General features: G+C 39.7%; 3 protein-coding genes and 2 long non-coding RNA genes across 5 annotated transcripts; 2 read left to right on the top strand and 3 right to left on the bottom strand.

Moving 5' to 3' along the window:
- The first annotated feature begins 23,042 nt into the window (after positions 1-23,042).
- LOC148997166 (uncharacterized) lies at positions 23,043-24,908 on the top strand. Its single transcript, XM_089119480.1, has 2 exons — positions 23,043-23,240; positions 23,409-24,908. The coding sequence occupies exons 1-2, from the start codon at positions 23,043-23,045 to the stop codon at positions 24,906-24,908; spliced, it is 1,698 nt and encodes a 565-aa protein (XP_088975606.1).
- A 3,378-nt stretch (positions 24,909-28,286) lies between these two features.
- LOC148997167 (uncharacterized) lies at positions 28,287-31,791 on the bottom strand. Its single transcript, XR_016146023.1, has 2 exons — positions 28,785-31,791; positions 28,287-28,710 (listed from the first exon to the last, which is right to left on the bottom strand). It is a non-coding gene; the product is annotated as an uncharacterized LOC148997167 (long non-coding RNA).
- A 1,899-nt stretch (positions 31,792-33,690) lies between these two features.
- On the bottom strand, positions 33,691-34,433 carry LOC120478358 (uncharacterized). The gene is made up of 2 exons (XR_005622700.2): positions 34,189-34,433; positions 33,691-34,114 (listed from the first exon to the last, which is right to left on the bottom strand). It is a non-coding gene; the product is annotated as an uncharacterized LOC120478358 (long non-coding RNA).
- A 1,750-nt stretch (positions 34,434-36,183) lies between these two features.
- On the bottom strand, positions 36,184-44,726 carry LOC148997168 (uncharacterized). The gene is made up of 17 exons (XM_089119482.1): positions 44,598-44,726; positions 44,010-44,165; positions 41,594-41,665; positions 41,251-41,484; positions 41,063-41,140; positions 40,552-40,668; positions 40,238-40,396; positions 39,794-40,070; positions 39,536-39,663; positions 39,332-39,451; positions 39,160-39,220; positions 38,351-38,418; positions 37,080-37,127; positions 36,968-37,012; positions 36,823-36,887; positions 36,563-36,698; positions 36,184-36,472 (listed from the first exon to the last, which is right to left on the bottom strand). Exons 1-17 carry the CDS (start codon positions 44,724-44,726, stop codon positions 36,206-36,208), a joined length of 2,160 nt encoding a protein of 719 aa, XP_088975608.1. The 3' UTR covers positions 36,184-36,205.
- Positions 44,727-48,811: 4,085 nt separating this feature from the next.
- LOC148997169 (uncharacterized) lies at positions 48,812-50,167 on the top strand. The gene is made up of 3 exons (XM_089118627.1): positions 48,812-49,472; positions 49,630-49,778; positions 49,849-50,167. The coding sequence occupies exons 1-3, from the start codon at positions 49,360-49,362 to the stop codon at positions 50,022-50,024; spliced, it is 438 nt and encodes a 145-aa protein (XP_088974753.1). The 5' UTR covers positions 48,812-49,359; the 3' UTR covers positions 50,025-50,167.
- The last annotated feature ends 21,922 nt before the right edge of the window (positions 50,168-72,089 follow it).

Below are 72,089 nucleotides of genomic sequence, written 5' to 3' on the forward strand. Positions count from 1 at the left end.
ACTACAAGACTTGACTTGACTTGACATAGCCTGTGACTTGACTTGACTTGCCCCCCCCCCCCAAAAAAAATACTTGGGACTTACTTGAGACTTGACGGTTAAGACTTGAGACTTACTTGAGACTTGCGTGACCTGCGCCCATCTCTGCTCTAAGTTTTAAGACAGTTCAAATGGAAGTTGGGAATTATGTGTTGTTTGAATAAATCTCCTAGGAGAAATACATCAAATTACAACGCATGTGTTTACCAATCACCACCATACTCGGTGTGCATGAAGTCAAGACATTGAGGATGCTCAATTCCGGACGGATTTTTGATATCTCGAACGGTTTGGCCGTGGCGAGGAAAATAATTTTATGACTAAAAAAGGACACATAAAATGTGTTAACTTTGCTCGTTTTACCTACAGTTACAAAACATGCCACGTATATTGTTCTTGTCAAGCCGATCAACTTTCTAATTAACAGTAAGAAGCTCAGACCAAAAGAAAGTCAGATATTGCAGTTTGGATGTGTATCTTGTCTCTATCAGTGTCTGTATGGGGAAGAGGGAGGGGGGGGGGGGTTGCTGGTGTCTGCGTTTATGTGTGTGTGTGTGTGTGTGGCTGACTGTAGATTTTTTTCTGCAAGTCCTTATCTTTTTGCATAACAATTTTGTATTTTTTTAAATGACAAAATATGCATATAACCCTAATCTTTTAAATGTATAGTTTGCTTTAAATAAAAGTAAGATAAATTGGTAAACTACAAATTGGTAATTGAAGCTGAATGAATTTAAAATTAATGTGCTATATTTCAATACATTTGCTTTCCTTAATATTGTAAAACACTAACCTCATTTATATGTGTGTGTGTGTGTGTGTTTGTATGTATATATATTTTGCAAAGCCCTCACTGATGCAAGCTCTTCTGCACACTTCTCTTCGACAGTCAATGCGGAGGTTAAGTTTTTGCACGTCGTGCAGAATAACCCTCTTTATATATATATATATATATATACTTAAAAAAGCGGGGGTTAAGTTTTTGCACGTCGTGCAGAATAACACTAAAGGCACCATATATATACTTAAAAGTGGGGTTGTTAGTTTTATCTACAGTTACAAAAATCGGTATATACATTGTACTCCTCAAGCCGTACAACTTTCTAATACATAGTCATTAGCTCGGACCAAGAGGAAGTCAGATATTTTGGTCTGAATATGGTGAGCCTCTCTCTGAGCCTACGTCCCTGTATGGCAAGCCCTTTTAACATTTAAAAGCTAAGTTTGCCTGTCCGGAATTAACATTGTAGATATCAACAAAGTCTTTCTGTCTAGTCGTTACACTTTGGATAGTTTGTATTATCATTTAAGATATCTGTAACATAATTGTGACTAGTCGAAATGACAGAGTATGGCAAGCCGTTTTAACATTTAATCATGAAAGGGCCAAAGCCTTCGGCACCGCCACCCGGGTGCCTTTAGGTAACTAAAGGAACCGGGGTTGCGGTGCCTCCGGCTTGGGCCCGCCATCGCTGCTCGCAGCTATATTTATTATTATTATTATTATTTATACGACTATTTGGGCACTTTTGGGGCCCTTAACATGCTCAAAAACTCTTGAAACTTTGCACACGGGTCAGAATCCGCGGCCATCAGGGCCGGGCTGAAGATGGTACCCGGGCGTGGCAGGGGGGCTAGACAGCGCCCCCTGGAACGGGGTCCGAAAACTTGGTCCATAAATCAAACACGCTTGCATGTAATAATATGAAACTCGGTGCACATGTTGATCTCATCGTTCATATATACCTCAAACTATTACTTTTTACCCCAGCCCAACAGGAAGTCGGTTATTTAGGGTTGTTCATAAAACACTCGCAATGGAATTTGAAGTACTCCTCCTAGAGAATTCAAACACACGGCACGAAACTCGGTCAGCATGAAGTCAAGGCATTGAGGATGAAAGTTTGCGAGGGGATTTTTGATATCTCAAACGGTTTGGCCGTGGCGAGGAAACGAAATTATGGCGAGAAACGTGAAACAGGAAGTGTGTTATAACTTCAGCATACATTAACTGATCTTGATGAAACTTCAGCAGTGTGTTCGCTGTAAGAGGACGATCACATGGATGTGACTATTGTGAGTCAAAGTTATAGCGCCACCAACTGGCAGCAGGAAGTGTGTCACTTTCAAAATGCTTTGAACTCACCCTTTTATTTTTACCCGATGTGCTTCAAACTTAATCTGTATAATGTAAATACATAGCAGATGAAGACCTGTGAATGGATTCTTGATATCTTTGATACTGGTGCCGTGGCAACGCATCAAACTTTAAAATTCTTTTTTTTTATGATTTTGAGACTCTTAGCGGCTTTTGGGGCCCTTAACGGGTTTGAAAACTCTTGAAACTTTGCACACAGGTCAGATCCCACAGCCATCAGAGCCGGGCTGAAGATGGTACCTGGGTGTGGCAGGGGGGCTAGACAGCGCCCCCTGGAACGGGGTCCGAACACTTGGTCCATAAATCAAACACGCTTGCATGTAATAATATGAAACTCGGTACACATGTTGATCTCATCGTTTCATCTATACCTCACGCTCTTACTTTTTACCCCAGCCAAACAGGAAGTCGGCTATTGAGGTTTGTTTGTAAAACGCTCGCAATGGAATGTGCAATACTCCTCCTAGAGAATTCAAAAACACGGCACGAAACTCGGTCAGCATGAAGTCAAGGCATTGACGATGAAAGTTTGCGAGGGGATTTTTGATATCTCGAACGGTTTGGCCGTGGCGAGGAAACAAAATTATGGCGAGAAACGTGAAACAGGAAGTGTGTTATAACTTCAGCATACATTAACTGATCTTGATGAAACTTCAGCAGTGTGTTCACTGTAAGAGGCTGATTACATGGATGTGACTATTGTGAGTCAAAGTTATAGCGCCACCAACTGGCAGCAGGAAGTGTGTCACTTTCAAAATGCTTTGATATCACCCTCTTATTTTTAACCGATTTGCTTCAAACTTCATCTGTATAATGTAAAAATACAGCAGATGTAGACCTGTGAATGGATTCTTGATATCTTTGATACTGTTGCTGTGGCAACAAACAAACTTTAACATTCTTTTTTGATACTTTTGGGACTCTTAGCATGCTTGAAATTGCTTGAAACAGATAGATACAGATAGCTCGACAGATACATCACATTTATTAGCCAGTAGGCATGTGCAACTTTGGCAAAAGATTAAAGTAATGTCAAAAAAGTAAACACTAAAAGCCTCATATCTTCTAAAAATGTAATTATACATCATTTGTTTCTAAATTAAATTATACAAATATTATAATTAAAGCAGTTTTTCCCTTTTTTCATTTAAGAATTATGTTTACGTTCAAAAACAGCCAGGTTGTAAAATTCAGAAGAAGAAAAAATAATCTGAGTCATACGTAGTGCTATACTGCCCTCTTGTGTTCAATATCAGTTAGGCCTATTGTGTATATTCCCACCGGTTAATCAACGTGTGACTCCGCTGGGACTCGGGAACTTTTAATTCGCTTACTTAAAACCGAAAGTCAAAATACAGATATCCGCACAAGACATTAATGTTGTGGAGTAGAGCAAGCATTTTAAATAAATTCCTATTAAGTAGGATTGAACTAAACAGAATGAACGTTCACTCTGTTCTGCTGGTTCCTCGCTGTTGGCGCGCACAGTTATGAATGCTTGTGCAGCCATGAGTTTTAGTTCAATTTTAAAATTAGCGCAATTTCGGGATTTGTATTATTTGAATTTATTTTTAAAAAACACAATGTTGAGTTTTATTGTAACACTGTTTAATCGCGCCCACGGTTATATTTTGTATATTATATATAATTATAATGTATTTCTGTATAAAATAATACTACAATAAAAAACACATTTGTGACCGACCTGATCCAGCAAAATTAGTCACAGTGACCCAAATTTAAAAATTGAGATTTTGATATTAATGGAAAGAGGACACTGTAAGCTTTCAAATGATACCTTGGTCATACCTTGAATGGTTGTAAAGATATACAGATTTGAATTCTGGTCGTCTGCCCTTTTTTTCCAATTGAAAACCTAAGAAAATCGCTTCTAAAGTTTTTTTGCCCGTTTTTTTTTTTTTTTTTTTTTTATATCTTTCAAAATCCATAGCATTTTAAGGGATAAACTATTTATTTTATATAGCTTAATTTGACCAAATAGATTAACATATATAAATGCAATTTAACGAGGCTGAAACTCAACTTATTTTTAATTTTTTTGAAATAAATAATTAAAAGTCACTTTTACAAAAATGTTCTAAAATCAGAAAGATTGAAGAGGAGTCAGAGAGAAATTCAGTTTTCATACGGATTAGCCCACATAAGCAGAGAGCAGTCTGTTTTCTTTCATTTTGAATGGTTGTCTTTAAAAGTAGACATTTCAATATATATGTCTGTGAGGATACCTTATACGCTGACTTTCGGTTCATGAGACAAGCTTCAGTTCACGTGCCGCGCGTCTCCGCGTCGTGATTAGGCCTAGCCTATTGTCTGCAATTTATTTCTTATTATTAGGGCCCAAGCCCTGAAAGGGCGAAGGCCCTATTGTTTTCCTTCCGATTATTAGGGCCCAAGCCCTGAAGGGGCGAAGGCCCTATTGTTTTCCTTGGGATTATTAGGGCCCAAGCCCTGAAAGGGCGAAGGCCCTATTGTTTTCCTTAGGATTATTCTTTTCTATTATTATTATTATTATTATTATTATTATTTTTCTTACGACTATTCGGGCACTTTTGGGGCCCTTAACATGCTCGAAAACTCTTGAAACTTTGCACACGGGTCAGAACCCGCGGCCATCAGAGCCGGGCTGAAGATGGTACCCGGGCGTGGCAGGGGGGCTCGTCAGCGCCCCCTGGAATGGGGTCCGAACACTTGGTCCATAACTCAAACACGCTTGCATGTAATAATATGAAACTCGGTACGCATGTTGATCTCATCGTTTCATCTATACCTCGCGCTTTTACTTTTTACCCCAGCCCAACAGGAAGTCGGCTATTGAGGTTTGTTTGTAAAACGCTCGCAATGTTATTTGAAATACTCCTCCTAGAGCTTTGATCCAAATTCGACGATACTCGGTCAGCGTAAAGTGAAGACATTGAGGATGAAAGCTTGTGTGGGGATTTTTGATATCTCGAACGGTTTGGCCGTGGCGAGGAAACGAAATCATGGCGAGAAACATGAAACAGGAAGTTTGTTATAACTTCAGCATACATTAACTGATCTTGATGAAACTTCAGCAGTATGTTCGCTGTAAGAGGACGATCACATGGATGTGACTATTGTGAGTCAAAGTTATAGCGCCACCAACTGGCAGCAGGAAGTGTGTCACTTTCAAAATGCTTTGATATCACCCTTTTATTTTTACCCGATTTGCTTCAAACTTCATATGTATAATGTAAACATACGGCAGATGTAGACCTGTGAATGGATTCTTGATATCTTTGAAACTGTTGCCGTGGCGACGCATCAAACTTTACCCTTCTTTTAGGATGCTTTTAGGATGCTTTTGAGACCCTTAGCATGCTTCAAAATGCATGAAACTCAACAGACACATCACATTTATTAGCCAGTAGACACGTGCAATGTTTCAGAAACGGGCGTGGTGAGGGCTCAGTAGCGCCACCTTTTGACAAAAGTAGGGTTGTTAGTTTTATCTACAGTTACAAAAATCGGTATGTATATTGTACCCCTCGAGCCGGACAACTTTCTAATTGACACTCATTAGCTAGGACCCACAGAAAGTCAGATATGTTTGTTTGAATGTGGTCTTGCTTAATCTGAGCCTACATCTCTGTCTTTGCCTGTCTGTGTATGTGTGTGTGTTTGTAGGGGGAGGGGTCTTAACCATTTCACTCCTGTGTGTATGGCCTGCATAAAAAATAAATGCCTTAAGCCTGGTATTTTTTTAAATAAGTTTTTTATTTTTTATAAGTAAAGGCATATAACCAGTTTAATTGTAGTGCATTAATAGTTTTATATAATTAGTTTATTAATTAAATTAACTTGGTCCATAAACTTGATCTGAAAATTTGGTCCATAAATCAAACACACTTGCATGTAATAATATGACTTGAGTGTTAATCACATCATGTTTTCAGTTTGAATATAAAATATATAAATTATGTAAAAAAAATAAAGTTGATCCAGCTGGAGCGCAGGCTGAGAATAGCGCTGTCATGACTGGATCACGAGATCATCAGTCATGCCCTCTCATACCTTACGCGCACACCACGCCCACTTACATCAGATCACATCAACATGTCAGCCGGAGGGATAACGAGGGTCGTCGTCGCTTTTGGATTCAAGAATTTCTTACAACAAGATGGCAAAAGAACAGCGCTTTGCAAGACATGCAACGTTAAGATCGCGGACAGTCAGATGACAACCTCCAATTTCGTCCGTCATTTGAAGAGCCATTCTGCCCACTGTGCCCAGTAAGTGCTTGTCAATTTGTTAATGTTATCTGGTTAGCTCGTTCGTAGTTAGCTAGCTAATGTAAGTTAAAGGAGAACTCCGGCGCAAAATTACACATTGTTACCTAGTCAACCGTTATCTGAGATTTGTTTTCATGACTGCCGAATGTAAATAGTTTTATCTATAAAAACAGTTTAGCCTATAAGTGACGTCCGACATTCTGCATATTGTGTTATTTTGTTAAGCCCCACTAAAGGCATAAAAAACTGTAAAGCACAATCAAGTTTTCACACTATATTCCAAGACTTCTAAAGTCATTCAATAGCTTAATGTGTGGTAAAATTAATATTTTAGTCTCTAAGTTAAAGTTAACGGAAAGTCATCTCGCCTCAGTCATTCTCCATGCATCAGCATTAGCGCGTCGCGTTCGGTTGCGACAGTAACACGACGACACTCTCTTCAAGATCAATGTTCCCAATATTATACTTTATTTGTAGATAAGGCATAAAGGTCTATGATTTGCATAAAATGACTATCTTGCTGGAGTGGAGTTTATTGCCCTTTAGAATACACTAAGCATTAGTGCTGCACGATTAATTATATCGCAGTCGTAATAGCGATCTCAAACCTATGCAATTATATAACGCAAAATGCCGCGATTTTATATGAAATAAACAAAGTAGGGCTATTAGCGCAGCATCTCTTCTTTTTTGTCATCCTTTGACTAGTGTTACAAGATCCCCCTCTTATTGGTTCAAATGCCTTTTCGCATTTTGCACGACAAGAAGTGAAAAGCTGCCTGTGAGTGCCCTAGATTAGATGATACGCATAATGCGCATGCACTGACCGTGTGCCAGCCCAGAATAAACAGTTCTCTTTCGAGCTTGAACGAACAATAGCACACACAATTATGCCAAAATGTGGTTTTGTCTAGTATCTTCATAACATAAAAGTCTATGGATGAAAAGAGTTGTGCTATGAGGCGCGTGTGAGATCCGCGTCTCGGCAACGGGTGCTCTTAAAGGGCCAGCAGCGAATAAAGCGTTCTTTCAGTAAAGTTAAAAGAACAAAGGGAAATTAGAAAATTACTCACTGATCTTGAGTAAAGAACTTTTGTAGCTTTAATAAGGATTATTATATATATAATTTATGATTCAGGCAGCGCAGACTGTTTGATAACTTTATTCAATTTCTGTACCTGTTAAGACAGGAAGGGCACAGGTAAATATGTTTTTTATTATGGGTTTATGTGGGGATTGTTTGAAGTTCACTTAATTTAAAAGCTGTTATATATATTTTTTAAGCGTAATAATTTTTTAAAAAGTTGATGGCTTTCAATTGATGGAATCACTGTAATGTTGGTTTGGTTGATGGTTTATTGATCATTATAGGTGTTATCAATCATTTATTGTTGTTGTTGTTTTTAGTTTGAGTTGAGAAATAAACATTAATCTGTGTGTGCATTTTACTTTAGAACCAAGCAAGTTGGACTCATGAAACCATTTTATTATATCGGAGTCGCAAATCGCAATTGCAATATTGGCTCAATAATGGCAATATGACATTTTCCCAAATCGTGCAGCCCTACTAAGCATAGATTATAGATACCATCCCTTCGCTATGTTCTTTTCAATGTGAAGCGTTGCGTGCTGTGACTTGGTGTTGCTTCAAGTGCATCATTCTGCACACGGGATACGCATGATTGCTTATAATACTTTGGGGAGACAAGGGGGCGTGGCCTAAGGGAATAGCACTCGTGATGTTAAGTGATGTTACCCCGCCATCGCTGATACAACCTTTAGCAGTCATGTTTTTGCTTCTTGAGAGAGAGAGAAAGTGTGTGTGTGTGTGTGTGTGTGTGTGTGTGTGTGAGCAATGGCGGTTCTAGGCGGGGGCCTGGGGGGGCCAGTGCCCCTGCGACAACAAGCTTGGACCCCCTTGTGGCCCCCTAAATGTGGAGTCAGTGTGAAATATTTTTTTATAGTGTGTCACGCATTGAGCATGACAGTCACTCGTTTCAGTCTTTTGTCTCACACTCCCGTCACACATTGTATTTCTCATGCGGAAAAACTATTAATAATATATTTAATATACGCAATTTCTCTGGCCGCGCCGCTCTCACGTGAGAATCAAGCGCGTCTCGCCTGGAGTTCAGCAGTCGACCCTGCTACGCATCAGCCAATCAAAAAAAGAGAAGTGCTACTACATTGGTTGTTAGTTTTATCTACAGTTACAAAAATCGGTATATACATTGTACTCCTCAAGCCGTACAACTTTCTAATACATAGTCATTAGCTCGGACCAAGAGGAAGTCAGATATTTTGGTCTGAATATGGTGAGCCTCTCTCTGAGCCTACGTCCCTGTATGGCAAGCCCTTTTAACATTTAAAAGCTAAGTTTGCCTGTCCGGAATTAACATTGTAGATATCAACAACATCTTTCTGTCTAGTCGTTACACTTTGGATAGTTTGTATTATCATTTAAGATATCTGTAACATAATTGTGACTAGTCGAAATGACAGAGTATGGCAAGCCGCTTTAACATTTAATCATGAAAGGGCCAAAGCCTTCGGCACCGCCACCCGGGTGCCTTTAGGTAACTAAAGGAACCGGGGTTGCGGTGCCTCCGGCTTGGGCCCGCCATCGCTGCTCGCAGCTATATTTTATTATTCTTCTTCTTCTTTTTATTTTTCTGCTACCTTTTGGGCATTTTTGGGGCCCTTAACATGCTCGAAAACTCTTGAAACTTTGCACACGGGTCAGAACCCGCGGCCATCAGAGCCGGGCTGAAGATGGTACCCGGGCGTGGCAGGGCGGCTCGTCAGCGCCCCCTGGAACGGGGTCCGAACACTTGGTCCATAACTCAAACACGCTTGTATGTAATAATATGAAACTCGGTACACATGTTGATCTCATCGTTTCATCTATACCTCGCGCTCTTACTTTTTACCCCAGCTCAACAGGAAGTCGGCTATTGAGGTTTGTTTGTAAAACGCTCGCAATGGAATGTCAAATACTCCTCCTAGAGCTTTGATCCAAATTCGACTAAAACTCAGTCAGCGTGAAGTCAAGACATTGAGGATGAAAGTTTGCGAGGGGATTTTTGATATCTCGAACGGTTTGTCCGTGGCGAGGAAACGAAATCATGGCGAGAAACGTGAAACAGGAAGTGTGTTATAACTTCAGCATACATTAACTGATCTTGATGAAACTTCAGCAGTGTGTTCGCTGTAAGAGGACGATCACATGGATGTGACTATTGTGAGTCAAAGTTATAGCGCCACCAACTGGCAGCAGGAAGTGTGTCACTTTCAAAATGCTTTGATATCACCCTTTTATTTTTACCCGATTTGCTTCAAACTTCATCTGTATAATGTAAACATACGATAGATGTAGACCTGTGAATGGATTCTTGATATCTTTGAAACTGTTGCCGTGGCGACGCATCAAACTTTACCCTTCTTTTAGGATGCTTTTAGGATGCTTTTGAGACCCTTAGCATGCTTCAAAATGCATGAAACTCGACAGACACATCACATTTATTAGCCAGTAGACATGTGCAAAGTTTCAGAAACGGGCGTGGTGAGGGCTCAGTAGCGCCACCTTTTGACAAAAGTGGGGTTGTTAGTTTTAACTAGAGTTACAAAAATTGGTATGTATATTGTACTCCTCGAGCCGGACAACTTTCTAATTTACACTTATTAGCTAGGACCCACAGAAACTCAGATATTTTTGTTTGAATATGGTCACTCTGAGCCTACATGTCTCTGTGTCTTTGGCTGGCTGGCTGGCTGTCTGTGTGTGTGTGAGTGTGCAGGGGGAGGGGGCTTAACCATTTCACTGCTGTGTGTATGACCTGCATAAAGAAAATACATTTCTCAAGCCTGGTATTTTTTAAATAAGTTTTTATTTTTATTTTTTATAAGTAAAGACATATAACTAGTTTAATTGTAGTGCATTGACAATAGTTTTATATAATTAGTTTATTAATCAGATTAACTTGGTCAATAAACTTGGTCTGAAAATTTGGTCCATAAATCAAATACACTTGCATGTAATAATATGAAACTTGGTACACATATAGATCTCATCGTTTCATATATAGCCTACTTCACACTCTTACTTTTTACCCCAGCCCAACAGGAAGACGGCTATTTAGGGTTGTGTTTAAAACACATGCAATGGAATTTAAAGTATTGCTCCTAGAGCACTGAACCAAATTCGACAAAACTCGATCAGCGTGAAGTCAAGACATTAAGAATGAAAAGGTGCCAAGGAATTTTTTATATCTCGAACGGTTTGGCCGTGGCGAGGAAACGAAATTATGGCGAGAAACATGAAACAGGATGTGTGTTATAACTTCAGCATACATTAACTGATCTTGATGAAACTTCAGCAGTGTTTTCGCTGTAAGAGACCGATCACATGGATGTGACTATTGTGAGTCAAAATTATAGCGCCACCAACTGGCAGCAGGAAGTGTGTCACTTTCAAAATGCTTTGAAACCAATCTCTTATTTTTAACCGATTTGCTTCAAACTTCATCTGTATAATGTAAATACACGGCAGATGTAGACCTGTGAATGAATTTTTGATATCTTTGATACTGTTGCCGTGGCAACGAATCGAACTTTAACATTCTTTTTTGATGCTTTTGGGACTCTTAGCATGCTTGAAATTGCTTGAAACTCAACAGATACATCACATTTATTAGCCAGTAGACATGTGCAACTATGGCAAAAGATTAAAGTAATGTCAAAAAAGTAAACACTAAAAGCCTCATATCTTCTAAAAATGTAATTATACATCATTTGTTTCTAAATTAAATTATACAAATATTATAACTTCCCCAATTTTTCCTTTTTTTCATTTAAGAATTATGTTTACGTTCAAAAACAGCCATAATTTTTGTAAAATTCATAAAAAAATAATAATCTGAGTCATACGTAGTGCTATACTGCCCTCTTGTGTTCAATATCAGGTAGGCCTATTGTGTATATTCCCACCGGTTAATCAACGTGTGACTCCGCTGGGACTTGGGAGCTTTTAAATCGCTTACTTAAAATCGAAAGTCGAAATACGGATGTCCGCACAAGACATTAATGGTGTGGAGTAGAGCGAGCATTTTAAATAAATTCCTATTAAGTAGGATTGAACTAAACAGAAAGAATGTTCACTCTGTTCTGCTGGTTCCTCGCTGGTGGATCATATGATTACTTTGTCATAATCTATGACAAAAATGCTATTATAAACCATATTAATAATAGATAATACACATTGCTCTTATTTTTGAAAAATACATTCATGAAAAACAAGATAACAAAAATCATACAAAAATATAGCCATGGCTGCTATAAATGTTTGAAATGCATAGGACAGATGTTTAATGACGCAGCAACATATAATTGAAAGGCAATTAATAATCTGTCATTACGTCACTGCATTATGATATTACGGCTCCGATACGGTGCAGCACAAAGCACTTATGTGCATCCCGAGCGGAGAATGATGTGCTTGAAGCCACATGAAGTTACAGCGCAGTGAATCCGTATTGAAAAGTTCAAAGCACAAAGGAAATACATATTTATGAACAGTGTATTATACATTATCTATCTATGCAATAGTTTATTGAGCCTTCTCTTTTAAAGGTTTTAAATTTCAGTTACTGTGTGCGTGAAGAACAATTATAGTGCTCTGACTCTAGTGTTGTGATCTAACCGACAGCGTCCGACACCCGGTAGAAAGTAACACGGTTAAGTTACAGCAATAAAGTCCAGCAAGAAAAAGTTTCTTCATTCGAAAATATAGACATTTAGACCTTTATCTTAAAGATCCAGTATAATAGGATTAACATTCAATCATCTTGAAGATCGTTTCATCATTGACTGTAACCGAATGTGACGTGCTGTTTGAATGCTGAATGGAGAATGACTGACAGGCGCAGAGAGGGAAAAGTTTGTGTTCTTGAATTTAATGACTTAAATATTAATTTCTATATCACATAATAGCTTCAGAACACTAATAATACAGTACACAAAAACTTTATGGTACTTTAGAAAGTTTTTGTGCCTTTGTGCCTAACATAGAATAGTATATATGCTTGTGCCGATAGACGATAGTATCGTGTATCGACGATAGTCTGACATATCGCCGATGGCAGATGCCTTTGACGATATCAATACGATAATTGGCTCGTTTTACCATAATGTATTAAATTATTATTTTTAGGCCTATTATTATTATTATAAAGCTAGTATTGTTATTAAATGAATATTAGGAACTACAATTAATTTGCCTTGCCTAAATTTACAACGACATCACCTCATAACAATTGCAACAACACACGCACTAATGAGGACTCCTCTAAGAGAATGTTTTTAAATCAGACTAAAAAACATCCCACATCAAAATTCAATCGCAAGGTGATCCATTCACAAATTATCAAGTGTGCTCGTTTTAACAGACGCAAAATTCAATTTCCTACAGATCCAAGATGAAAACGGCATGTTGTTCGTCAGTATTTGTTTCTGTAACACATTAACAAAACGTTTAATGACACTAACACTAAAAACAATACAATTACTAAATAGTATTAATAATAATATCACTAAAATAGTATTATAGTTACCGTTATCATCGTCGTCTCTGAGGGAGCGCGGCGTTAATGCAGATGCCGAAAGCAGTCCGTTTTTACTTTCACTTTCAGAGATTGTGCGCGTTTACATAAGACGACGTTCTTAACCTGATTATGTTGAATAAACTTGACAATGCATGTGGTCATGTAAACGTTTCCTTTATCAGAGTCAAGTCATAAGTATAAGTATAAACCGATCGACTCAGCTAGACGTTTGGCCCTTGCTCTTGTTTCTATCGGCATTTAAAACACAATCACCCGCGTACTTCGTGCTTACTGAAGTGCGCAGAGAGCGCACTGGTAGGGGGGCACATATCGCAAACTCCGACTCTTTCTGACCCAAGAAATTATTAAAACGTGTTTTCATCTCGTGCAGAAATAGACCAAAATGCTGCATGTAATGGCATGAGAATAGGCTAATGTGTCCGTAAATTTCCCGTTGACAAAAGGATTAGGATCTCTTTTTTTTACTTCACTATACCAGGAAATAACCTGATCCTATTAATAAACACTCTACCTTTGCTAGCAAAATAGAAAAAAAGATTCTCGTATATAAAACGAAGTAGGCTAATAAAACAAGCAAATTAATGAGTAGGCTAAATAATCAAGTTAATAATCAAATAAGTTAGCCCCGCCCCCTCACGATAATATCGTGTATCGCCGATCTCACAGGCTGACGATAGGACGATATGAAAATGGAGCATATCGCCCAACACTAATATATGCACAATATAGAATTTGAATCAGCCTCGTCAAAGATGGCAGTGTCAGAGCCGATACCGATCCTGAGTATCTAATCGGCGCACTTCTTTTCAACAGTCAAATTGAAATTGAAATTGAAATTGCTTGAAACTCAACAGATACATCACATTTATTAGCCAGTAGACATGTGCAACGTTTCAGAAACGGGCATAGTGCAAGGACTAAATAGCGCCACCTTTTGACAAAAGTGGGGTTGTTAGTTTTATCTACAGTTACAAAAATCGCTATATACATTGTACTCCTCAAGCCGGACAACTTTCTAATACATAGTCATTAGCTCGGACCAAGAGGAAGTCAGATATTTTGGTTTGAATATGGTGAGCCTCTCTCTGAGCCTACATCCCTGTATGGCAAGCCCTTTTAACATTTAAAAGCTAAGTTTGCCTGTCCGGAATTAACATTGTAGATATCAACAACGTCTTTCTGTCTATTCGTAATTACATTTTGGATAGTTTGTATTATCATTTAAGATATCTGTAACATAATTGTGACTAGTCGAAATGACAGAGTATGGCAAGCCGTTTTAACATTTAATCATAAAAGGGCCAAAGCCTTCGGCACCGCCACCCGGGTGCATTTAGGTAACTAAAGGAACCGGGGTTGCGGTGCCACCGGCTTGGGCCCGCCATCGCTGCTCGTTTTTTTTTTTTCTTTTATTTTTCTAACGACTATTCGGGCACTTTTGGGGCCCTTAACATGCTCGAAAACTCTTGAAACTTTGCACACGGGTCAGAACCCGCGGCCATCAGAGCCGGGCTGAAGCTGGTACCCGGGCGTGGCAGGGTGGCTCGTCAGCGCCCCCTGGAACGTGGTCCGAACACTTGGTCCATAACTCAAACACGCTTGTATGTAATAATATGAAACTCGGTACACACGTTGATCTCATCGTTTCATCTATACCTCGCGCTCTTACTTTTTACCCCAGCCCAACAGGAAGTCGGCTATTGAGGTTTGTTTGTAAAACGCTCGCAATGGAATGTCAAATACTCCTCCTAGAGCTTTGATCCAAATTCGACGAAATTTCGGTCAGCGTGAAGTCAAGACATTGAAGATGAAAGTTTGCGAGGGGATTTTTGATATCTCGAACGGTTTGGCCGTGGCGAGGAAACGAAATTATGGCGAGAAATGTGAAACAGAAAGTGTGTCATAACTTCAGCATACATCAACCGATCTTGATGAAACTTCAGCAGTGTGTTCGCTGTAAGAGGACGATCACATGGATGTGACTATTGTGAGTCAAAGTTATAGCGCCACCATCTGGCAGCAGGAAGTGTGTCATTTTCAAAATGTTTTGAAATCACCCTCTAATTTTTAGTCGATTTGCTTCAAACTTAATCTGTATACTGCAAATACACAGCAGATGAAGACCTGTGAATGGATTCTTGATATCTTTGAAACTGTTGCCATGGCAACGCATCAAACTTAACCATTCTTTTAGGATGCTTTTGAGACCCTTAGCATGCTTTAAATTGCATGAAACTCGACAGACACATCACATTTATTAGCCAATAGACACGTGCAAAGTTTCAGAAACGGGCGTGGTGAGGGATCAGTAGCGCCACCTTTTGAAAAAAGTGGGGTTGTTAGTTTTATCTACAGTTACAAAAATTGGTATGTATATTGTACTCCTCGAGCCGGACAACTTTCTAATTGACACTCATTAGCTAGGACCCACAGAAAGTCAGATATGTTTGTTTGAATGTAGAGAAAATCTCAGAATTTTGCCAGTCTCTCAGTGTCTCTCTGCGTGAGTGAGAGGAGGGGCGCCTGTCAGGTTAATTTTAACCCTTTATTTGCTGTGTGCGACTTCTCTGGCATTTTCGCGGGCCTTAACATCCTCGAAAACTCTTGAAACTTTGCACACGGGTCAGAACCCATGGCCATCAGGGCCGGGCTGAAGCTGGTAACCGGGCGTGGCAGGGCGGCTCGACAGCGCCCCCTGGACTGGGATTCGAACATTTGTCCATAAATCAAACACACTTGCATGAATTAATATGAAACTCGGTACAATTATAGATCACATCAGGCCAAACAACTTTCGTGCTCTAAGTTTTATGACAGTTCAAATGGAAGTTATTTATGAATTATGAATTATGGGTTGTTTGAATAATTGTCCTAGGAGAAATACATCAAATTACAACGCATGTGTTTACCAATCACAACCAAACTCGGTGTGCATGAAGTCAAGACATTGAGGATGCTCAATTCCGGACGGATTTTTGATATCTCGAACGGTCTGGCCGTGGCGAGGAAATGAATTTTATGACTAAAAAAGGACACATAAAGTGTGTTATAACTTTGCTCAATTTACCTACAGTTACAAAACTTACCACGTATATTGTTCTCGTCAAGCCGATCAACTTTCCAATTTAAAGTCATTCGCTCTGAGCAACAGAAAGTCAGATATTGTAGTTTGAATGGATTTATTTCCCCTGCGATTCTCTCTCTCTCTCTCTCTCTCTCTCTCTCTCTCTCTCTCTCTGTGTGTGTGTGTGTGTGTGTGGGTGGGTGTGTGTGTCTGTGTGGGGAGGGGAGGGCTGTTGTCTGTGTTTATGTGTGTGTGTGTGTGGCTGGCTGTGATTTTTCCTACAAGTCCTTGTCTCTAAGTCCTTGTCTTTTTGCATAACAATTTCGCATAACAATATTTTTAAATGACAAAATAGGCATATAACCCCCATCTTTTAAATGTATAGTTTGCTTTAAATAAAAGTAAGATTGTATTTGTAATTGAAGTTGAATGAATTTAAAATTCATGTGCTATATTTCTATATTTTTGTTTTCCTTAAGATTTTAAAACACTAACTTCATTCTTTTCTGAATTACAAATATTTGTTTCTGTATAAAATAATACTCTGACTAAAAACACATTTGATGTTTTTTTATTTTATTTACATATTTGTGTGTGTGTGTGTGTAAAGTGCAGGGTTTTTTTTAGATAAAGTAGAATTTCTATAACTATGTGTTGAACTAATAAATCACTCTTGTGTGTGTTAAACACAATCTACTTAATACAGACAACGTCATTATAAAGATAAATAACAAATCCAAAAAATATATGATTATAATCTATGACAAAAAAGCCATTACAAACTATATTAATGGAAAATACACATTGCTCTTTGTATTGTTGTAAAATATTCATGAAAAACAAGATAACAAAAATCAAAAAGATAAATTATTTTAGATATAGCCATGTTTTAAATGTATAGCAGAGATGTTAATTGAGGCAGCAACATACAAACTTTCTAGAACAACATGGACCTGGATAGCTGGTTTTTATGGAGGACAGTGAAGAGGAAGAGGGTGCAAATCAAACAGCTCATTCTCAGACTACACAGCAAACAGCTTAAGTTTTTAGTGCTTTGTTTGAGGTTTTTAGTGCTCTGTCCTATCTATTATCAACATATAATAGATGGAACAGAACAAGAAAGCCAATTAATAATCTGTCATTGCGTCACTGCATTATGATAGAAAGGCTCAGTACAGTGTGGCACAAAACGCTTATGCGCATCCCGAGTGGAGAATGATGCGCTTAAAGCCACATGGAGTTACAGCGCACAGCGCATCGAGTCCGCATTGATACAAGCTCTACAATACACTTCTTTTTGATAGTCAAAGCGGGGGTTACGTTTTTACACGTCGTACAGAATAACCCTAAAGGCACCAAGGTGGCGGTGCCACCGGCTTTATATTAAATATAAATATAGCTGTGAGCAGCGATAAAGGGCCAAAGCCGGCGGTACCACCATCCCGGTGCCTTTGGGTAACTAAAGGCATCGGGGTTGCGGTGCCACCGGCTTGGGCCCGCAATCGCTGCTCGCAGCTATATTTAAATCCTAGTAATTGGTTGATGAAACATTGATTTAAATTAAGATAATTATTTTAAAACGAAATTTACTTTAAAGAAAGGCTTTGTGCTTGCATGTTTAAGCTATGTGAAAGTTTTAGTGCTGCTTCCAGAGAACGGTCACGTTCGGATTGTTTTTCCTCATAAATGCGAACACGGAAAATAAAATAAAGATTTTATGTTCTGGAGAGAGTCAACCCTTCTTCATCGGGTGAGTATTACTTTTGGTTTGTGCAGTGTGGTTCACATAGGCCAATTTATTAAAATATTTAATTATCTGGGAATTGGATCTCCTCCATAATGCTGAAATTGCCCAATTTTAAAAAATGTAGTAATAATTTAAGTTTTGTGGTGTAAGTCTACGTATTTTATAATGTTAACTTCAAATAATACTAATAGTAATTTAAAGATGTTGTAGCTAGCATTGGGTCTGGACGTGAAGGATAACTTCGGGAGTTGAAGGGACGTGTCGGTGTCGTGATTCTGTCTTCTCACACCGCGACACAGGTTCGTGGATCTGAGTGTCGCGATCGTTACAGCCTTACATAGGCTATATTCTTCTTGCAGATAAATATACTCACGCAGTTTAGGTTAGAAGCCTCCAGTGAGTTCAACGTTTCAGGGGATACCCGGGAAATGCTCAGAGGTGACGAGGGGAGTTGAGAAGAGCAATGTTTATTTCAGCGAATTTAAAGCTTTGACAACTTTAATCGTTATTTAAATACCTTTACTCAATTATCTCGACTACGAAACCCTGTGAGATTATTTTTGAATGTCTGTTCTTTGAAATTAGCAAAAATATATATATATATTTTTTTTTGTTATTTCATGGTTTTTCCACATAATCGGCCCATATCTTAAAATGGAAGGTTGCAACTTCCGACTCATTTCGCCAGAGCGGGTCACATTTGATTTTTATTTTTTAAACAATGTAATGTGTAACCTAAAAATAAACAGATTATTTGATAAATGGTATATTTAAATCTGCATATTGTAGCCTAATATCTGCAGGGCAGCCTAGTCTTAATAAATGTATGCTTCATTTTTCATTAGTAAATTTGATCAATAAATTCAATAATTTAGAATAATAAGACACTATAGGGCTGTTACCCTAGGTAAGGCTGATCAAATTAAATCGGTTACACAATAATGTTACGAGATTGGTTTAACAGGAGTCAATTAAAAATCGCTGTAAAGAACGATACTTTTAAACATAACCCTAAATCACCATAAGGTGTCACCAGATGACCGTCTTAATGAACGAGTCATGGATTCAAAATGCTGAATCATTCAGTAATGAGAAAACACATTGCTTTGAGATGCGCGATGGGTCGCTGTGATCTTTGTTTAACTATTTTCTCTGCTGAAACAGAAAAAAGTCAATATTGCATCTAAAAAGTCAATATTGCATCTAAAATGTAAGTGACTTGTGTGTGTGACTATGTTTGTTGTAGTGATAAGAGTTGCACCCTTGTTAAAGTTTAAGGCCTTGTGTTTTTGGATATATATCTTTCTTTCTTTTTTTTTCTTTTTTTACAAAATATGCATATAACCCATATATTTTAGATTTATTATTTGCTTTAAATTAAATTAAGATTGTATTTTTGGTAATTGAACCTGAATGAATTTAAAAATGAATGTGCTATATTTCAGATCATATATTTGTTTTTCTTAAAATTTGAACTAACTTTATTCTCAGCTGAATTATAAATATTTTATTTCTGTATGAATTAAAAACAGATTTGATTTTTCTTTTTTAATCAATGTAGAATGTGTAACTGAAATATAAACAGATTAGGGCTCTGTTCGAGGACAAGTAACTAAAACCAATGCGACATGATGAATGTTTGTTTCCCAAACCATCTCAGAGTAACAGCTTACTTTTCTTTCTTACTATATTCTTTCTTACTATAAACTGTGCTGTAGAGCTTGCATCAGTCAAAGCAGGGTTACATTTTGCATGTCGTGCACAATAAACCTAAAGGCACCAGGGTGGCGGTGCCACCGGCTTCATATATATATGTATATATACAGTATATATATATATAGCTGTGATCCGCGATGAAGGGCCAAAGCCAGTGGCATGGCCACCCTGGTGCTTTTAGGTAACTAAGGAACCGGGGTTGTGGTGCCACCGGCTTGGGCCCTTCATCGCTGCTCGCAGCTATATTTATTTTATTGTTCTTACTATTGTTACAGGAAAAACAAATCTTACCAACTGAAGTGTCAGTCAGTAGTGATAAGGTTAGTTGTTGTGTGCCCAATCTTGAGCTCTATATAACATGCAAACACCAGAAGAAATTGCTCCAAAGACTTTGGCATAATCTACAGGAGACACGGGAATTTTGTATTCTTCTAGAAACTCTTTATAAGAGTAAAGAAATCCCTCCTTGTTAAACATTTGGTCAACAAAAATAATGTTATTATTAAACCAGTAATCAATAAATAAAGATTTGTGTTTAAACAGTATGTCTTTGTTGTTCCATATGTAATATTTGTTGGGTGAAAAATTGTGTTTGAAAATAAGAGACCGTGACAGGAAGGCCTGGCGGTGAAAGGCTGACAGGTTGTGAGCTAAAGCACGTGATCTGAAGTTCAAGTGTGCGAGCTCAGTGTACACTACTGACTGAAAATTTCTCCGTTGACTTTGCCTTTTTGATTGTCATTTTTGACTTATAACAAAAAATTTCATATGTTGTTGTACATATTTACACAAAAAAACTATTAAAACTTGAAAATAATTATTTTGTTTTTTTTATAGTGTTACTATAGCCTACATCTGTCTGTCGTAAGTGATCAATCTAATAGTCATACATCTCTGATTTGCCATGACGCTCATAAATGATCTAATGGAAAACATGTGTAATTCTGAAAAAATAATGTCTGAATACTGTTTTTTGTGTCTTTTTTTTCGTTTGTATTGCAGCTAAAATACACCCCAACAGCTCTTTTGAGAGCCAAAGTAGCCTGAAGAACATCTCTGGCTTTTTTTTGTGAGTATATTTTTTGACGGAGTATTTGACACTTTCTTATTATTTGCATTTAGATCAAACACAATTACATCATGCAGCAAGTTAGAGTCATCAGTAATGCCTTATTTACATTTCAGAAGACTATCTAGCATAATTTCAAATTAAAAATAGTGTCAATGATAATTAATGAATAAACAGTCCAGGCCAATTCATATGCAGTGTCTGACTACTGTTTTTATTCTTTCTCTACTTTTGTTTTTTGTGTCATCAGCGGCCCAACAGCTCTTTGGATTTTTGTGAGTACATTTTTTGACTGAGTGTCAGACATTTTCTTAACCTTTTTAATTCTTAGCCTTTGCCAAATGCATCTAAATAGAAGTTAGGCATCTACAATTGCACCTACAATTCTGGCATCTTTTGGTGTCTACATTTTATCTTTTTACTATCTCTGTAATTTTATTAAATTGAAAATAATAAATTCATGCATCAAGTAATATACATTACATTAAAGGAATAGTTATGTTATATTTGAAATTGTAATTGATTGATGGTAGTAATAATGTATATAACTTACATTAAAATTTTTCTTTTTACAGATCATTTCTTGCTTTAGTTTAGTTTTTTGGACCATATTGGCACAAGAGTAAGTATTTTACCATTTTACTTTCTATACTAGTATACTGGTACAGACAAAACAGACTTAGTAGAATATTACAAAAAAAACTTAACTTAAGAACCATATATTGTTGGTTTAGTAATCATGGCAATTTCAAAAGTGCATTAACTTATCTCAAACTTAGGAAAACAGAAGCATCCAACCTTGACAAAAAAGTGACTTTACTTTAAAAAACAAACTTTCCTTTTCACTGGTGTCCAAAACATCACAATTACAAAACAATATTCAACATATATTCACATGCAGGATATAAACATATCCTTTTTTTTCATTTAATTTATATTTAGGTTTAAAGGGATCCTCCACTTTAAAGTGAAAATTCTGTCATCATATACTTATACCCTCATGTTGTTTTAAATCTGTAAGAATTTATCTCTCCTGCTGAACTGAAAGGAAGATATTTAGAAGAATGTCAGTAAACAGATAGTTTGACATTAGTAGGAAAAAAAGTCCATAGTAGGAAAAAAAGTCAATGGGGCCATAAACTCTGTTTGTTTACTGACATTCTTCTAAATATCTTCCTTTCTGTTTAGCAGAAAAAATTCTTACAGGTTTGAAATAATGTGAGGGTAAATATATGATGACAGAATTTTCATTTTAAAGTGGAGTATCCCTTTAAAGTAATTTAACAATATGTGGGTAAAATAGCCATAAATTAGCAACAAATCATATTGTTTTTTTGTTGGGTTTTTGTTGTTGTTTTTGATGTACTGATTTTTAAGCTTCAAATATTTGAAATACTTGCCACGATTTAATACCGGTTATGAGGAACAAAATCGGCAGAGTCACGGTCCCACTTTATATTAAGTGGCTTTACTATGTACTTTCATTGAAACAAATAATTTGATACAATGGACTTGTGTACATACATGTTTTTACATTGTACTTATATTTTTAAAATACCAGCATGTAATTACAGCTGTAACTAATTTATGTAATTACATCTGTAATTACACAGCTGACCCATCCCTTACACTTTAACCTACCCTTAAACCTACCCATACCACCACACCTGTCCCTAACCTTACCAAGATCACACTTCAATAGCAGCAAAAAAGTATTTTACAATACAACATGAGCACAAGTACATTGTACTTATTTTTCAATGTAAGTACGTAGTACTTAAAGCCACTTAATATAAAGTGGGACCAGTCACACTTGCAATAGGTCAAACACATTCCATCAAGTCTCAACAAAAAAGGCAGTTTCTGATAAGGATCAAGTCAAGTCACAGTACCAAGTTTGCGGACACTTCCGAGCTTGTTTACTGATGTTATTATTATCTTATTTTGCTTGCAGTGTTGCAAATAAAATGACTGTTGTATTCTTCATACAGCACTAAATATGTTTCTTAATACAAATAAAATAATGTATATTGTGGGAAAAACACTCGTCCCTTCATTTTATGTCTAAACGTCTGGAAACTTGACCAATGTCTTCAATATTTGGATATAACAAAGTAAAAATATTTAATTACAAAAGCCACACAACTTTTTTAGTAAACTTGTTTTATTAAACTGTGTTGTCATTTGTCAGTACATTAAAAATTTACTCAGGCTGTTGTTTGTCATTAAAAATAATGGAGACCCATAAAAAATGTTTTACAAGCGATTTCTTAAACTTCTGCTCAATCTAATGTAAAAAAAAATAGTACTATAGACTTCATCTCTTTAAAAATGTGCTAATAGTAATGTGATGAAGACATGATCTGTGAGAACACAGACAACAACATTGACCTTGACAATGACAGTATCATTGATGATGATGATGATGATGATGACCAATTCACTGATTGTAATAGCAACTTCAGTGAGCCAGAAGATTTTTTCAGTGACACACCTGACACTGGCAACATTGATGACTTGCCAGATGAACTGCGTCAATGGGTTGTAGAGTCTGGCGTAACACAAAATGCAGCAGACAGCCTACTTAAATTTTTAAATAAATACATCCCCTCGCTCCCAAAATGTACAAGAACTCTAATTAAAACATCACATTCACATAAGGTGAAAACAATTGATGGTGGGGAATATGTCCATTTTGGAATATTGGAACATTTGCTCCAAAAGAGAGATGGATTGCTGTCACAAACTGACACAATCAAATTGCAAGTGAATGTAGATGGACTGCCATTATTTAAAAGCTCTCAGAAGCAACTTTGGCCAATTTTAGGGAAATTTCCCTTTGAAAAGGATCCATTTGTTATAGGTGTCTTTTGTGGAAACAGCAAACCACACAGTCCAAACCAATACCTTCAAGACCTTGCTGAGGAGGTTTCCACACTAGAACAAGGTTTCACTGTTGATGAAAAGATGTTTCATCTGTCCCTGGACTGCTTTATTTGCGATGCTCCAGCACGATCATTCTTAAAGCAAACAAAGGGACATGGAGGCTATAGTGGTTGTGATCGCTGCACGCAGGAGGGATCCTATGTGGGACGAAAAATGACGTTTCCTGAGACACATGCCACTCGCAGAACAGATGAGTCATTTGCTGAACTTCGTGATGAAAATCATCACAGAGGTCACTCAATCCTCACTACATTACGTTTGGGAATGGTCACACAATTTGTGCTGGACTATATGCATGTTGTTTGTCTAGGAGTGACCAGGAAGATGCTCAACTTTTGGACCAAAGGCAACCTAAAATACAGAGAGAGCTCCCATACGATAAAAGCTATCTCAGAAAAACTTGTAGGGATGTCAAAGCACATGCCTTCTGAGTTCGCACGAAAGCCAAGGTCACTCTCGGAATTGGATCGTTGGAAAGCTACAGAGTTTAGGCAGTTTCTCCTGTACACTGGTCCAGTAGTACTGAAAGATGTTCTCCCAACTTCACTTTACAACAACTTCCTTTCACTGTCCATCAGCATCTATTTGATGCTTTCTCCAACCCTGTGTGCCCATTACTGCAATTATGCAGATAACCTGATTAGGTACTTCCTTGAACAGTTCAGGACCTTGTATGGGGTTGAGGAGATGGTCTACAATGTCCACTCTCTGTGTCATCTGGCAGATGATGTGAGGAGGTTTGGTCCCTTGGACTGTGTGTCTGCATTTTGCTTCGAAAACTTTCTGGGCCAGCTAAAAAGAAAGGTCAGAAAACCACAACACATTCTCCAGCAAATGATACGTGTTATTGAGACACAGTCCACACAGAACAAGTCCACGCACCAACCAGATGAAGTCAAACTCGGTGGAAATCACTCAGATGGCCCAACAGTGCAAGACGGTGCATCAAGACTGCAATACAAAAGGGTCACACTTAAAAATGCTACAATAAAATGTAGGACAGGAGACAACTGTGTGATGATTGGTGGAGAACTTGGCTTGGTTGAGAACATTTTGCATGACACCACCACAGAAGAAACTTTCATTCTGCTGAGAAGGTTTCTGGATCTGGCGCCACTGTACACAGAGCCAATTATCTCCACAGATATTGGCATCTACACAGCTTGTGAGCTTGCTGCAGAGGTTAAACTGTGCAAGCTTTCTGATATTGAGGCCAAATATGTTTTGCTTCCCTTTGGTTTGAAATGGGCAGCAACCCCATTGCTACATTTACATTGAAGCTTCAATTTAATCAGTTCTACACGTTGACGTCAAGTGATTCTGTCAACAACAAAAAAACAACAACAAAAAGGTTCAACTGAAATAGAAACAGATTATAATGTACATAGTTCTACAAAATAATGTACATAAATCTCAATTACTTGGCATATGTACAGCATCAACACAAGATGCAAAACTACACTGGTTTAAAAAAGCAAGTAGGTATTTATCAGCAGTAATAGGGGAGAGACAAGACAATTGAAACGCGGGACGGATGAAACATCGGCATTTCCTTGAAAACCACTCACGAAATTCAACAAAATTCTGATTTAATGATCAATATATGGAATGCCATTGCTGACTAAATTAAAAAATAAAGAAATACATAAATAAATATACGAAGAAATGTAAAAAAGCAAAAATACATAAATAAATACATAAATAAATATACAAAGAAATGTAAAAAAGTGCATATAAATGAGTATTTATACTTTTATTTCCATATTTATGTATAATTGTATTTTTCCACACATTTATTTATTTATTTATACATTTATTCATTTATTTATTTCAACTTTAATTTATTTCCACATTTATTTCAGTATTTATGTTTTTATGTCTACATTTCTTTATTTTCACATTTATTTATTTCTATATTTATTTATTTCCACATTTCATCATTTCCACATTTATTTATTCCAACATTTCTTTCTCCGTATGTTAATGAGGGGGGCGTGCTTTAACTCAGACTTTAGCAATCGAGTTCAGAGTGGCAGTTCTGAAGCTTTGAGGCCACAGTGACACCTTGTGGTGTGTGACCAAACGAACCGCAAGAGCTGTGCAGGCAATATCACATTTTAAGTCATGTATTTCACCCTAACTGTATAGGCTATATAGGGTTAACAGATACTTGGACATGAAAGCTCATGAAAGTATCCACTATTAATAACAATGTAGGCCTAAACGTGGTGGATAGGGCTGATAGCTTGCGTTTATTGTCGATGAGACTCGCACACCAGCGCACAGTTCACTGACTCCCACGCAAGCATATTGATCAATGAGTTTGAAACACTCAATACGCGGTTTCCATCCGCGTTTCCTAATTTCGTATGCATAACAGATGACAAATCAAATGTTTAAAACAAAACCCATCGATGCTGCTCAGATACTGATTAATCACAAGACAAGACATAGCCTACATTTTGAATTATTCTAAAATCAAACGCGGGCAGCCACGCTCAAATTAAAATCAAAAAGTCATTAAAAGTCAAAATCTTAATACAGAATGCATGCATTCTGTATTAAGATTTTGACTTTTAATGACTTTTGTTAATTTGATTTTACTGATAACAGCCATGTGCCTAATTATTATTATAACTGAGTAGTTTATCGATTAATATAAGAACTCGACATGATGATGTACAGCCTAGCCTACCTATTAATAAGGTTTGGGTTGATATAAAATCAATTTACAGGGGGAAATATCACCACGACCACGGGCACGACCGGTGCTCTTTGAAAGAGCAGGATGCTTCTGTGCTCCAATGCATGGCGTGAGATGCGTGGCTCACTGCGTTTAAGTGAGCCACTTTTGTTTGATTTAAGAATAATTCAAAATTGATGACTTGTGATTAATCAATATCTATCTAAGAGCAGCATCTAAAGGGTTGCGTTTTAAGCATTTGAATTATCACCTGTTAAAGTTAGGAAACGCGAATGTAACCGCGGACGTTTCAAACTCATTGATCAATATGCTTGCGCAGTGTGGGAGTCAGTGAAATGTGCGCTGGTTTCTCTCCTGCGCTGGGGTGCGAGTCTCATCGTCAATAATCACAAGCCAAAAGCAAAGCTGTCAGCTATCATATTCATGTGTTAACCCTATATAGCCTACCCTACATACAGTTAGGGTGATATACACGACTTAAAATGTGATATTGCCCACACAGCTCTTGCGTTTCGTTTGGTCACATTCCACAAGGTGTCACTGTGGCCTCAAAGCTTCAGCACTGCCACTATGAGATCGATTGCTCATGTCTGAGTTAAAACACGCCCCCCTCATTAACATACGGAGAAAGAAATGTTGGAATAAATAAATGTGGAAATGATGAAATGTGGAAATAAATAAATATAGAAATAAATAAATGTGAAAATAAAGAAATGTAGACATAAAAACATAAATACTGAAATAAATGTGGAAATAAATAAAATTTGAAATAAATAAATGAATAAATGTATAAATAAATAAATGTGTGGAAAAATACAATTATACATAAATATGGAAATAAAAGTATAAATACTAATTTATATGCACTTTTTTACATTTCTTTGTTTATTTATGTATTTATTTATGTATTTTTGCTTTTTTACATTTCTTCGTATATTTATTTATGCATTTATTTATTTTTAATTTAGTCAGCTTTGGCATTCCATAGGAAATTGCCTTTGTTGTGACTCTCATCTGTTTCATCATGGCCTCTGAATGCTATGCCTTGCTTCCCCAAGAAGCAGGTTACTGCCATAATACGCTCTAGGTACTGCCTTCTTTCCATAATTTCAGTGGTACTTGCTGCCTCTATCTGCTCTACAACATTCCCTTTTGACAGGCTTGCTTTGTAACTGTTCCAACAAACCATACTGTCCTTATGTGACTGTGTTGTTTCATGTCTTTGAAACTTGCTAAGTAACTCCATCACTAACAAGTGCATCCTTTCTGACATTTTTGCCAAATACCCTACAAGGAAAGCAGAAAGCGGCATTTTGTCTAGCTGAGTATTCCACCCATCTGAAACTTTTGAACCACTGTTCTTAAAATGCTCTTTTTTGTGTGCCAAACTGAGTGTGAGGGTAATGAGACAGCTTTAACTGTTTAGGACCAGTGTCCTTATCCTCTAAGTCTGAACAGCTCTCTTCTGGCTCTGCTGCATTGGCTTGGTCTCTATGTCGCACTCCCTCTGTCTCTTAATTTCTTTCTCTAGTCAGTTCCCTCACATCCCTTATGGACTCTCCCTGTTGTTTTCCTCCTCCTTTATTATGAAAAAATGAGGTGTAAAATAATGTTACAAAAAGTAAATGTAATATAGTAAATGCTACTTAATGCCAATAAGTTACTGTTTTGCTTGCCACTATTCACTATGTCAATTTATTGTTGTTGTTGTTTCCTCACCTGGTACTTCCTGCATGCTCTCCCTTTCCCTTTCTCCTTCTCCATCTCCCTCTCTTTCCCTTTCTCCATCTCCCTCTCTTTCCCTTTCTCCTTCCCCCTCTCTTTCCGTTTCTCCTTCTCCATCTCTTTCCCTTGGCACTGTAACACCTCATTTCTTTTAAAGCTGTTACTCTGAGGGGTTCAACAGAAATCTTTGAACCTGTACTGATTAAGAAATATCCTCACAAACAAAATAACATTAAACCTCTTTTATTTACACCACTGTGCTAAATCCATGTGCCAAACTCTCAATAAACAGATTACAAAGCACTCTCAAGATCTCCATCTCTTTAACAATGAAGCCATTCAATGAAGTAAACTTAACTCTGATATGTTCAGTCCTTTGAGAGGTTATTGATGATGCTGATGATGACGATGACGATGAACATATACTCCACAAGGTCAATTTTGAGTGCGATGCAATGATTGTGATCCAACTATCCACCAATGTGAGAAAAAGTCACATCCTACATCACAGTAGCCAGTGCAATGTTTGTTCCCTGTACCCCGATACTGTCCATGTGGTGTAGTCTCACTGCCAATGGAGTTTCCACTTGGCTTTACGGTCCATTCCTCTGCTCAATGTTCATAACAGAACATGTGAACAAAAAGTCCTTTCTAAAAAGAAAGCACATCTTAACATCAATGAAATAAGTACAACATCATCCATACATCACATCATCCATACTTACAGTTGAGCAGAAACTCAAGGTTCTCAACAAAGGACCATCAACAAAATTCAGTAGGTAGCATGAGGTTAACCAAACAATGGATTTCCCTCTACCAAACGAACCCTCTTCCTCTATGGTAGGTGTGTTTATATAGGTTACCATCTGGCAATAGCACCCTCAAGTGGCTCTTGATGAAACTACACATGACCCAAAACATCACACTAGTGCTCCAACAACAGTAAATTAACAGTAACAGATTATGTCCGTTACATACCCCGCCCTTCAGTGTTAAAATTTGACACATGGCAAATTTTTAAGTTTTGGGTATGGTAACTGTCAATCTGGGTAGGATCAGACAACATTGTCACCCTATAATTTACTGGACCTAGCTTTTTGACTACTTTAGCTGGCCCTCGCCATTTTGGGGCAATTTTAGCCATGAAACCATCATCTGCACTAGATAAAGGATGAGTACGCACCCAAACTAGATCACCCTCCTGGAAGTCTTGGGTTCTTCTCTTGAGGTTGTAGTACTTCCTCTGTTTGGCTTGTGCTCTCTCAACATTATCTCTAACAGCTTCATACAGTTGTTTCTGTCGCTCGATGGTACTGTAGCTCGGTTGATCTGGATCTGGTGGATTTTGTAGAGCTCTTTGTAGCGGACCTTTCAATTGACGTCCCAAGGCAACTTCTGCGGGTGAAAATCCTATGCTTTCATGCCATGCTGTATTCAAAGCAAATCTAAACTCACAGATCCATTGATCCCAAGTACGATGATTATTGTCAACATATGATGCAATCATAGTTTTTAGATTTCGATTAATACGCTCAGTCAGGTTTGATTGTGGATGATAAGCCGTTGTGAGTTTTTGGGTTACTTGCCACTGCTTGCACAACTGATCCAGGAGTTTTGAGGTGAATTGAGTGCCTCTATCAGAAACAATAAAGGCTGGTGTTCCCCACCTTGTAAATATCTCTTCGATAAGAATACGAATGATGTTGTTAGATTTGGCAGATCTCATAGGGAAAACCTCTACCCACTTAGAGAAGTAGTCTACCACTACTAGAAGATATTCATTCTGACGGGTACTCCGTGGGAATGGTCCCATAATGTCCATTCCGAGCATGTATCCGGGCTCAACAATAGGTACACTTTGAAGACCTCCTGCTGGCTTCAAATTTGTAGACTTATGCTGTTGACATTTTCCACACTGCTTACAGTGTTGCCACACGTCATTACGTATGGAAGGCCAATAAGCAAAATCTAAAAGCCTCATCAGAGTTTTAAATGTGCCTAAATGTCCACTGAGGGGGCTGTCATGGGCATAAGTTAAAAATGATTCCTTCAAATCCGCAGGTACCACAATCTGGAATCTTTGACCTCCTTTAGAGATCGGGACACTCCTGAATAGAACATCATTTCTCAAAACATAGTGAGTCCTCATAAGATCAGTGGTATTTTGGTTTCTGACTCTTACCATAATTTCTTGACACTCTGAATCTTTGTTCTGTGCATCAGTAATCTGGGACAAGTCCATTGGCAGCTCACAAGTGATAGGATTAAGAACAAGTTTTGCTGGTGTGTGCATCAGAATGGCCGTTGATTCAATGGTATATCTCCTTGACAAAACATCGGGTACCACATTACATTGTCCTTTTCTATATCGTACTTTAAAGTGATAGCCTTGAAGTCTGATAGTCCATCTTTCCAACCTAGATGAAGGTTTTGGGTGTTGGAAAAGCCAAACCAAGGAAGCATGGTCCGTGATTACTTCAAATGCTCTGCCCTCAAGATAATGATGCCACTTCTCTACAGCCCAAACTACCGCTAGGCATTCTTTCTCTGATGTAGAATATGATCTCTCAGCTCCCCTAAGCAATCTAGATGCATACGCAATCACTTTCTCTTGTCCATCACATTCTTGTGTCAACACTGCTCCCAAACCAATGTTGCTTGCGTCTGTTTGCACTTTAAAAGAAGAATCAAAATCAGGTGTGTTTAACACAGGGGCTTTAGTCAGATCATCTTTGAGAAGTTCAAACGAACTCTGGCACTCATCTGTCCACATCCATTTAGCTCCTTTTTTCTTAAGTGCATGTAAGGGTGCTGCTTTCGTAGAGAAATCTGAGATGAAACGGTGATACCAAGCCGCAAGACCTAGGAATCGTTGTAATTCTTTCAGGGAAGTTGGTGTAGGGAATGATTTGATCGCATCAACCTTGTCAGAATTCACTTTGACTCCATCAGCAGTGATGGTGTGACCCAAGTAATCCAAGGATGAACAGATGAACTTGCACTTCTTGAGATTAAGAGTGAGACCAGCAGTGTGCAGACTGTTGAAAACTTGTTTAAGATCTTGCAAATGTGTTTGAACGTCTGGTGAGTAGACAATGATGTCATCTATGTATACCATACAACACCTGTTTTTGTGGTCTCTGAGAACTTGTTCCATTAAACGCTGGAAAGAGGCAGCTGCATTTTTAAGTCCAAAGGGAAGACACAAAAATTCATATAACCCTGAAGCGGTTACAAATGCAGTCTTCTCCACACTTGCAGCATCCATCTCCACCTGCCAGTAGCCACTCTTCAAGTCCAAAGTGCTAAATACCTTGGCTCCTTGCAAAGAATCTAGTATATCTGTAATTTGGGGCATTGGATATGCGTCGAGGTGAGTTTTAGAATTAAGACCACGATAGTCAATGCATAAACGCGATTCCCCATCCTTCTTATCCACTACCACAACAGGTGAGGCCCATGGAGACGTGGAAGGTCTAATAATATTCTGTTGCAGCAGTTCCTTGATTTGTTCTTCAATAAAATCACTCTTGACTTTTGAGACTCGATAAGGTCTCTTTCTTAAGGGAAGTTCATCAGTCGTTTTTATTTCATGTTTGATGCAGTTAGTACGTCCTAACTTATGAGTGCAAACAGATGACCAATCATACATCAGAGATTTCAACTGATTCTTTACCTTGATGGAGGCATGAGAATTTTCCACTGCTTGATCAATGAGCTTAAGGCCTTCCTCTTTTGAGATCAATTCCACATCATTTTGTGCAGCATAAAACTGGATGGCAGCATTCTCCTGAAGTTCATTAAAACGAATAGGGTGACTGGTATTGGGACTGGTATAGGGTGACTGGGAAACAGGCAGGTAAACACGCGATGAATTAAAATCAATGGTTACTTTGGCTTCCCTTAGGAAATCCAGTCCCAGGATGACAGGAACTGCCAAGTCTACATCATCCATAACGTAGAATGTTACAGCAAGCTTCACTCCATATATCTCGCAATCCCAGAGAACCTTTCCTTGAGTTCTCTGACTCTGACCATTAGCAAGCATGAAAGTTTGAGTACTTTTGGTCAGATACTCATCATCTCTTCTCAACCTCTGCCAAACTTTCCTCTGTATCAAAGAGAAGGTGTTTCCAGTGTCAATTACAGCATTAAAGTATGAGTGATTTAAAATGATTGGACTTTGCAGGACATTATTACATTGCGAGTTGAGAGTAGGATCAACGAGCATGAGGTGACTTTGTTGCCCTCTTTCACCAGATGATTTCTTCCTCTGTTCCTCTTCTTTTCCTTGATGCCATCTCTTTTTACTCTCAATCCAATCCTTCTCTATCTGAGTACCGAGTCGGACAAGATCGTCAACGGTCTTCACTGTTCCCCTTAACAACGAAGCCAATCGAGGGTTGCAATTTCTTAAAGTCGCTTGAACTATCTCACTTTCAGACATCTCAGAATTATTCTTCAGGCACAGTGCTCTGTAATTGAAAACAAAATCTCTAATATTCTCATTTACCCCTTGACGATAGTTTGCTAACTTTTGGGCAGCAACTTCTTTATGATCTTCATTTAAAAAGGAAAAAAGGAACTTTTCTTTGAAAGAAGACCAATTTTTTATTTTGTGTTTCTCCGCTCTCCACCAGCTCTTAGCAGTACCTTTCAGACTCACAGATAATGATGCTAATAGCTCTTCCGCATACAATGGTCTCAGCTCCTTATATTCTTCAAAGCGATCAATGAACTCAATTGGATCTTCTGCATCAAGATTACTGAAGGTAGGCAGTTCAATTTTAACTGGAGGAATAGTAGATGAGGAAAAATATGTTACTTGCTTTGAACGGTTTTGTGTAACCGGGTCAGACTTGGATAGGGATTGGGACTCTTTAGGAGTAGTGGAAGCACTGGAGTGCATGGGAGTAGAAATAAGAGGTCTGATGGTCTTAAATTGTTGCTCTAATTGCCGGTCTCGTCTCTTTAAGCAATCCACCATACTTTGACCCAAATCGTCGATTTGTGAAAGGAACAACTGCTTAACGCGATCCACCTCTCTCTGCACACAATAGTTAAGTCTGTCTTCACATGCTTGAAACTTTGCATCCATAGCTTCCATGGTAACCAGTCCACTAACACGATGTTCAAGATCAGCAAGGTGCTCCTCAATGCTACTCATGCGCTGGGAAGTTTCTTCATTGTCAAATTGCAATCGTTCCTCATGAAACTCAAGTGGAGGAGGAGGTAATGGCACGTCATCAGGAGCACACTGATCAGTGGCTACATCATGGAATTCTTTCTCTTCCTCAGAGTCTATGTATAACTCACTTAAGGATTCAATGAGATTAACTACAGAATCTCTGTGCTGAGCAAAAGCTTCACCTGAGAAATCTGTGATCGTTGTACCCTCTGTCATAGTGGACGCTAGTTTATATTACCTGCTTGTGAGGATCAATCAGTACAGTCAAAAATATATATATATATATTTTTTTTTTTTTAACAAAAGACTCCATAAAGTTTAATGTAGAGTCCCTGTTCGGGCGCCACTGTGTAACACCTCATTTCTTTTAAAGCTGTTACTCTGAGGGGTTCAACAGAAATCTTTGAACCTGTACTGATTAAGAAATATCCTCACAAACAAAATAACATTAAACCTCTTTTATTTACACCACTGTGCTAAATCCATGTGCCAAACTCTCAATAAACAGATTACAAAGCACTCTCAAGATCTCCATCTCTTTAACAATGAAGCCATTCAATGAAGTAAACTTAACTCTGATATGTTCAGTCCTTTGAGAGGTTATTGATGATGCTGATGATGACGATGACGATGAACATATACTCCACAAGGTCAATTTTGAGTGCGATGCAATGATTGTGATCCAACTATCCACCAATGTGAGAAAAAGTCACATCCTACATCACAGTAGCCAGTGCAATGTTTGTTCCCTGTACCCCGATACTGTCCATGTGGTGTAGTCTCACTGCCAATGGAGTTTCCACTTGGCTTTACGGTCCATTCCTCTGCTCAATGTTCATAACAGAACATGTGAACAAAAAGTCCTTTCTAAAAAGAAAGCACATCTTAACATCAATGAAATAAGTACAACATCATCCATACATCACATCATCCATACTTACAGTTGAGCAGAAACTCAAGGTTCTCAACAAAGGACCATCAACAAAATTCAGTAGGTAGCATGAGGTTAACCAAACAATGGATTTCCCTCTACCAAACGAACCCTCTTCCTCTATGGTAGGTGTGTTTATATAGGTTACCATCTGGCAATAGCACCCTCAAGTGGCTCTTGATGAAACTACACATGACCCAAAACATCACACTAGTGCTCCAACAACAGTAAATTAACAGTAACAGATTATGTCCGTTACAGCACTGACAATAATACACACAAATTGTAGGCAGGAGAGTTGAGGTCAGTTTGGCATGTCACAAAAATGTTATGGAGAGACCATTTACATATTCTAAAGATATGATCAAAAGGCACACAGAGGAGTGTCATTTTAATGCTTTATTATTATTATTATTATTATTATTATTGGGCTTAGAAACTTTTTTAAATCACAAATTTCAAAAGAGAAGCTGTATTCTCCATTGTGGGTTTGAAATAAAACTAAATAAAATAAAAGCAGGGGACCATTGCCTAGAGATAAGTAATTTGATACAACAACAGATAAGTGGTTTGCAGTATCTGTTACTTTAGCTTAAAACTTAAAAAAAAAAAAACACACAAGAAGACAGAGGTCACTGTCTGTCCCTAGTCTCTCACCTGAATCTGTTTTTTTTCTTTTAAAGCTCTAAACTGCTTTTAAACTGCTCTAGCAGTTAATGTACAACAAAACTGCATCTTGCAGAAGAACATTAGCTAACCGGCGCTACTTCTCTCTGTTTATGACTTGGACGAGTCACCCAGGCGGCCCTGTGCTACTCAACAGCAGCACGACCCGCTGGACTAAAATATTCCGAAAATAAACACTTATTATAAGTGTAGCCTACCATTCAGGATACTGACTCCAGTCCAGAACTCAATGATATGTTTTCGGAATCGAAAACTGTAGGTCCTCTGCAGTCTATAAGAAAAGAAGTGTGAGACACAGCTTTGGAACAACTTGTTGTCATAACACTACGGGTTCTTCTCACTCTGCGTGTGTTTCGCGCCGGATGACGATCGTGCTGAGCAATGCAGGTACAGAGAAATAGAAGAGAAACGGATGACACCATTTGCTAAGCGGGGCCGGGGATGTTTTCATTTCCTTAACATATACATTTTAAACCACAAACTACGGAGTATGTTTTGGACATAATTTAACCTCGTCAAAGACGAACACAATTTTTAGAATAAAGACATTTCTTACTTCAAGTTTTAGGGGTGCTGAGCTCCTTTTTCGGGGTGCTGAAGCACCCCTAAAAAGGGGCTAGCCTCGCCCATGGTTATTGTTGTCAATTTTACAGATGTGTATTAAGTTTGGGCAGTTTGATGGGTGTAGTGTGCGATGAGCCTCCTCTACAGAGGTAATATCATAATATATTGTAATATTTATAATATTACCACGTAATATTTAATATTGTAAATGTTTTTTCTACTTACTTCAGCACACTTTAACAAATGTCTGCACTCCAGAAAACACACAGAAACACTCAGAATAACATTATTTATTTATTAATAAATGAATTCATCAATACCAATCTCCATCCATTAATCATCCATCCACCCATCCATCCATCCACACATCTATATACATCCATCCCTCCCTCATCCATCCTTTCCTCCCTTCTATATCATCCCTGTCTCCTCCCCTCCCTTCTATATCAATCCCTCCCTCCCTCTATCCTTTTTCATCCAACTCTCCTCCCTCCCTCCATCTCTCCTCCCATTACACCCTCTCACTTGCTCTCACACACACACTCACTCACTCTCACCCCCCCCCACCACACACATACACTCTCTCCATCCCTCCCTCACATACAGACACGCTCTCACTGTCACACACTCTCTTACACTCACTCACTTACACGCTCGCTCTCACACATTCTCACTCGCTTTCTCACATGCTCACACGCTCTCACTCTTACACTCGCGCTCTCACTCACTCACATGGTATATGCTCTTACACTCACTACTCACTCGCTCTTGCACACTCATGAACTAACAAACATGGCATTGACCTTCAGACCTTGTTCATCAGCACAGGATGATAAAAATGTTTCCATGTCATGTAGACACTGGAATAAAAACAAAAAGTCATCCTTTGAGTCTGGACGTTCCTCTAGGACCTTCCTGGGGGCATTTTCTTTTTGACTTTCACTCATCTGCAGAAAAGAAGGCTCTGTCACCTTCCCACGGAATAAGTCTCCATGACTACGTACCCAGTCCCGCGCTGTAAGAAGGTCTCTTACAATGATTGGCTGTAAATATATATAAAAGGCACAAAATAATGAATATATTTATCTAGCATGCATGCAACTGCTTGATATATGACCAATAAAATAATTTACCCTATCAATGTCCTCTTCAACTCTTTTGCTGAGCGTGGTGGTGGTGGTGGATTTTGACACCCTAAAGACAGGCTCAAGGTTTCCCTGAAGGAGTTGGGATGCTTCATTTGTCCAAAAGGCAAATTTTTGTCCATGCCTTTGGAAAACATGTTAATGTTAGAACTCTATTGTTTTAGTACACAACCTTTTTATTGTCACTTTTCTAAAAGTGGCTAAATACAACCAAGATACTGAAATTGTAACTGTAGAACATGTCATACCCTTCTAGGCAAAACCTCTCCATCAGCTGAATGCACCACCACTGGCGAATCAATGGCACCTCCTCCTAAAAACACAAAAAAAATTAAAAATACATATAAGATACATATGAGTTTGATGGGATACTTGTGTGAAAATCCAGCTTACCTCTGTGAATATTAATGGACAGGAAGTGCAGGTACTGAGAGCATACTGTGAAATACAAATAACACTGTAAGACTTTATTATCTAACAGCTCTGACTAATGAATTATTCTTACCATCAACATGTAAACACCACAGGAATTCTCTGAACACTGAAGAGAAACCTGTAAAAGGGATAGTCCATCCATAGTCATTTTAAAAACATCTGCTAGTTTGTTAAAACATTTATACATACATACTTAAAGGTCCCCTGACATGAAAGTTTCACTTTCTGAGGTTTTTTAACATTAATATGAGTTCTCCTAGCCTGTATTTGGTCCCCTTTTGTCTAGAATTTTCAGTCAGAGTTTTGACTTCAGAGTTTTGGCTATCTTTCTCTGCCTGTGAGAAAATTAGATCTCTGATGGACTGATCTTGAATCTCCCCCTTATGACGTCATACAGGGGAAAGGTACCTCCCCCTTCTCTGCTTTGCCCACCCAGAGAATTTTGCTCGCCCCTGAGAAAACGAGCTAGGAACAGGAAGTACGAACATGCAGGCGTGATTTGAGTTTTTCCTAGAGAAATAGCTTTGAGATTTTAGTTTTTCCTTGAGAGATTGCATGTCTTGTAAACGAGCGAAGCATGGAAGTTGATCAGTGTTCGGATTAACAAATTGAACACAAAAGTATTTTTTAGTTCCTTCATCCGAGTCTCTGAAGAAAGAATGGGTTAATTTTATTTTCTCTGGAAGTGCGCCGACACAACGTCCCAAAGTTTTGTATGGTCCAAACATTTCCCCAGCGACTGTTTCCTCAACTCGATCAACATCTGAAAATAAATCGATCGAGCTTAAGTTAATCTTTCTCTCAAAATCGTTCAATACTGTTTATGCATCAGTAAGTCAATCCAGTGACTAAAATATCAACTTCACATCATTTCTTTTAGTAGGATGAATATAAATCTTATTTAAATTCTGAACAAATTATACAGAAAGCAATCAAAGAACAATCTTTCCACACAGCGCAAGTTTATCTGGACAACTTGTTATGAAATTAATGACGCAAGTTACACTGTATAACGAAGCTCTTACTGTATGTACATCATTGTGTCTACATTGCTGAAAGCATTAGAGAGAGCAGAAACTGTTGCAATGATAAGATCTTCATCCTCGCGATTGACAGACTGTCCTCTGCTCACTCAATGCTAATCACGGCAACATTTAATGTGATGGAATAGATCTAAATTCTTTAAAAATTCTCATGATTCATCAATCTCGATGGCTGTAATAGTAAAAAATAACATAGTAATATTATTAGGGCAACCCAGGAAACAACAAAAACCCCATGTTAGGAGACCTTTAAATTAACTTTACACAATTCCATCCTTTAAAAAAAAAAAAATCATACCCCAAGGTCTCTTCCTGTTTTTTCAGTCCAGGATCCTGGGTCAATAGAGCTTGCAATGTGCCTGCAATGTGTCAACACAAAATAGATAATATGTAATTAAATTATCAGTTATGTATGCTGATAACGGGGCTTTTAAATTAAATTGAAGCCTGAGAACAAGGATCTTATGTGAACGAAGCCTGAGAACGAGGCTTTTATTTGAATGAAGCCTGGAAGCGAGGCTCCCCTTGGAAATTGTAACCAAATAACATGCCTGGAACAAGGCTTGTAAATTAATCTCTTTTGTCTCAACCTAAATATGGTTCTGAAACTGTCATCTCCAAAACCATCAGGACGAAGAGAATCAAGGAAAAGTATCTCCCTTTTAGCTACCACCATAACCTGCAATGGGTATTTTGTTAATATCCATGAAAATAGAATGGACTTAACCCTAGCTTTTGAATTTAAAACGTTACAGCTAGAAAGATTATAGTTAAAAAAATTTAAAAAAAAAACTCAACACAGAGCAGATGCTCCAAGCTGGAAATAGTATGAGATCCTTGGACCTCAAGTTTTCCTAACAGTATTGGAACAAAATATTATTCAATAATAATAAACTTCTGTGCCTGTTCCCAAAAGAGTTATTATTAGTTGATGAGTATAATAGCAAAACGTACAGGCAAACAATGCACTGGGTCCACATTTTGGTTTTTCCATGTGGGAACCACATAGAGGTCCACAATGTGAACATCTTTTCCCTTATGGAAAGAACATTATAAATTACTGAACACACATACATTAAAATAAATACTTTTTAAAAGAAGATATAATAGTATGAAGTACATGTCTTTGTGCAGCTTCTTCGACAATCTTGAGGCAAGCATTTCCAATCTGAAATTAATTGAAAAAAGATTGCCTCTCATTGAAAGCCTTGTGGAACATTATGCATTATCTGGGAATTTTGTTTTTTTTGTGTTGTAAACTAAGATTGAACATACGCACATTAGATTCCATGCACTGGCTTAAACCCAGGCTCCAGAAGTCTTCTCGGGTAAGGCAAATTTTGCCTTGCTTTACAATCAGCTCTCCTGGCGGACGATTTTTGTCTAACACATACTTTAACTAAAAACAAAGAGCATTTGACATTATTTAGCATTGGCTATTTAAATATGTTTAAATTAAGTTTTACTAAAATTGAATGTTTACCAGTTCATCTTGAGTAGGGCCCAAGTCCTTCTCCCACTTTGCTCCTGAACAAGCATATGGATGCTCTATCTGCCGCTCAAATACTGAGTAACCATGGTCCTGGAGAAGCATCCTCTCAGTTGGTCCATCTGATGATCCACAAATACATCACAATTAGTAACAAGAAGTTTTGTGGAATTTAAAAAAAGAAATCCAATATTTATGAATTTAGCATGTAATTGAAAACTGTTTTGTACAAAGTTTATCAAACACTCTTACTTTTCGATCTGTAGTATGTCCTCAGTCTTGACACATTAACCTTCTGGCAAGTTGACCCTTTCGCAATCGTAGCCACCCCTTTGGAAGAGATGCTGGCCACAGTAAATGGTCCTTTGTGCTGACTAGTAAACGTGTCTCCTGTCCGTCGTTTCTTGGGGTCCCCCGAGAGCAGAACATCATCACCAGCCTGAATTGAACATACTCGCACAAACTTCCGCTTGCGATTTTGAAATGCCTTTTGTTGCATTCCCTGTGCGTGCTCTATGTTGCGAAGAACCTACAAAGAAATGAATTACATTCTCCACATCTCTTAACGATATATACAGTGTAAATGTGTACAAATAAAGCGGAATCATAGCAAAGAAAATACATAGATCAGCCTCTGCCTAGGTCTAATTCTGAGAAATTCACCACTTCTTTAACCATTATTATTCAAAAACAAACCGTTTCATTGAGAAGTTTCATCTTATTGACTCTGGAGTCGATGTCATCTTCTGGGTCAGTAACTTCAAAATCATCTCCCATGGGACAGGCATTCATGACCTCTGGCAGACGAGGGTGTCGATGGAAGAGTAGAAAGTATGGACTGTGTCTAGTGGAGGACTGATCACATAGGAAGCTTCTCATTTACTATCAAATGTGTATTAAATGAAAAAGTCCACCCTTAACATTAAGTATTAAATAAATTAATCAATTTAGTTTTCCCATTGACATCTAACAGTAGATATAATAAATATAATAAGTAAATGTGTTAAGACCTGCTTTGCAGTGTTGATGCCGTACACCACAGCAGGAAGGTGGAGGTCCCAGTCATTGTGGCTGTCATTAACATACTTTCTGAGAGCACGCTTGATGTTCTGATTGGTTCTTTCATCCTGTACATATCAATGAATTTATAAAGTTGATGAATAACCAGCCCAGGCTCATATGGACCACATGGAGCTGGTTAAGTGATGCAAACTTCAGAATTTATAAGTTTACAAATCATGCACTATGGTTAAAAGGGTTTTGAGGTCATAACATAATAATGTGCAAGGAGCCACATGAAAACATGTCATTGGTCTACCCTTGAAACTACCCTTGTAATCATAATTGTGTATGAAAATAATTAAAAGCGCTTGCTATTTTACTGCCTCTAGTGTTCATTTCGTTTGGAATCTGCAGTGACATGTATAAATATGGCCACAGGAACGTTTTTCTAAACATCTTTGTAAATAACCGCAAGACAACAATAGTACTTTCAGGACAGATATCCTGTTTAAGAGTTACCTGTCCGTTGGTCTGGGGATGGTAAGCACTGGAGACAGCATGTTTAATGTTCAGCGCGTTGAAAATGCTGCTGTTGAGCTGCAGAGGGATCATCGATTAAATTTGCAAGACTAGAGTAATTGCAGACAACATATATGTTGAGAGTGACTTGAGTAGGGGAAAACAATTAAACCTTTACAAAACTTCACCTGGTTGACAAACTCCTTCCCTTGGTCTGTAATTATTTTTCTGACCGTGCCGAACAAGTACAACTTTCTGATTATTTTTGCAGACACCTCAGCTGCTGTCTTAGATTCCAGGGGCGCTGCAATCACCCACTTAGTGTACAGGTCAGTCATGGTAAGGACATACTTCTTGTTGCGTGCCGTTTCTGGCAGTGGTCCAATCAGATCCAAACCAAGCACCTCCCAAGCTTCTTTTACCTGCATGCCACAAAATTAGCATTACTCAAAAGCTGGTAAAACTGTACGCAAGCTTGATATTAGCTTGTTAGTTTCATCACTCAGTATGCTAAAGCATTGTAAGCAGTACCTTGATGGAATGCAAAACTGGCACAACAGTCTTGATTGGGTCATTCAACTGGCAGCGGTGACAAGTTCTGACCTAAAAGCAAAACATTTTTTTTTTACAAATTGTCTAGAAATATAGCCAGTTGATGAGACACGGTTTTAACATTAAGTGACATGGCCTCTGTGGCTTTAATATGTTAAGTCCATATGCTCCTGCAGTTGATACAAGTTGGTGATAATACAGTAATCAACATTTGAAGTGGATTAAGACCTTTCATTAAAGATATATATGACTTTTCAACTTTAATAACTTTTTTTGATCCACTTTAAATAGAACTTTTAAATCAATGAGATATCTAGTAATCAAAGGTGGCAAAAGTAGACACATTCTTAAGTATAGATATAAGATACCCATTAAGTATGTACAGTATATATATATATATAAGAGAGATATCTTACGTCAATGACAACAAATGCATTTATACGCATTTGTTGTTTAAATGGCTGACATCATTGAAATGACTATTTTTTGAAAAATCATAAAATGTAGGCCTAATTTTACTGGAGGTGAGATTGGATTGTGAACAGTAGGCAACCATCTATACTTGAGGATTAAGTTTGATGCAAGAACTGCTTTTATCTGATCCTCATTAACAAAATAGTTTTAGTGTTACTCTTGGTTGTCAGAAGTGAAAACTATTTAAACTATTGAGTGCAGTTTTGAGATGGATTAGCACTTACAAAGATGTAGGCTGTGATGATTTTGTTCAGTTATTATAGTGTTTGATCTTTACATTTTTGGGTCAAATAACAAATTGCAAATGATTACACAACACTAAAAGTACTAAAACTTAAATTAAAACTAAATAAAAAGCATTTTAAAAAAATAAATAAATTAGGAAACCTACATTAAAAAGTCAACTGAATTTTAAAAAGTAAAAATGAAATAAATACAAAACTGTAGTAAATTTGGATGGCAGTAGAAGGTCACTCATGGTCTTACTTTCAGTGTAAACTTTAATTTAAAATGTTTCAGTGTTTGCAGTAAAGTAAACAAGGGTTTGCAATAATGCATGTTTACATAAACAAAAGTTTTATTTATTTTTTCAATAAAAAAGTAGTTGAAAGAATTTGAAGCACACAAGTTTGAAATTTGTTACAGCACACTTTAATATTAATTGTTTAAGATGTGCATGTTAACAGTATAAAACAAGTTTGTTAAATGTGCACTGTTGTGCATATGTTAAACAAACAAACAAACAAACAAACAAACAAACGTTTTTAATAACAGTAGTTGCTTTGTATATATTACTTTCAGAACAGTTGAACATAATACTGTTTATAAAGATGCATGCATAAAAATAAATATAAAGCAAGGTTTTTAAAGTTTTTTAGCAATCCTTGTACTGTGTAACCTTAAGTAATGTTTTTATAAAACAAATCTATGTAAAAAAAGTAAATAATACAAATTTTGAACTTGTTATAAATAGTCATGCAAGAAACAATATAAGAACTCCATCAATGTTATTGGTGTAATAACTTATGAGTTCTTAAAGAATAATGTAGTAAATGTGAATATGCATGTGTTAGAAGGAAAGTTCACGTCTGAGTGTGTGTGTGTGTGTGTGTGTGTGTGTGTGTGTGTGTGTGTGTGTGTGTGTGTGTGTGTGTGTGTGTGTGTGTGTGTGTGCGTGTGGTGGGGAATTTAGATTGCTTTGTGTTTTTTTTTTGTTCTTCTGCATGTTGGGTGTTTCAACATTTTCTTTTGGGATGTTCGTTGTTTTAGTGTTTTTTTGTGGCATGTTGGGAGTCTCAGTGTTTTCTTGTGGAATGTTGGGGATTTGACTGCTTTCTTTAGGGATGTCAATTATCACTGCAGTCAGTTCGTCATCACTGTCATGTTTGTCATCTGGTGTGATTGGTTTTGGTTTGTTCAGATCGACAATGTAATTATTGTCTGTGAATGAGATTGTCAGTGGACTAATGGACATCAAGTACTCCTCAATGTCTTGATTGTCCATACTATTGATGTCGTTTTCTTGGTTGATGAATTTGGTGAGTAGTGAATTTGTAATGGTTAAGGATATTTCCTCGTTTTGTTGCTCAATTGTGAGGAATCCGCTACATTTAGTGATGTAACTAGTTCCTTTTCTCAAGATTTTGCACGTGGGGCACCGATGGAAAGTGTCATTTTTAGTTAAGGCCTGCTGGGCGGTATGACACTTGGGGCATTGTTTTTTCATGGTGATGGATGCACCGGTGACATCTGTCGTTATGGTGTGAAGAGTGGGTGGAGGAGTTTGCGTGTTGTCAGTTGTGGTAGGTGTAGCAATCTTTTTGTGTATTGGGGTAATGCTGGTGGTGCGTGTTGTGGTTAGCGTAATGTTATCATTAAAGATCCTGGTTGATAAGTTGGTGAAGCTATATGCCCTGCCAACATTGACAAAGTCTATTTGTGTATCCCACAACGAAAGTGAGATGATGCCAGTTTCATCCGCTAGGCAGAAGGTCTTTACTTCACAGTCATTTTCACGGATGGTGACTGTACTAGTTGTGACGTCCATTGAGTACACTGACGCCTCCAATTTGGTGATCTGTAATGAATAAAATGTTAAAAATTGAAATACATCATGTTCATTGATTAATAATAACAGTTTAAGTAAGGAAAAGATCATTATTTGGATAAGCTAAGTTATTGGGATATTTATATTATTTTTGTATTTTATCTAAACATTGTTATATGTATATAGTAATTCATTGAGATAGTGGATGTGATGGTTTTTGATGATGTGATCAACTGTAATAATAAACATGCATAAAATTGTTTTTAGTGGCATCACGTTTTTCCAAATCTTTGATTTGATTACATTTGAGTCTTAGGTCATGGTTCGATTGTTGATTTTTGTCAATTGGCTAATCAGGAAGCTCTCTTTATTACATGTGCTATATATTTGTTTTACACTAGTCTGTGTGCAGTTTCATTGGATACAGTAGCTATATGTTTGTGAAAAGACCAGGGGCCACACTCGCCCCATGCGATAAGTTTCACCACCACGGGTCCCCGGATAGGGCCCCAGAGTTTCGTGGCTCTGGATGCTTCCTGAGCCCAGTGGGCCCTCTAATCCTGACTGCTGAATTGACCCTGGCAGACACATGCTCCCATAGAAGTCAATGGGAGACAGAGAGGTGCATAAAAAATAGCCAAAAATAAACTCGGCGTGTCTCGACCCAGCCCTCTCGGTATGTCGCAGGGGTCCACGTGACGCAACGTTTTGTCGAGTTTGGGGCCCCTCGGACCCCCGGGGGCTGTGCGGGAGCCACTGACACGTACAACTTATCCCATTCAAAAATTTAGGCCGTTCGTGAAAAATTGGAATTCCTGGGTTCTGAAGCCTGCAAATCGCCCAGGGGGGTGCATAGATAGACATAAAATTGATTTTAATCATTTTACAATTTCTATCATATTTTATCAAGAAAATGTCGAAAACGGCATCCCACCTGCAACTTATTTGACAGGGTCCCTGTAGGCTGTCTGTGGACAGTGCTTTAAAAGGTCATATTTCACACATGAAGTGGTCACTTGTGGTCAAACCTACTGCACAGGACTCGGGGGACGCAGCGCAACACACTGGTGTAAATTACGACCATTAATTGCACATAATTTGCAAAAGATCATGCTGTCTACAGACAGCCTAGAGGGACCCTGTCTAACAAGGTGACAGGTGGGATGCTGTTTCTGACTCTGACACTTTCAGCCGGTGAATCCTGGTCAGGAATCGGGCATTTCAGCATATGTGATGAAATCCCCAATTCCTTACCAGGATTCACCGGGCGAAAAATCTCAAAGTCGAAAACAGCATCCCACCTGTAACTTATTTGACAGGGTCCCTGTAAGCTGTCCGTGGACGTGTCATTTAAGGCTAGTTATGCATTGTCATGAAATGCTAAGTACCCCAACATGTTGCATTGTCTCCCCTGTCCACTGTGCTGCAAGTTTCAAGTAATAAACCACTGACAAACATGAATTATGACCTAATAATGCATTGACCACAAACAGCCTAAAGAGGTCCCGTCAAATAAGTTGCAGGTGGGATGCTGTCCCACCTGCAACTTATTTGAGGTCCCTGAGGTCCCGTCAAATAAGTTGCAGGTGGGGTGCTGTCCCACCTGCAACTTATTTGACAGGGTCCCTTTAAGCACTCCATGGACTGACCACAGACAGCCTACAGGGACCCTGTCTACTAAGTGACAGGTGGGATGCTGTTTCTGACTCTGACATTTTCAGCCGGTGAATCCTGGTCAGGAATCGGGCATTTCACCATATGTGATGAAATCCCCAATTCCTTACCAGGATTCACCGGGCGAAAAATCTCAAAGTCGAAAACAGCATCCCACCTGTAACTTATTTGACAGGGTCCCTGTAGGCTGTCCGTGGACGTGTCATTTTAAGGCTAGTTATGCATTGTCATGAAATGCTAAGTACTCCTACATGTTGCATTGTCTCCTCTGTCCACTGTGCTGCAAGTTTTTAGTAATAAACCACTAACAATCATGAATTATGACCTAATAATGCATTGACAACAAACAGCCTAAAGAGGTTCCGTCAAATAAGTTGCAGGTGGGATGCTGTCCCACCTGCAACTTATTTGAGGTCCCTGAGGTCCCGTAAGCACTCCATGGACTGACCACAGACAGCATACAGGGACCCTGTCTAATAAGTTGCAGGTGGGACTCTTTTGTGCCTATAGGCTGTTTGGGGACACTGTCAGTAGACATAGGTGTTATAACAAACTAATTACACAGGTTTCGATTACACGAACAGATCAATTAACACTTTGACCAGTTTAAACCATTTTAATAAAGCGCCTAATTAAATTTGAATTATCTAAGCAATACTTGGAAAAAAAAGGACAGACAAGAAGTTAAAATTCCAAACAACAAAAACTACTTTATTTTGAACAAATATACAGGAAAAAAGTGAAATTTAAATGGAAATGGTGATGGGTAAAAAAAACAAAGGAACAACTCAAAGTCTTTAAAAAATCGAACACTTGAACAGTTTTTTTTTTTTTGGAACAAACACTAAAAAAAACACACTTTAACTGACTTGAACTATTAACAATAAACACACTTGAACACTTGAACAGTTTAAAATTCGAAGAAGAAAAATCTCTCGCGGAACAAACACTCACGAACACTCGGAACACGAACTCGACGTCTGAAAAACATCAACTCAGTTTCAACGTCTATTTGCGCTGCCTGCGCTTCTTTATGGCCTCCTTGACCTTCTTGGAGACCTCCTTTTGGCGTGTCAGGCCGACGAGGGTCGTGGAGGTGGGGGAAAAGATGGTCTTCTTTACTTTCAGCGGGGACACGTGCCTCTGGGTCGACGGCAAACATTTCAGGGGAGTCAGGAGCACCGTAGCTTTCCCTCTCCGCTGTGGGTACTTTTTTGGGGTGGTCGTCTCCTCCTCCTCTTGGGATCCCACTGCCTCTGCGCCTGACTCGGCCTTCTCCTCCTCCTCTTGGGATCCCACCGCCGCTGCGCCTGACTCGGCCTTCTCCTCTTGGGATCCCACCGCCGCTGCGCCTGACTCGGCCTTCTCCTCCTCCTCTCGGGATTCCACCGCCGCTGCGCCTGACTCGGCCTTCTCCTCTTCTTGGGATCCCACCGCCGCTGCGCCTGACTCGGCCTTCTCCTCCTCCTCTTGGGATCCCACCGCCGCTGCGCCTGACTCGGCCTCCTCCTCATCCTGCTGCTCCTCGTGCTGCGCAAAGTAGGAAAAACACGCGCACACACAAAAAGACAAGGTAAGTCATCGGTTGTGATGTCGCAAGAGGGCTGTTGTAACTCTGCAGTCAAAGGAAAAAGCCAACTCACCCCACTGGAGTCGGGGCTGGACGTCCCCCGGCTCCTGGTACTCCGGGCTCTTGGTCGCCTCTGGAGTCGTGCTGCCCGAAGTCATCTCCTCGTCCGAGGACTCTGGAGCTCTCCTCTTCTTCTTGAGGGGCTCCTTCCCCTTCGCGGGCCGCTTGCGTTTGATTGAGGTCGGCTGTTTCGACGGGGAGCACCTCTCTTCGCCCTCCAGGGCGGTGTCAAAGAGCCTCCGGTGCTCCATGGCCTGCTGGGGGGTCAAGTTGGCCATGTAAAATTTGTCTGCCGTCCTTGTGCCGTGGCACATAAACTTGGACAGCTTGACCCGGTCGTCGTTGGAGTGGGTGAATTTTATCTGGGAGGACAGAGACAGAGAAGAGTAAAAACCAATGCCGCCACCGGCGGAGGACCTCCGAAACGCGTGCCGGAAGCGGCGACGAAGCTGGGGCACCCGGGAAGGCCCATGGACTTCCAGGCCTCTTGGAAGTAGGAATTTAGATTTTTGCATGGGTTTGGGGTCGAAGTGAAAAACAGGAACTTGGCGGAGGCTCCGCCAGGAAGCTGATCTTTGACTCGGAGGAGTCGATTGACCCAACCGAACTCCTCCTCCGTCAAAACGATCTGGGCCGACCCGAAAGCCATGTTCGTTTTGTGGTTGGCCACCTGTGGACACACGAGGGGAAGAAATAAAAATAGATGGATAAATCAATCAATAAACAAATCAATTTAAAAAAAAGTCCACACAAAAACACAATCGGGCAAAGAAGAGTCGGACGCTCACGTTTATCAGGTACGCCTTCTCCGAGGTCGATTTGCGGGCCACCAGAACCTCCTGCATAGTTATGTTTTGGAGAACCCCCCCTCTGTGGCCGTACACGGAGGCGAGCAGCGCCGCAAAGTGCCCGTAGAACCTCCACAGGGTCTTCTGGGTGGGCTCGTTCTCCAGGAGGGCTAAAGACGAGAGAAAAGCACAAAGTTCAAAGGTCCGTCGGCCGGCGGGTGAGAGGCGCGGGGAGGAGACGAAAGACCACTCACTCAAAAGGTCCGGGATGACCTTGGCGGCGAGTTCCCTGCACTTGCGGAGGGTGGCCTTTTGGATGATGTTGACCTCCTTGCCCTCCTTGACCTGCGTCTGGTGGGTGACCGTGATTTTACCAAGTAAGAGGCGTTCCTGGATCAACATATTTTGTTGATCCTGGATCAACATTTAATCAACCAATCACAAGCCTCTGATGTCATCCGTGTGTGCCGACCCAAAAATCCATCACTCCATTTTGAATCTTCCCTCCCCACCTTCCTCGGCTGACCGACAAAAGGTAAGTTATTTTGTCTGTCCTCTTTCTTTCACCCTCTCCCTAACTAAAAATATACCTTTGTAAATGTATTTATTCACGAAAAAATCCTGAAATATTACACTTAAATGTAATGCAACTCTGAACATACAACTGCCATGTGCCGGTGAGCTAATAGCTTAGCTTGCTAATGTTCGTTCTCAACTCACGTTCAAGGTCATAGGCAGCGCAGCGTCTCTCTGTGCATCGCAAAAGCCCGTGTTGACAGTTTGTTAATATAAAGCGGGAGATTACCAGATACAGTATTTTGCTCGTGCCCTGTTGGTGTTGTAGCCTAGGCAACTGTATCACGTGCCATTTGAACTGACGCGCTACTGCGATCTGTCACATTTAAAAGCGCCACAACGCTCCATATCAGGAGTAAACTTCTCTGTAGTCTGTCTGTGTCAGTGTACTCTTTTTCCGCGATTTTTCTCTGCGTCCAATCAGTAGTTAAGAGCCTGAACTTGCTTATAGTTATACAAAAAAATACAGCCCAGAAGAATGTCTAATTTAGCGTGAGATTTCTATGTTGAGCGTGAGACCGTGAGATTGAGGCTGAATGCGTGAGTGTCACGCCAGATGCGTGAGAGTTGGCAACCCTGCCACACCTCTGGAATCGAGTGTTTCCACAGCCTCATTCTGAAGTTCTCACCTAAAAATGTGGTGTTCTCCTTCAAAGGAATGTTGTGCAGGTAAACAAGATAATGGATTATGCATTTAGTGCTGCTTACTAAATACACTAAAATTTTGTAACCTGTAAAAAAACATTTGTACCTTATTATAGTCAACTTAAGTCATGTTAGAGATCGTTTCATTATAATATTGATTAATGTATTTTCTCCCTTTCAGACTACAGCTTGCTGCGATGCATTATAATGAAAATGCAGGCAGATCACAGGCATCCACTGCAGCTGGTGATCTGCGATACTCAATAGTTTTCCCGAAATTCAAGCATGGAGAATTTACAGTGAGAGCTCTGAAGAGCAATCCTACCACAGGTAACTTATACTTGTCTGAGTCATCTCAGAAAAAAATATAATATATATTATAATAATTCTCTTTCTGAAGGCTACATTGACAAATTAATGGAGCTGCTGTTCCACCATGTGGTGGAAGACCCTCAGCCGTACCTGGACTTCTCTGGACAAATGGCTGTACCAGAAAAGCTGTGTGCTCAGTTTATTCGGCCCAACAAGGAGGAGGCAGTGAGCAGACACAGGTCAAGGTTCTTTAAGAACACATGAGGTTATACCCACTCTGACAGCTTGGACACACCTGTCTGTCATCTACAACATTCAAGAAAAAGCACTCTGAGATTTTACTTTGTTAAGGTTAAGAAAAAAAATATTTTTTCTTTTAAGAAATAGGAAATTTCTTGGTATTTCTTTCTTTCTTTCTGCTGTATCGAAAACGTTCCGAACCGTGACTTTAAAACCGAGGTACATACCGAACCGTGGTTTTTGTGTACCGTTACACCCCTAGTCATTACTCTATGCCCGATATACTAGCGTTATAGGCTAAACTGTTTTTAGAGATAAAACTATTTACATTCGATAATCATGAAAACAATTCTCAGATAACGGTTTATTTTTATTCTAAACTGTTTTAATTTTTCTTATTTATTTTGATTATTTTAATTCCCTCTATGTAAAGCACTTTGAATGACCATTGTGTATGAAATGTGCTATATAAATAAACTTGCCTTGCCTTGATGAATGAAACTGCAAACTATCTTCAGTATTATTTCTTTAATTATAATTCTGACTCCGGGTCTTCATATCTGGTTCTGGGTCTTTGACTGTATACCCCTTACATTACATATTCATTTTGAGTTTTTTTTTTTTTTTTGTGTGTGTGTGTGTGTGTAGTGTGTTACTCCAGTTAAAAATGCTTCTTTAGAATTCATTTTTTACTGTATATAAATATATATATATATATATATAAATAATTCAATGCAGTGGGGGAAGGAAACCTCTGTATGGTCCTTCTTCAGGAAACTCTTCCCTGATCCGTGTCACAACGCAAGAAGGTATGACCACCCGAATGTGTTGGCCAAGGTACCCCCAACACCACCTAACGACATTACGATATGCAAGGTGTCTATAAGCGCTGAAAGACAGGTAGTGCACATGTATGTTGAAGTGGAGGATACATTGGTTTTTAATTAAGTATTCAATTTTTTATACATACATATATATATATATATATATATATATATATATATATATATATATATACATACATTTATTTTTTTATATAAAATTTAACCTTTATTCCTGGAACTAACCTGTTTGTAACTGTCTCTTCCATCTCACCATATAACTGTACGTAAGTGCCATATACAGCTTGTAACACATATGGGTTCAGAGCTACAGGCTCAAAGCCTGGATGTGCCGTTACACAGCCCACTCCACCAATCTGGTCACACCTGTGTACTACCTACAACATGAGAATTGTTTATTACTACTTTGTTAGGATGATTTATTTACTATTTATGTGGAGGTTGTGTTTTTTTCCAGGGTTCGTACAAGGTCCTTAAAATGCTTGAACTTGAAATATATGACATTGAACTTAAAATATTGAAAGACAATATGTGAAATTAGTGTTTCATTTTATTGATAAAGCAAACCATAAATAATCAAGTATATGATACAGCTTACATAGCTATACCTTGGGTATTTCCCGACAACAGACATTCTCTACCAGGGACAGTGAGCTGCAGTGCCCACAGGTGCACCTGTTGAGACAGCATCATTTGTAATTGTAGAGGGAGACTTGCAATATATGTTTTTCACTTAATTATTAACACTACATCATACCTAAATGAATTGGTTTTAATTTTTTGATAGTTCCGTTAGCATCTGTAATGAGCATTAGCCTAATATAGCCCTAATGCTAATTTTTACCATTCAGACACTGGCCCCATTCCTGCTTCGGATGCCGATCGCGATGCGGGAGTTAAGACCGCAGTTTGAGCCAGCGGCTCGAATTGATATGGCTCCGGACCTGTGTCCACAGACAATTCACCCTCCTCCACTTCAGGTGAAGGTGGGGGAGAAAAGTCCTCGACTTCAAATGATCGCTCCGTGGCAAAGCTACTTGCGTCACTCCAGTCACTCTCCATTTTAGAGTCTGACAGCAGCTGTCAATTAATCCGTCACTGCGGGTCTCATGTGCACGCCCCCCGCCCTCGGCTCGTCCCCTCTGTCTCCGCTGGGGTCTGCCCACTTTTTCAGCATTTTTCAAATTTTGCCAGTGGGTGGAGTCAGGCTTTGACCAGGGGTTTAGTTACCCTTTAACTTGCCGCGAGTGATCCCTATGTGCGCATTGAAAGCTTTCACTCAGCACGCACATTGTTACGACAATGGACTTTGATTCATTAAACTGTTCATTCAACGAACACGTTCAAAAAAGCAGATTCATTAAAATAGATGTAATGAAACAATTTCAATGTGTTAATTTTTAAGTTTGAGTTCCACTTAAGGCTCAGCTGAGCAGCAATACGTCGTAAGGGCAAATGGCATTAATTCAATGCGTGACTTACCGATTTTATTTCCCCGCGGTTTCCTCGTGCTGTGGGATGCTGATCAGCGCTGCTGCTGACGCGCATTTATGGTAAATACCCGTAACGTGAACGTTAAAAGGATGATTCGACAACTATTTCGCGTTTCTTTGACACGGCACGGCAAGCTTTCCACGAATACGACTTCAGAGACAGACGCAGGTAATCGCACGCGCTCTGCCGATCTCTCTCATTCACTCTCTGTGCGAAGCCTAGGCTACACATCACCACGATAAACAGTCTCGTTATCATTATGAACTTGTCTAACATTCAATACACATGCATGAAGTTCAAAACAAGAAGGGTATAGCCTTATAAAAAACGTTAATATCACGGTTCCTGCGGTTGAAATCCTCCTGCTGATAGCCTATACCTCTGCGTCCTCTGTCGTCTACACCAGTGCAAGTTAGTGAAAGCAGTTGTATCAACACGGAAGGAGTATTGTTCTTTACAACAATCAATAGGCTACTACATTAATTTGCAGTTGAATGTCTATAATAAATTATTACAGCACTGTAGTTATGCAACATATTGATACTATTATTATTAATAATAGTATCAATATGTTGCATAACTACAGACCTGTAATTCAGGTAACAGGTGGGAAAAAATGCTTTTTTCAAAAACAAATACCTAAATTTCGAAGATCGGATCGAATCGAATAATGATAATCGATTCAAGATCTTGAGAATCGGAACTTGAGAATTTGAATCGAAACACAGCACTACTAATCTCTATGCAAAAATTAATGATGTGAAAGAGTGAGAGTCCACATAAAAATGAGCACAAATCCGTCTATGCGTGCGTCTCTCACAAATCAGAGCTTGGCAAGTAATATCAACTTAAATACATCCAAAACTGGCCCGCTAGCAATAATATCTGGCCCGCGCCTTAGACTGAAAAGCCCTGAAAGAAATTAAAGGGCGGGGTACCCGGGGTAGGTTTACAAATAGTTGTTGGAAACATTTGGGATATTGTAAGTAACCAATTTAACAAAATATATTACATTGCCGTTGTGATTTGGGGATATTTTAATGCAAAAATGTTACAAATTTTATATCTAATTTTATATATTGTATTTTGCCCTTTACTTGTGTGAATGTTTATTGTGTTTCATTTTTAAAGTAACATTGATGTACAAATTTTAACTGTAATGCGAAATGGTTATTAAAATATTTGATTTATTTTAAAATTGTGAGATTTATATTTATTTAGAAAATGCAGCTCATCAGCCCCAATTTCTGCAAGTGCTGCATACATGACATACCCCAAATAAAAAGGTTGCTTCTCATAAGTCATTCTGAATAGAAACATAACACACACTAGAAAGCCAAACCTTCAGAGTTTACATTTTAAGACTCAAAATTAACCAGACTGTTATTAATATTAAGATATATAAGCTCAAACATAAAAACAAAACCAACAAATATTAAGAATATATTTATTAAATGTATAAAAATATTATTTGAATTTAGGATATCAACTTATAACCACAACTAAAGTGTAGCCAGACTTGTTGTCATACTTCATTTTGAATCTGAGAATGATATCTCTAAAATTATGCATTTTATGAAGTCATTGTGAGATTTATGTCTTTTAGTTTGTCAGTGGAGGATTTCGAGAAGTTTTAGAAAACGCAAACAAGTTTCTCGTCAAATATTTTATTGCCCTAAATACATATTTACAGTCTCTGACTAATGTTTGGTGAGGAGAACTGGCCCACTCATGTTCTATTCATTTAAATCGACCAACCTTACACATGGTGAGACCCAATCTTCAATATTCTTTTATCGTTATTCTTTTGTTTGAATTGAACCATAGCCTTTCTTTAGGCAAAATGCTTAGTCAGTGACGCCTAAGTTATCCCCGATATACACGCATTAAGTCTTGTTAGAAAGAAAAAAAAACTATTATTGGAACTTTACATGTGAATTATTTAAAAAAATATCTATTTTTGAACAGAAAGCTCCTGCAGCAGGTGCATTAGCATAACAAGTACTCTCAACGTAGATGACACCATTTAATTTATTAATATTACATTTTTATATAAACTTTGAAACACCATCCAGTATTTGCATCATATTCCAAACGTGGTTTAAAATGTTTTCAAGGCAAATAAAGATTTTGAAATATGTTGTATTTAGCATTTTAGATGAAGCTATTGTAACGTGAAGGTTCGGCATATGGTGATGGATCAGTCTTTAGAATAATAAACAGTAGAATGGAGAGACTGTTTGTCAAGCGGTACTTGAACTCTATAGATCCCTTTTGCGCCGACGTCACAGTTACGTCACGGCGCTAGCTGGAGGCAAAAGAAAGTGAAAATTGGAGGCGGCCAATGCAAACCAGCACAGATTCGGCTGCATAATAAGGAGCTTAAATAATTGTTACTATTATTAAATGTCATCTTGTTGTGTTGTTTGGTGCAAGAATTGATGAAAAATGAATATGCTGTATCTGGAACTTTTATTTCTAGAAAATATTCACATCATTAATATCGCACTGTAATGTCACTCTTTACATTGTCGTGGTCTCGACGCTGGCTCGGCAGAACTGCGGATCGTACACACAAGTCTTGTACAGGACCATATAGGCATCTAAAGATTTATATGCCCTCAGTTTCTCTTTACGATCGGTTTCTCTATAAGGTAGGTGTAGAAGTCAGGCCACTCACCCGAGGTAACGTACGTTAATCCTGTCAGATCGTCCATGCATTGAGTGAGCGTGTAGGCGGCTACAGGTCGGCCAATCTGGTTCCGTCCATTAAAAATAACTTTTGGAAATAACAATCGCGGTCCTGGACACTGAGTGACCTTACACATTAAGATAATATCGGATTTTCTCATGGATTTTCTCCAGTCATTGTTAAAAAACAAGCTAACAATCCTTGCTAACTAGCGTTAAAGAAGAGGCCAGATGGATCTTTCTGCCTCCACCTAAGCTCCGCCCACAAAAATACGTTACCACAGGCTTGTTTGAGATGAGCAAATTCTGCGCAGAATCGATCACCGGTGATCAGCGCGAGATGCATGCCGGTTAGAAATGTGTCCGAGAACGGTCCGCCTGGCTCTGATGTCATGCCGACGTATGTCAAAAAACTCTCGCGAGCGCAAGGCGGAAGGGTCGGATTCTGCAGTCGCGCGCAGTTGCTCTCCACCGACTGCGCTGATCAAAAGCATGATGGGAAACGACTTGCTGACGACACAACTTAATGCTCATTGGTTTAAACAACAGTGATGAAGGTAAATTCCATATTCATTAAGCAAAATTCTCCAAATCAAGACCATGTTTTATGTATTTATTTATTTTTTTTTTCAAATTGAAACTGATATATATTGTGAATCTCTTAAACGGGTTAAAAATAAGAAAGCTATAGTCAGTAACTCAAATATACTAGGCCTACTCTAAAATGTTCAAGTGAAAAATAGCTCTCATTTTATAGATGATGAAGTTTGTAAGTCTGTCTATTTAAGCTAAGCTTATTTTGATTTATTTATTTATTTTATTATTAATTTTATTCTGATGTTTATTTATTTGTCGCTGTATAATAGGCCTATTTGTTTTACGAATTGTGGTGCTTGTAGGTAGGCTACTGTATGTTTGTAACTTGCATTCTAATAAAAAAGTAAAATAAATAAAAATAAAAATAAAAGAACAACAGATGAATTGTTCTCTTTTAAAATGTTTGATTTTAAAACTGATATCATGTTTTATGTGTATACATATGGGTGAATAAACTCTCTGACAGTGCCATATGGGTTATATTTCATTTTTGTTAAAACAATAGGCTATAAAAACACGTCTGTATTAAAGAAAAAAAAAGATTGATAAACACATATTTGGAATGTAATTAAATAACAAGTACTTTGGGTGTCTTGTTCATTATATTTATTTTTATATAGGCTAAAAGCAACAGAACTTAAATCACATCCAGTTTATTAGCAACACGTGCACGTGCGTGAATCCCGTTAATCCCGCGATATCCGCCTTTGATCTCACAGGTGTCTGATTCACTGCGAGAACCGAGATCTGTCCGGCTTTATTGCGCTTTTTTCACTCCTCCTCTAACTGCAGCCGCCTACTCTCGACTACATTGCAGGCGAGGCGAGGCGCATCTCAAACAAGCCTCATGTTTACAACCTGTAAAAGGGTCTATTCAGCCTTTCACGTGACTATATTAACCAATCAAAAGCAAGAACGTAGACCGAGAGTGAAGGCACATTCTATGCTTACTGTATTAAATATGTAAACACAATTAACTGACTAAACATTATTCTAGTAAAATAACTCAAATAAAACCGTATTAAATTCTAACCATTACAACTTTTAAAAATGAAATATGAACTCCACTTCTATGAGCTATCCTTAGGTAGCATATGCATTCTGTAAACATTGTTTATTCATATGAAAACTTCAAATCACACCAAATCACCTACAGAACACACACATATTGAAGTAACCGTGCATTTATTAGCTTCTCGTTTCAGGTGAAGAGATGTCACTTTCGCTTTGTTATCACGGATGTCCAGAATCAGGAAGTGTAAACACAGTCATGCAGAAGAAGTCACGTGATATGTTTGACAGCTGTAAGCGAACCATGGTTCGACGTCAGTCAGATCTGACGCAAATCAGGAAGAGTATATACACAGCTCGCTCCATTCGTTGATTGAGCTGTTTAGATCGCATAAGTTAGTGTAAAATGAATAGAAATGTTATGACGGAAATATTTTAGTAGCATATGATAATGAATCATTATTTCTACAAATGCGCGCTCCATTGTACTAATAATCCTGGCGGATTTTTGTATATATGTATCTGAGCACAAATAAACCAGAGAAGATGAGAAGTAATGATGTGTGAGTGATTTTCTTTTCTATTCAAAATAGCGATCGTTATAGATTTATTATTTTGTACTCCTGGCATAAAATAATAAATTAATGTCACTGAAAACGAATCGGTTACCTAACGTAACCTCGGTTCTCTCTAGATGAGGGAACGAGTATTGCGTAAGCTAGCTTACGCTACGGGAAAGATTCATCTTTGCTGAGAAGTTGAAGCCAAAAAATTATTCCATAATTTTGTAATCATTGTCAACGCAGTCTCTTCTGAGGCAGACCATGAGCGGGCTAGCTAGCGGCTCATTGGTTCGCTCAGAGAGAATGCACGAACCTATGGGAGAGCGGCGCTGAGTCCGCGGCCAATGAGCGGACGGCGCTCGCTCACTGCGTCACAGCCCGCCAAAAGGGGCGTGGCTACAGTGTATAAAGGTCGCTCTCCCAGCTCGTTCGTTGATTCTGTAGCATGAAGCGAAACGCTAGTGGCGCAAGCACGGCCGGGAACGCAATACTCGTTCCCTCATCTAGAGAGAACCGAGGTTACGTTAGGTAACCGATTCGTTTTCTTACGAGAGGTTCTCTCGTATTGCGTAAGCTAGCTTACGCTACGGGAACACCTGGTCAACGCCGTGCGCGCTAAGTAACCACTAAGCATCCCAGGGGGAAAAACACCGGGGGAATCTTTAAGTGGATGAAGATAATAAGGCGGCCAGCATAGCGGCCGTTATCATCTAGTGCAAAAACGCCCAAAGGCGGCCGGCGAAGCGGGCTGTGATGTGTAGGCTAATGCATAAGCACATAGGGGAACACAAGGGGTGAGCCGGTTGTGATGGAACTCCCGATAGTGCGGCTTCTATAGGAGAGCTGTGAGTACTAGACCGCCAGAATTTTAGCCTGTAAGGCTGGAACTTCCAAATTATAAAATCTGACAAAAGTGGAGGGGGAGGCCCATCCCGCAGCCACACAAATGTCGTGAATGGAAATCCCGCAGGACCATGCCTCTGGTGGAATGAGCCCTGATGCCCAGAGGGCAAGGCAGGTCTTTAGCGGCATAAGCAGAGGCAATCGCGTCTACTATCCACCTGGATAGGGTCTGTTTCGAGGCGGCTAGTCCCTTGGTGCGGCCACCGAACGACACAAACAGCTGCTCTGAGCGTCTGAAAGCGGCAACGCGTGTAGTGTACACTCTGAGAGCCCGAACCGGGCAGAGGCGGTCAGCGTCACGTTCGCTATCGGATGCAGGCAGCGCCGATAGAGAGATCACTTGCGCCCTGAAAGGGGTACCAATCGCTTTTGGAACATAACCGTGTCTAGGTTTTAGAATGACTATGGAGTCATTCGGTCCAAACTCTAGGCACGCGGCGCTCGAAGACAGCGCGTGAATGTCCCCCACACGTTTTACTGAGGCGAGTGCCGTCAGAAGAACGGTTTTTAACGAGAGGTATTTAAGCTCCACGGACTCAAGTGGTTCAAACGGTGGGGCTTTCAGAGCTTCTAGAACTATAGAAAGATCCCAGACCGGCACCGTAGGGGGGCGAGGGGGGTTCATCCTTCTGGCTCCCCTGAGGAAGCGGATGATTAGCTCATCTTTGCCCAGAGACTGGGCGCGCCGGGGTTCAACGAACGCCGCGACGGCTGCCACGTAAACCTTAAGAGTGGATGGGGACCTGCCCTTATCCAGCATCTCCTGAAGGAACACTAGCAAAGACGAAACCTCGCACGTCCGTGGGTCGAAATTTTTGTCGGTGCACCATTTGGAGAACACAGACCATTTTGCGGCATAGAGCTTTCTGGTAGAATACGCTCTGGCGTATTTTGATCGTGTTCAGAACCCCTTCTGGCAATTCGACACGTAGTCGTTGGTCACCCATGCATGAAGCGCCCAGCGCTGTGGATGGGGATGCCAGATCGAGCCGCGGGCTTGAGTGAGGAGATCTGCTCTGATTGGAATGGGCCACGGGGCTGTCTGTGACAGCCGCGTTAGCTCCGGGAACCAAATCTGATTCTCCCAGCGCGGGGCTATGAGGAGCACCGTGTGGCGTGAGTCCCTGATTCTCTGAATGACCTGCGGTAGCAGAGAAACCGGGGGAAAAGCATAGAGCGGGCGGCGGAGCCAATCCTGGGCTAGCGCGTCCTCGCTCTTTGAAAAGAATATTGGGCAGTGAGCGTTCTCTTCTGACGCGAAAAGATCTATCTCCGCTCTGCCGAATAGGCGCCACAGTGTTTGGACTGTTTGAGTGTGCAGGGACCATTCTCCGGGGGAGACCAGGTTCCTGGACAGCATGTCTGGACCGTCGTTCAGATGGCCCGGTACGTGCGTCGCTCTGAGCGAGAGCAGGTGACTCTGGGACCACAATAGGATGCGGCGTGTCAGATGAAAGAGATTCTTGGATCTGACGCCGCCCTGACGGTTGATGTATGATACCACGGCCATATTGTCGGAGCGAATCAGGACGTGGTGACCGTGTATGCGCGGGAGGAAAAACCGCAGCGCGTTCTCGACCGCGATCATTTCCAGACAGTTTATGTGTAGGGAACTCTCGTGGCTCGACCACTGGCCGGCGGCCGGTGAGCCCTCGCAAACCGCACCCCAACCCGAGTTGGATGCGTCTGTCGAGATGACTTTCCGGCGACAAAAAGTCCCCATGGTAACGCCCCTCTGAAACCACTCGATTACTGACCATGGCTGCAGTGCAGTGATACATGTCTGAGTAATCTTGATCATCTGGCGGCCCGTCGTCCACTTGCGGTGGGATACGCGGCTCTTTAACCAGAGTTGAAGGGGGCGCATGTGCATAAGACCCAGCTGTAGCACAGCGGAGGCTGAAGCCATATAACCCAGCATCCTCTGAAACGATTTCAGGGATGTATGGGTACCCATCTGAAAAGAGGCGGCTAGGCGCTGAACACGGCGCGCGCGCTGTGTGGATAAGCGAGCCGTCATAGTGACAGAGTTCAAATCTATTCCAAGGAACGAAATAGTTTGACTGGGCTGGAGAGCGCTCTTTGTCCAGTTGACAGAGAGTCCCAGCGCTTCCAGATGGTTGAGGAGAACTGTACGGTGCGACAGAAGCTCCGTCTGGGAATCTGCTAGAATCAGCCAGTCGTCCAGATAATTCAGTATGCGCAGCCCCTGACTTCGCAGGGGGGCGAGCGCTGTATCCATGCACTTCGTGAACGTACGGGGTGCCAAGGATAGGCCGAACGGGAGAACGGCATACTGGTAAACTTGGCCCTCGAAGGCGAAACGTAGGAATGGCCTGTGATGAGGGTTTATCTGGATCTGAAAATAGGCGTCTTTCAGGTCTAGAGAGATGAACCAGTCCCCCTGGCAGACGTGCGCGAGGAGTTTCTTGACTGTGAGCATTTTGAACGGTCTCTTCATGAGCGCTTTGTTCAAAGCCCTGAGATCTAAGATCGGCCTGAGGCCGCCGTCTTTCTTGGGAACCAGAAAATAACGGCTGTAAAACCCCGACTCGGTCATAGATGGCGGGACTCTCTCTATAGCGCCCTTCTGCAGTAGCTTGGCTATTTCTAAGCGAAGCGTGTTCATAGCAGCCGGGCTGACAGAGGATTCGAGCCGCACACGCGAGCGTGGCGGGCGGCGACGAAACTGTAATCGATAGCCGTTCTTTATTATGCTTAAAACCCACGGGGAGATGCCGGGGATGGCTTCCCACGCTTCGCAGCATGCGGCTAGTGGTTGAATGGCAATTTCGCCCTGATTGCTGCACATAGCGGGCTGGACACTGGGTGTGGGCGCGCTTAGAGTGAGTGTGGCAACGGGACTTACACTCAGAGAGGAGTTTATGGGCCGTGAGACAGAGCGGGCAGAGGGGGGACACGCGCACGGGCTCGTGGGCGTGCTTATGTTCTCTGCTACTGGAGCGGAAAGAGCTCGCTCCGTGAGAATGGGCTCTGTGAGAGACCCTGGGCATATGGTGCTTGTGTGTGTTAGTGAGCACATGCTTGTGGGCACATATTTTACACTTGAGGCTTTTATGCTCTTTTTGTGAACTCTCTGGGTAGCCGTGAAAACGGCTTTTAGTCGCTCGCAAGCAGGCAGGGAAACCGGCTTGTTTGTGGCGGTAAACTCTACTGAAGTCAGCGGTGAGACGGGGACTAACAGTGGGCGAAGCTTTGACGGCGGTCCGGCCGCGGCGGGAGAAAGCCGTCTTTTTCTCAGCTGTGCTAGTCAGACTTCTGTTGATCGGGCTTCAGCGCGATCTTGGGTCGAGGCCCCCGGGGAGGAGGCTGTCTGCGGCGGCTGTCTGAGCGAGAACGAGGGCGGCCGCCCTGTCTACGCTGGGGCTGCTGAGCTTGCTGAGGCGGGCGCTGCTGTGGGGTTCTGGCAGGCGGCTCGTGAGAGCGGCCCGTCGAAGAGCTCGATCGGCGGGGCAGGAACAAGTTCATGGCCTGAGTCGCTTTCTGTACCTCGGAGAAGCGGTCAACGATGCCCGTGACGGCAGATCCGAAGAGCCCGGTAGGAGAAATAGGCGCGTTGAGGAACACGGCGCGTTCTGACTCTCCCATGTCGGTAAGCGTGAGCCATAAGTGTCTCTCGGCGACACAGAGGGCGGCCATGCATCTCCCCAGGGCTTGTGCGGCGGCTTTAGTGGCGTGAAGGGAAAGATCCGTAGCGCTTCTCAGATCCGAAAGGACGGGCGGGTGCCTCCCGCTGCTCGCCATTTCGCACAAGATGTCGCTCTGGAGCACCTGGAGGACAGACATCGAATGCAGTGCTGAAGCGGCCTGACCGGCGGCGGAATAGGCGCGGGCATGGAAGTTAGAGGTCGCTCTGCACGCTTTAGAGGGAAGCGTATGAGAAGAACGCCATCTAGCAGAGGGCGGGCAGAGATGAGCGGCGACCGAGTCCTCGACGGGCGGCATGGCAGTATAACCCTTCTCGGCAGCTCCGTCCACTGAGCGCAGCGAAGCGGACACATCGGAGCGATTACGAGCCGAAAGAGGAGCATTCCAGGATTTCGTGAGCTCGTTGTGAAGCTCAGGCAGGAATGGTGCAGCCCGGCTGCAGGCGGGGGCCGGGCGCCGGTGCAGGAACTTCCCATCCATGCGGTTCGGTGGTTGCTCAGGGGGAGGAGACCACTCGAGACCCAGGCGGCTAAGGGCCTGTGAAAGGAGGCACGTTAGTTCCTCTTCGATGCCGGCGCGGGTCCCCGCAGACTCTCTCGTCGATGAGCCGATCGACGACCAATCCTCGCTGTCAGAAGCGTGCAGCGAACAAGAGTCCTTCTCATCCGCGGTGTCATCGGAGGCGACAGAGCGGCCACTCGGCGGCAACTGTAAGTCCGGCAGGGGCGGAGAGGGAGAGCGGTCGGTGGGCGGCAGCCCACATGGATCCGCAGAGGGCTCCGGCGGCCTCTGGGAGCGGCGTTTCTTCTTTCGCGGCGAAGTGAGAGGCGGCGCTGGAGCGGTTTTGACCGCCTGCAGTCGAGCCCGCAGGGATGACAGCGGCAGGTCCTCGCAGTGGTCGCATCCTCCGTTGGCGAGGGCGAGCTCTGCGTGTTCCACTCCGAGACAGAGAGCGCAGATGGGGTGGCGGTCTCCTTCATCGAGTGGAGAGCGGCATGAGCCGCAGGAAATACGAGGCATCTTTAAAAAGACGCTCGGCTCTTTTAGGAATATGGAATAGTAAAGGATACGCGTCGGATGGTGCTAGCTTGCTGGGCGGCTGAAGGTGGCAGGCGGCCGGCTTCCTCAGACTCCGGAGCTCGCTAGAAGGTGCCCTCTCGACGACGGCGGCTTCTTCCCAGGACAGCGGATGCGTGTAGCTCGCTGAATGAAAAAGAATCGACGAACGAGCTGGGAGAGCGACCTTTATACACTGTAGCCACGCCCCTTTTGGCGGGCTGTGACGCAGTGAGCGAGCGCCGTCCGCTCATTGGCCGCGGACTCAGCGCCGCTCTCCCATAGGTTCGTGCATTCTCTCTGAGCGAACCAATGAGCCGCTAGCTAGCCCGCTCATGGTCTGCCTCAGAAGAGACTGCGTTGACAATGATTACAAAATTATGGAATAATTTTTTGGCTTCAACTTCTCAGCAAAGATGAATCTTTCCCGTAGCGTAAGCTAGCTCTCTAATGCGAACCTCTCGTAAGAGAACCAATTTGATCATAAACAGTGGTCAAATATCTCATCTGGAGTCTTACACTTTTCTTATAAAGCTGAGTTTGTCCAGATTAAGAGTGTGATGGGTTTTAAGAGTAATGAAATTTGAACAACAATAATCCAGGATAACCAGTGATTCCTGCCAGGTAAGGGGTTGAAAGTAAAAAAATTGTGTCTGTACAAGATGTTCCTGAAGTTTAAAGAAAGTAGTGACATGGAACATTGCTGTTGAACAATTTATTTTTCTTCAGAACAAGATTAATTTTGAACAGATGAATTATGAAAAAACAGTGAGAGAATTGGTGAGTAAACAAAAGTTTGTACATTGACAGTGTATATGTACAACAAAATTAAAGAACACATGTAATCAGTTAGAACAACTGTAGCAGTATAAGGCAAAACAAGTTTTGCTAGAACAATTCTAGTAAATGAATATAATCTAAATTAAATAAGTAAATGTAAATTAAATAGTTATAATACATGGTATACATTTAAAGAAAAAAAGTTATGCATAGCCTATGTATTTTTCAGGAAGTTAAATTATATAAATGAACTAGTACAACTTCTTTAAAGAAAAGAAAAACCCACCATGTCTAAATGTAAGTGTCTACTATTATGTTTGTTTTGGTTGTGTTTGTGTTGGTTCTGTTTGTTTTGGTTGTAAGTGTTTTGGTGCATTTGCAGGTGAAGCGGGTCTCTTTGCACCAGGGATTTTTTGTTCTGTGTTGTTCAATGACACCGCTTCTGTGATGGTGCAAAGTTCACCATCACTTTCCTGTGTTTCAACTGATGCTAATTTTGTCATTTCTGTGACATGATTGTCATCTGTGTATGACACAGTGAGAGGCCCACAGGTAAGTAAAAACTCCTCTATGTCCTGGGCGTCCAGGAATGTTACATCTGCCTCACTTTTTAAGAATTTGGTCAGAACAGAATTTGTGACTGACAGTGAAATTTCTTCAATGTCTGTTTTGACAATGAGAGTTCCATTGTATTTAGTAATGTAGCTCTCATGCTTTCTCAGAATTTTACAGGTTGTGCACCTGTGGAATTTCTCCTGTGTTGAAATCTGTCACTTGGGGCACAATTTCTTAATAGAAATTGTGCTGCCTTCTACTTCCTGTGTAACAGTGTTAGTTTGTGTTGTAAAATCATCTATGTTTGATGATGTGGTTGGTAATGCTACTGTTGTGGTCTGTTGCTTAATTTTTGTGTTTCTTGTGGTGGTTAAAGTAATTCGACCATTAAACAATCTTGTGGACAAATTTGTGAACTCGTAAGTTCTACCAGTCACCACCTGATCCATAAGACTGTCCCATTGGGATAGGGGAATGATCCCTGTCATGTCACCAATTCTGCAGGTTTTCACCTCACTTTGTGTGTCATAGGCCGTCACCATGGAGCTTGTACTGCTGATGCTTGACACTGTTGCGTTGAGTTTTAAAATCTGTAAAGTAGAGTAAATGGTTAATGATGTACTTATTAAAATAAAGGAGTTTGTGTAGTTATGTTTGAAAGTTACATTTTTTAATTATAAGGTGACAATTATCTTATAGCCTAGTTCTAAAATTTGCCACTCAAACAGAACTACATAAACAGATTAGAGGAAAATTTTGGGGTAAATGTCATATGTCTGTTAAACTGGGTTTTTGACGTTTTAGTTGATAAACATTATAATATTTTTAACTGTCTTATGTTATCCACTTTTTTCTGCTCTAAACAATGCGTGCTGCCATGACGACGATGCCGGTAGTGAACTTCTGGTTTGAGTCTGGTCTATGTTTTTTTGCCATGTGTTTTAGATTGTGTCATACCCACATCGCTAAACTTAATCGAAAAAAAAAACATTCATCAAATGTGATCTCATCACGTCATTTTTTATTAAATCACAAATAAAAACTTAATGAATGTTTTTCTTTTCTTCATAACTTCCAAAGGATAGCTGATGCATGACTGCACGATCTCCCTAATCCAGGAAACATCCGACAGTTTCTATCACCCGGAGTGCTGCAGAATAACAGTACTATAAGGTTAGGCTGGTTATTTTTGTTTGAGTTCTGTCTACCTCTGCTTTCAAAGATGCATAGTCAGGCCTGAGGTTAGGCATAACGTTACGCTGAGTTTCATTCATGAGACCAAAGTCCAGTTTGTGCGCTATCGCTTTTGTCATGATCATCTATTGTTTACTTCTTATTTATTAAAACCAGGCGATTGGTTGATGAAACATTGATTTAAATTAAGATACAATTAACTCTCTGCGTAAGTAGGCTAATTCGAAGTAGCCTATGCGCGTTCACTGTGAAGGCGAGTCAGCATCATCAACTTTATCTTTGCTGCTGACAGACAGATAACACTAGTTTACTAGAGTTTAGAGCAGCATGTTTGCAACAATAACACAATCAAACAGAATGTAAGCCCTGTGTGTGTGCGCATGTGCAGTTGTGTGTGTGCGTCACACGTTAAATGTTTTAGAATGTAACACAACATTCAAATGCAAATATGCGCCCTCCCCCACTTGAAAGCCCGTGTGTCCACCAAAGCGTTTTTCCACGCCTGGCGTGTTTTCAATTGTTTTCAATGGGAGCGCCGCGTTTTTTTAAACGCCATGAGCGTAATCAAAGCAGCTCCTGAGATTAGGCTGGCGTTTTTAGTATGTCCTTTTTTTCTTCGAACAATTCAAGAACAATATAGGCTACAAATTGAACATGGTTTATTTTTTGTAAAACTTTAAAACTGGCCTTTACTTTTCTTGACGATTCCTCGGTAGCTTTTGTTTGAAGGCATTCAGTTGCTCCAAAAACACTAACGTTAGAAACATAACTGCACTTTATCACAACGGATTAATAAACCGTACCCACGAGTTCCTAATCCTTGCCCTCAGATTTGTAAATCGTGCCCTCAGTTTTTGCAATCTGTACCCACAAATTCATAAACCATGCCCACGCTTTCGCAATCCGGACTCACGGATTTGTGGCTCGTCCCCCAGAGTGTGCCGCATTCAAGGCCTCCTGTTTAGATGCGGGATGCATTGCATTGTTTTTAAAATCCTTTTTTAAAATGGATAATTTCTTGCATTTACAAAAAAATAAATACATTTAGGATATTTTTATCTTTAAAGTAAATTTTTAGAGGAAACATCTCAGTACTATAACAAGCGAAAATAATAATAATAATAATAATAATAATAACACAATTCAAAAACTGTAAAAGGTTTGGTTATAAGTTATAAATTATTTTATGTTAAATATATTACTGTCGTCGGTGAACTCATTAGTAATGCAAATAAAAATGCATGTAGGCTACAGGCCTATTTAGAAGACGCTTTTATCCACAAAAAAGAACAAAGCAATTCGTCAAATGTCAGTCTTAGACAATAATAATAGGCTATGATTCTAACAAACAAACACAGGTTTTAACGTATATCCAACTGTTTGTGTGCATGTCACTGCCGCGGCCGCAAACACTTGCATGTTCCTATCAACAGTGGAACAATTTAAAATAATCTAGCATTTCTGGTCATACGGAAAAAAAAAAACAAAATACATACATTATTTGCAACTACTTTTATTTGTGTAAACTCACAATAACAAGAAAACGTTGATCGTTATTTTTCAGACACAAGCCTATAAATCACCTATAAATCATCTCTCACATGCTCTTCTCATTTAGCACTGCGGGCAAAATATAGTTTTTAGAAAGCAAAATCTATTTTTTTTTTCATATTAATTTGCGAATATTTTAAATGTTTAATAAAGGCAAAAAGTCAGCCTATGCGTCAAAATCTTGTGTTTAGGCCTATTTGTGATAATCTCAGCCCTGTTTTATTATTGTCTAACCAGTAGGCCTATTATGATTTGACGAATTGCTTTGTTTCTTTTTTTTTATATAAAAGCGTCTTATATCTAAATATGTAGCCTAAATGTAATAATAATAGCATATTATTATTAGGCCTATTATTTGCGTTTATAACTTTAAATGAGTTCACTTAAGACAGGAATATGTAAAACAATTTTATTTTTATAGACCTATAACTTTGTGTTTGTCTTAGGCTAAGGCTGTGTTTTTTGTAAGTGAAGTCCTTTTAAAAACAATGCATCCCGCATCTAAACAGGAGGCCTGGTTGAATCATGCGTCACATTCTCGGGGACGAGCCACAAATCCGCGAGTCCGGATTACACACCCGTGAGTAGCCTACGGATTGCGAAAGCGTGGACACAGTTTATGAATTTGTGGGTACATATTTCTAAAACTGAGGGCACGGTTTACAAATCTGAGAGCAGGGATTAGGAACTCGTGGCTACGGTTTATTAATCCGAGGGCAAGAATTGTTAAACCGAGGGAACAGTTTAAGAATCCGTGAGTAGCCTACAGTTTATAAATTAAGGGAACGGATTGCAAAAGCTACCTATTTAAGCTTCAAGAACGGTAGGATAAACATAAAAGCTGTCGGCCAAGAGCATGTAACGAGGTTCGATCTTGCGTCGTTTGGAGGTATATGAGGTTGAGGATGATGCGTTAACCACACACCTATCGCTGGACTTCTAATGCGCTGTCGTCTTATACAATTGTAAAGCCTCATTGATGTAGCCTAATATGTTTTGACTGCAATGTTTTAAGGTTTCATTATTTTTTCAATTTAATTTCAGTATTGTGATTATTAATTAATTTAACTACGTTTCACTTGAATTAATCTGTTACCATCTTTCAATCGCTTTGAAAGAGCCGCGGCGCAGTTGAAGATTACACAAAAAACGGACACTTTTCAAAGTCTGTGATTGTTGCGCCTCTTAGCGGACAAAGGCACCAACTATACCTCAACTTTTACCGCCGCGGCAAACCGGCGGCGGTAAAAACCACATTCTGGTTGTCTACCTACTGTATATCTGTCCATTAAAACATCTTGTTACTATGTCACTATCCAGCTCAAAAATACTGTGTGAAAAATGTCAAACTCAATTCAAATCAACTGCAATCCAAATGAAAACATATGGAAAACTTACCATGAAATCTACATCTGGCAAAAGTTTCACGGCAAAAATTGGAAATAACATTATTAGCACGCTTATTGATTTGAAACGCAGCAGATCTGATGATGATATTGTTGATTCTCTACTTGACCTACCAGAAATAAGTCACAACACACAATGAGTTTATCATGAAAATTGAAACACAAGACACCAAGACCACTACAATGACTGATGACGAAAGAGCTGGACCATCAACACCATCCTTTGAAGATAAAGACTTTGATCAAAACTTACTTCAAATTTATACACCACCACACACTACACATCCTACACCAACTGATACATCTCCTTATGCTATTGAAGACACACAAATTGACACAGAGCCACCATCCAACACAGAGCCACCATCCCACACACCACATGTACAAGACTCAAAACGTGCCAACAAAAAAAAAATTAGATGTGTAGGCACACAATTGAACAAAAAGAAATGATTTTTTTTTTCCACTGCATGAAAATGTTTTTTTTTTTTTTTTTTGGACTTAATAATTTTGTCAAGTATTTATGTACTGTTGTTATATATTTTTCTTACACTTTCATTACCTTTGCCAGAATTTGTGATTTACCATTGTTGGTATTTTGATGTTCTACTTTCATTACCTTTGCTGGTATTTCTGATTTACCATTGTTGGTATTTTTTTCCCTTTGTATTTACCTTTGCAGGTATGTGGGATTACCATTGTTGGTATAATTATTTATGAATCTACTTTTTTTTTTTTTACACATTTGTAAATATTCAAAATTAAAATGATTTCATGGAAGAAAATTATTTGCTTTTTACAAATAAACTTGACATTAAATTGATTTAAAGTAAGTGCAAAACTGTCCCTTATTTATACTACAATATTTTGTTCATTCTTGTAATGTAAAATTGAATTTTCAACATCATTACTTGAGTCTTTCATGTCATATGGTTTTTTAATTCATTTCAATATGCTGATTTGCTGCTCATTTTATTTTTACTAAAGCAAACAGTTTTGCTTATTGTACTTTGAAAACTGAAATACAAAACATTTTAAACCTGTTCAAAATAGTTATGTTTGCTAAGAAACATCATATATGCAATAGTGCCAATTGGATCCCTACTTTTTATTTATTTAATTATTTGATATGGACATAACACACTTGAGCAAATGTGATGCATTATAGAACAGTGCAATAAAAAATAAAATTGCCATAGACTACCATACATTTTAAATGCAGTAGACTTTTTTTGTTTGTTTGTTTGTTTTTGTTTTTCCAAAAAAGTAGCATCTGTGGCTGTATTCATAAATAATTTTAAGGCTAAAACTACCTCCTAACTGGTGAATTTAGGAGCAACTCCTTAAAATAATGTGTCACTCATAACTTTAGACTATATATATATATATATATATATATACTGTATATATATATATATATATATAAGAGTAATTCTAGAAGCATTTTAGCCCTAAAAGTAGCACCTAAGTCTGAGACACCTTAAAAGTCAAGAGGATTCCTAACTCACTAAGACATATTCATAATATGGACACACAACATGTTGGACACACTCAATGGCTCACACTCACACACTCACTCAATACACCTTATTCCACTCATCATGCTAATCACAACCAATACCTTACATTAAGTCCCCACCCATTACAGTAGTTGCCATTTTGAAATGTACAGTTCTCAGTTTTTTTCGCTACTCCTCCTTCAAATTTTGTCCAATTTTCTCCAAATATGCACTCAAATGATCTTCGGACTGAGCCGCATAAAAGTACTGTTCCCGATTTTTTTTATGAATTTTTCTTCAAAAGTTATGGTGTCACAAAATGAACAAGGTTGACCCAGACTTGGATCAGAAGCTGTAACTTGTGAACAGTTTGTCACAAAATCATAAAATTGGTATCTATCGATTCCCTGCGTCCTGTCGAATCCGAGGATATGCATGTTGCCAGGATTGGGTGTACCAAATCATAAGATACATTAGCATTGAGCTAGCTTAGCTAATATAGATAACATGTCATGGAACTTTTTTGTGAATCATTCTCATACTGAACCCTCTCCCTTACTGCTTTGAAAATCACAACCTCTGAGTGGCGCAATATGCTAAACCATGTATCTCAAATACTGAACCACTCAGGTTGTGGGTTCGAGTCCCACGTGGGGCGACTTTAAAATTGTGTAATAAGTTTTCATTTCAATTCCTTCCTGCTCTGCACTACTGTTTGTGCTTAAATGCTCACTGTGCTTAATTTACATGTGTATTCAATTTGTGCTGTTTTTGTTCTTGCGACGCTGCACTGCTCTTGGTGCTTAAATGCTTGCTGCTCTGCTGTGCTTGATGTGCTGGCTCTGTGCCGCGCTTGGTCTGCTTGCTGCGCCTTGCTGGGCTTGGCCCCGTGTTGCTGCTTGCAGCTATATTTGTAAAGTGTTACCGAAAAAATACACATTGGTTGGCCTATTCATGAGTATATATCAGCAATTACACATGTTTAGGGAATAGGGCATTATTAATGTATGTGCTAAGGCAGTCATTCCCAAAGGCGGGGTTGAAGTTGAGTTGAAATATCTTTAATGTCCCCAAGGGGCAATTTAGTTCACAACAGGTAGCCAACACATACACATTTACCCAAAAACAGATAAAAACATGAGATAATAAATAGATAAAAACAAATGAAAAAATAAAACATAAATAAATAACATGTCCTATAGTTTGTTGAGAAACCCAACAGCTAATGGAACAAATGATTTCAAATATCTATTGGATCTGGCACATTTTCGGTAGGTATACCTCCTTCCTGATGGTAGGAGGCAGAACTCTGAGTGTAGTGGGTGAGTGGTGTTAGCCAGAATGGCCATTGCCCTCTGTGTAGCTCTGCCCTTATGCGTATGCTCAATGCTATTCAGATCAATACCAATTATTTTCCGACATATGCTTACAGTTTTTCCCAATCTGTTTTTGTTGATTACACTCAAATTGCCAAACCAGCAGATCATAGCAAAGGTTAAAATTGACTCAACAAAAGATGAATAAAAAGCTTTCAGAAGGGATCTATCAACGTTAAATCCTTTCAACTTTCTTAAAAAGAAAAGTCTCTGATTAGCTTTTTTGCATATGTAGTCTGTATTGGTGTCAAAGTTCAGTTTATCATCTAAAATGGTACCCAGATACTTGTATTGTCTTACCACATCTAACGTCATTCCATTAATCAAAGTTGGAACTGTGGTTGGGGGGTTACGGCGAAAGTCAATACACATATCTTTGGTTTTAGAGACATTGACTTGGAGATATGAGTCCTTGCACCATGAAACAAAATTGTCCAAAACTGGTCCATGGCCCTCCTCATGATCCTGCAAAAGGCTAATTATCACAGAATCATCAGCATACTTAATAATATGCCTCGATTCCAACGTACTCCGACAGTCATTGGTGTAGAGCACAAATAAAAGTGGTGACAGAACACACCCTTGAGGTGACCCTGTTGAACATATGAGGGCCTTAGATAAAATGTTATTTACCCTTGTCCTCTGTGACCTCATAGTTAAGAAATCAACCAGCCAGCATATCGTACCAAGATCAATATTAGGGAATTGCAGTAGTCTCTGAGCAAGAATATGGGGCTGCATACAGTTGAACGCAGAAGAAAAATCAACAAAACACAGACGAGCATGCGTCTTCTTGCCCTCTAAATGTCCAGTAACAAAGTCCAGCAGTGTTGCTGTGGCATCCTCAACCCCCTTATTTGGTAGATATGCGAACTGCAAAGGATCAATCATGCTCTGAGTCA

Source organism: Pimephales promelas, chromosome 2, assembly GCF_988280905.1.
Source record: "Pimephales promelas chromosome 2, fPimPro1.hap1.1, whole genome shotgun sequence".
Lineage (NCBI taxonomy): Eukaryota > Metazoa > Chordata > Actinopteri > Cypriniformes > Leuciscidae > Pimephales > Pimephales promelas.

Bases quoted from the DNA above. Each gene is read 5' to 3' on its own strand.
- LOC148997169 (XM_089118627.1), top strand. From the start codon at position 49,360: ATGCGTGAGAGTTGGCAACCCTGCCACACCTCTGGAATCGAGTGTTTC. The intron at 49,473-49,629 runs GTAAACAAGATA...TCTCCCTTTCAG, and splicing joins TTCAAAGGAATGTTGTGCAG to ACTACAGCTTGCTGCGATGC. The intron at 49,779-49,848 runs GTAACTTATACT...CTCTTTCTGAAG, and splicing joins GAAGAGCAATCCTACCACAG to GCTACATTGACAAATTAATG.
- LOC148997168 (XM_089119482.1), bottom strand. From the start codon at position 44,726: ATGTGTCTGCCAGGGTCAATTCAGCAGTCAGGATTAGAGGGCCCACTG. The intron at 41,666-44,009 runs GTTGGCAGGGCA...TTTTGCTTTTAG, and splicing joins CACAAATAGACTTTGTCAAT to GTCAGAACTTGTCACCGCTG. The intron at 36,473-36,562 runs GTAAATTATTTT...ATATATTTACAG, and splicing joins TTGAAGAGGACATTGATAGG to CCAATCATTGTAAGAGACCT.
- LOC148997166 (XM_089119480.1), top strand. From the start codon at position 23,043: ATGATCTGTGAGAACACAGACAACAACATTGACCTTGACAATGACAGT. The intron at 23,241-23,408 runs GTAACACAAAAT...TTGCTCCAAAAG, and splicing joins AATGGGTTGTAGAGTCTGGC to AGAGATGGATTGCTGTCACA.